Source organism: Phacochoerus africanus, chromosome 6 (genome assembly GCF_016906955.1).
Source record: "Phacochoerus africanus isolate WHEZ1 chromosome 6, ROS_Pafr_v1, whole genome shotgun sequence".
Taxonomy (NCBI): domain Eukaryota; kingdom Metazoa; phylum Chordata; class Mammalia; order Artiodactyla; family Suidae; genus Phacochoerus; species Phacochoerus africanus.
In genome coordinates this window covers 110,589,071-110,658,944 of record NC_062549.1, presented here as the reverse complement: position 1 = coordinate 110,658,944, position 69,874 = coordinate 110,589,071, and the positions used below count along the sequence as shown (strand labels likewise).

General features: G+C 53.3%; 1 protein-coding gene across 3 annotated transcripts; it reads left to right on the top strand.

Moving 5' to 3' along the window:
• Positions 1-36,377: 36,377 nt before the first annotated feature.
• Positions 36,378-55,797, top strand: CSF1 (colony stimulating factor 1). 3 transcript variants are annotated; one of them, XR_007135588.1, is made up of 9 exons: positions 36,378-36,631; positions 39,780-39,902; positions 41,181-41,243; positions 42,921-43,091; positions 46,717-46,864; positions 48,063-49,080; positions 49,554-49,606; positions 49,940-49,998; positions 53,685-55,797. XR_007135588.1 is itself a non-coding variant. In XM_047785082.1 (9 exons), exons 1-8 carry the CDS (start codon positions 36,593-36,595, stop codon positions 49,983-49,985), a joined length of 1,665 nt encoding a protein of 554 aa, XP_047641038.1. In that variant the 5' UTR covers positions 36,383-36,592; the 3' UTR covers positions 49,986-49,998; positions 53,685-55,797. The 3 variants fall into 3 exon arrangements, 2 of the variants coding, with proteins under 2 accessions (XP_047641038.1, XP_047641039.1); XM_047785082.1 differs by having other exon boundaries at positions 36,383-36,631; positions 48,063-49,084; XM_047785083.1 differs by having other exon boundaries at positions 36,384-36,631; positions 48,954-49,084.
• The last annotated feature ends 14,077 nt before the right edge of the window (positions 55,798-69,874 follow it).

Here is a 69,874-nt window from a genome sequence, read left to right as displayed (position 1 = left end):
ATTGTAAAAGAAGCATGTTAACAATCCTCAAAAGATGCAGGAAGAAATGAACAAGAGGAAGTGAAGATGGAACAGGAACAATTAGAAACCCAGGGAATGAAAAAGTCACAGGCTTGTAATAAAAACTGAACAGGTAGGGGAAGCTCTGGACCAAATAGAGTTGGAAGACGGAGTGGAGGAATTCACCCAGACCTCGCACACAGGCTTTTTTCGAAACCGAAAATAACGAAAGGTAATTATAAGACGTGGAAAAAGAGTCTGAGCGCCCCATCCAAGAGGAGGTTCCAAAGACAGGGTTCGAGCAAACAGTAGAGAAGACAAAGAGACAACAGTCAAGAATTCTCTGGAATTCTCCGACAGAAAGTGCCCACTGAAGGCTGAGTAGAATAAAAAAATAAATCCACACTTACATATGCTGGTCTAATGCTGTAAGACCACCAAGAGTTCTACTATTTTCAACCAAATGAATCTTAGTTAATGGAATGATGAGGTCGACAATTTGTCATTAACTTTTTGCATGTTTCCTTTGGGGGAAACCGGTTTTGTTTGTTTACCTTCTGGGTCCCATGGGGTTGGTTGTTTATTTCTTTTAGCTATTCAGTATTGCAGAACCAAATTTCCATTCTGCCAATCCCAATCCTCCCTTTCTTTCCCCCCCTCGCTCCAGTAAAGGCTTCCCCATCTTCACACACCTCCGAGCTAAGGATTTCAGTATCATCAGCTTCTCCGGATTTCACGCCCCAACACCCCAGCAGCCACCCAATCCCAGCAGTTCTACCTTTGCACGTATCCCTCAGATCCATCCGCATACTTTTTTTTTTTCCTCTTCTTTGGCCACCCTGAATCATACAGAGTTCCCAGGCCAGGGATCACATCCAAGCCGAAACTGCTACCTAGGCTGCAGCAGTACCCACTCCCAACCCTTAACCCACAGGGCCAGGCGGGGGATCCAACCTGTGTCTCTGTGCTCCAGAGATGCCACTGACTCCGTTGCGCCACACGGGAAACTCCTGTCTCCGCACTTTAACAATGATTAACCCACGGCAGGCAATACTCTTGTTTGCTGCTAAATGCAATTTGGAACAAGTTTTCTGGAGGGACGTTTGGAAATACAGTTCATGAATAAAATATTTCTACTCTTTGACCCATCAATTGCCTTATGAATAAGGGACGGGTGGGGGGGAGGGGCGAGTAAAAGATAAGAACAAAGACGCTTTTTCAAAGAACATTTACGACAATGACATGTTTTTAAAAATATTTCTACGATGGGGTGTCGCTTAGAATATAATGTTAAATAAGAAATGATAGCAAATGTTTATATACAGTATGATTCTAACATCAAGACATATGTCAAATTCAGTGATTACATAAAATTAAACATAATCAATAGGCAGTCATTCTTTCCACCCTCATTCTCAAACCACCGCCCTTCACGGGTCCCTTCTTGAGAATGAGGTGGGTGCGGTTAGGAAGTGACAGCCTCAAGGTCATTTGTGGCTTTTCTAGTTCAGTGCACAGAATGCTGAGTGCAGTGCAATTTTCAACATCTTTATCCTGTACATTCTAGGACAATACAGACTCCTTCCCAGTTGCTGTTTCCCATCATTTTCACAATAATGCAGCCCCAGACTTAATACAATTTTTCTCCCTGCAGAGTCACATGCAGGTAGGATTTTAATGCATGTGTATATCTACATAGAAAAAAAATATGTAAAGGAAACACACCAAAATGTTAATAGTATTTAGCTCTGCAGGACGGAAGTTTATTGATTCTAACATGCTCCTGTATCTTTAAATATTTTTTAAAATGTAATTGCCAATAGCAATTCCACCACATGGATACATTCCAACTTATTTCATCAAACCCCCTTCTCGAACACCTCCGAGAATCTGCTACCATCCACCATTGAGAGCCTCCGAGAATCTGCTACGTTCCACCATTGAGAGCAATGGGGAGGTGAATATCCTGCCGCCCACATCTCTGTGCCAGCTGAGTCCTGCAGAAGTACAGGGGTGTGAACCCAAACACTTCCTGCCTTCCCAAGCATTTCCTCCTTAGTAGAGGAGAGCAGGCACTTAGAGAAACAACTACAATGTGAGACTTGGTGGAGTCAGTGCCTTATCAGAGGAGCGGATTCCAATCCAGGCAGGGGGCATGCTGCCTGGAGGAGGGGGCATGCTGCCTGGAGGAGGGGGCATGCTGCCTGGAGGAGGGGGCCTTTGAGCCAGGCCCCTTGGACCCAGAGCTGGGAAGAGAGAGCTCATTTTCCTGGTGGCCACAGAGAGATGACCTCAGTGAGCTACTCCATTGGCCTGTGCCCCAGAGCCCAAGAACCCGGTCCCCCGTGTCAGGGCCTTTTGGGGACCTGGTCGCTCTCATCAGGGAACAGGAACGTCCCCTCCCTTCTACGGAAGCCTGCTGGTTTCCCATCCTCCTTCCAGACCCACGGAGTCCACTCCGCCAGGGTGGGGACCGTCTCCACGCCCTCCCCCTCCTCGTCCCTCTGTCCCCCAGGAAGCAGGACAGAGGGGCTATTCCCTGACAAGTCCGAGCCACAGGGCAGGCCCACAGGCTCTGGGACCTCCGCGCTTAGCACCTCCTGCCAAACGCGAGCTCCTGGGGTCAAAGGAATGTTGAGCAATCTTTGGAATTTTTCAGTGAGAAACAAGCACTTTCAAATTCCGTTCTGGCCTCCTGAGCCGGGCACGCTGCCCACAGCAGTCTGGAGCCCCGAGTCTTCCTGAGCAGGCATCTGGGAGCGCTGGGGGACTTTACAGGGTTTGTTTTCTCCTCCTGCTGGCCAGGCTATAGGACACCATTACCATGAGATCATGGAGCCCTGCCCCGCTGCGTCCATCCATGGGGGCAAGGCAGCCGGGATCCTGCAGCCGGGGTTGGCTCCACATGCCAGGGGACCAGCGGGGTTCCCAAGGCGGAGGGACAGAGCCCAGACCGCAGCCCTCAGGACCTCCCTGCCCCTTCACTGCCAGGTCTCGTCCCCTACCCCAGGGCCTGACCTCTGCCAAGAGCCTCAGGGCCACACTGTGTGCAACTTCCTGGGGCCCTCGGGGCCATGTGGAGAGCTCGGTTTGGACTTGCTTGAAATAACTGACCCATGGCTTACAACTAGTTCTCAGCTCAAACAGCTCTTGCAGGGGCACCTTCCTGACACCCCCCCACCCCCTGCAACCATTTGCACAGCATCAAGTTTCCCCATTACGAATATTCACGGCTCCCTGTGCCTCTCCTTCGGAGCTCTTGCCCCTGTGGTGAATGACAATTGTTTGTGTACTTGCTCAACATCTGTCTCACCAACAGACAGCATGTTCCTTGAGGGCACCAGCCCTCTGGGTCATGTTCACTGCTGTATCCCCAGGAAGGAGCTCGGCGCTTGATACAAAGTAGGTACTTTATGGATTTCGTTGTGCCAAGCAAGTTTTCCCAAGGAGGTATAAGGATTCTGCCCCCAAAGGTGCCCCTCCCAAGATATGAACTCTTCTGGGATCTTGTGCCAGATTTGATAGGACCTCAGCTTAGCCCCACTTGGAGCCTCGGTTCCCCTGGGTCCCAGCTCCCCTACTCAGAGCCTCATCTACATCCAGGGAGTCAGGACACCAAAGGGTCATTGTTTGATTGGAATTAAAGCTCCTTTGTCTGTGAGCAAAATGCAAGTCTCCTGGCAAGGGGGACCTGACCTGGCGAGGGTGACTTCTGCAGACACCAGCTGTGTCAACAGCACCCCCTTGCCCCCCTATGTCAGGTTCCTCTGTCATCCTGGCTCTGGGGTGGTCCTGACTCGGTCTGCACCCCTCTCATTTATCTTAGGTTTATGTAAGTTTCAAAAATTCTCAAAGCCCATCACACTGTTATTTTATCTGTGCTTCTCAACAGGATTCAAGGGTGGAGGCACGAGCCTTCCTGTTTTACAGAAGAGAAAACTGTCACTGAGGAGAGACCTTCTTGAGATCATGGCTGGGAAACATGGGTTAGGGGTCTGGCTCCAAGGGGTGGGAGTGGGGATGGGGGAGGGACTAGAGGGTGGGAGTTTGGGACCCAGGGAAGGAGGGAACCCAGGCCAGGCACCTGAGGCAAGAATGCAGACATCTCAGAAGGAACTGGAAACCAGACAGAGCCTACATGTTCTGATCAGAACCCTGCCCTGCATAAACCAAACCATTTCTATAATTCTTGTGTCTTCTGAGTGAATTTCTCTGAATTGCTCCTGTAATAGGAAAGAGCAAAAACTCAAGAAAAGTTCCAGTGGCCCTCAGCTCTGCAGAGAGAAGCCAAAGGGATGGGTTTGTATCTGTGCTTGTGCCGGAGTGTTGAAAAGGGCAGACCCCCAGGGCAGAGGAATCACAAAGGGGAGGGGCCCGAGGGGACAGGGAGCCATTATTTTCACTGTCACCCCCACCCTGACCCCAGGCACACGCAGAGGATGAGAAAAAACTTGGGTTTTCCTCTCGCTAGACGTAGTTGCCTGCCTTAATCCTCTCATAAGGTGGTTGTGCGGTTCCATCATTCATAACGAATACTTATTCAGTTCTAAGTGCCTGGGAGACATCAGAGGACAGAACAAAGACAGTCACCCTTGTGCAGCTTGTGTTGTCGCGAGAGAAGACAGAACCCAGGCGTTAAACAAGAAATCGGTGACTTACAGGGTTTGCTGGAAGGTGTTACGTACTGCGGGTCCCGGGGAAGGGGTCAGGGGGTGCTGGGTTGGGGTGTGTAGCCATGTCAACTGCAGGGCTCAAGGTGGGCTTCAGAGGGAAGGGGAGATGGCGGGGGTGTCAGAGAACGTGCACCCCAGGCAGCGAGAGACCACGCCCAAAGGGCTGAGGAGCAGGAGCTGGCCAGTGAGGCTGGGATGGGGGAGTGGCGGGGAGAGCGGTGGGAGCAGAGGTCAGAGAGGTGAAGGGGTGGGCAGCTCATAAGCCGCCTTGCTGGCCATCATCACTTGGGTGAGTGAAAGAGGGAGCCATGGATGGTTTGATTCCTCTGGCTACAGAGCTGAGAAAAAACTGAAGGGACCAATGAGAGACAGGATGGGAAGCCAATGTGATGACCCAAGGGAGGGGTCATGGCCCCTTGGACCTGGGTGCAGTGATAGGAGGGGATGGGGTGACGGATAAAGCAGGAGATAATCGGACTTGCTGATCGTTTTGGTGAGAGATGTGAGAGAAAGAGGAGTTAAGGGTGACTCCACAGTTTTTGGCCCGAGCTCCTGGAAGGACGGTGTTGCCATTAACTGAGATCATGCCTGTTTTTATAGCTCCTGCCCAGCCAGTCTGGACCGGGTCCTGGGCCATCTACTTCGCACCATGATCCAAATCAATCCTTACAACCCCAAGAGGGTACCTAACCCACCATGGCCACTGAGGAAGTGGCATAGATGCCCCAGGCTGATGTGACCCCAGGACACCCGTCCCCTTGCTTCACATGACCTTGGCTGGCCCTGCACTTTGCTCCCTCTTTCCCCTACATCAAGCTGCCCCACAGCTACAGCTCAGCCCGATGTTTTACAGATATGCCGGGACCTCTTTGGGATACACTTTAAAACTCCTTTTTTGGGTATTGGAAATTAAGGAGGGGAGCAACCAAGACTAGGATGTTTGGGGACTTCCTCAGAGGCCTGGGGCCGACAGGTGGGCCATGAGTCAAGGAGGCGACAGGTGGGAGAGAGCGTGGGGGGACTCCGCAGCTGTCTCCAAAAATTGCGGCATTCTTGTAAACACAGTCATCTCTAAAACATCCCTTCCCGCCATCACGGCGGCCACACTGGAGGGGCTGCTTCCCCACCCTCGGGATTTCTCTGCCCTTCCAGATCACCAGATATACAGGCAAAGCACGAGGACTCAGAGGGTACACCCTCATCGCGCTCAGATTTGGGGGCAGTGTATGCGTGTGTGTGTCTAGGGAGGGGGGGTTGGAAGGGTGAAATCTGCTGGCACAGGCATGACCTCGGGAGTCTGAACACCACGATCGCAGCCTAGGAACACCCTAGACCTCCTCCTTTCAAGGGCGACTTCAAGAAAGGTACATGGGGAGTTCCTGTTGTGGCTCAGCAGGTTAAGAACCTGACCAGTATCCATGGAGGTGGGCTCAATCCCTGGCCTCGCTCAGTGGATTGCCACAAGCTGCAGCAAAGGTCGCTGATGCAGCTTCTATCTGGCGTTACTGCGACGTAGGCCAGTGGCCGCTGCTCCAATTTGACCCCTAGTCTGGGAACCTCCATATGCCACAGGTGCAGCCTTAAGGGTGGCGGGGGGAGGACCCAGACTAGTTTCTCCTGTATATCAGAGCAGAACTCTGTCCATCCAGGACCTGGTCCTGTGCAAAAGTTTCAGCTCGAGGCTCTAAGAGCCGCCTTTTCAAGAAGCCCCCGCTGGGGTTCCGGCTTGGATTCTGGATTCCCTGCTAGAGCTGTGCTAAGAAATTGGACATGAAACCCTGCTACGTGCTCAAGTCACGACAGAGACTTTTAACATACATAAGCACTTACTCCGTGCCAGGCGCTTTCTCGCTCTCCCTCGCTTTCTTTCTCACGCACGCGCACGCACGCGTGCACACGCACACGCCCGCATACACGCACGCACGCCCGCTCGCACGCACACACCTGCTTTATTTCTTCTAACTGTGGAGTAGGGATCATCCCGACTTGAACAAAACAGAAGCTCAGAGAAGGCAAGAGAATTTACGAGGCCACACAGCTGGGGTACCTGATTGTACCCTCAGCTGCCTGACCAAAGCTCCCGCGGCCCCAGGGTTTTGACGTCTCCGGCACCTGTACCTCAGTCCCCCTCCAGCGATCTGGGCAGCCTGCCTTTCCTACCCGAGGCCTTGCCCTCTGAGCTTCCCAGCCATCCCGGGATGGGCTAAGCCTGCAAGGATGGCCTAAGCCTTGGGAATGGGAAGGGAGGGGGTCGGGCTGACACATCTTGGGAATTTTTCTGACTTCCCCGTCCTTTGGGGCAGAAAGCCGACAAGGACTGGGCATGCGGGCAAGGACGGGGCGTCTCCCTCTTTAGGAGGGGGCCCTGGGGCTCAATGGTGTGACCTCCATCCCTTCTGACATCCTAAGACCTACTGTCTCCCCGTCTCACCCCCAAGCCCTGCTCCAAAGCAGGGCACCTGTCTCCCAGGGCTCACTTCCAGCAGGCAGGACCCTGGATGTTTCTATTGGCCCCACTGCTGGGACTCCTTTCCCACTTCCCCCGAGTGTCTCCCTTCTGCTCAGGCCCCCGGACTCTACCCAGCGTCTTAGGCCCATTCCTCCCAGCAGAGAAGAAAAGACAGTTTTGCTTGGTGCCTGGGACCCATGTGCCACCCTGCCTGCTTGATATGGGCCTGTAGAGAAGGATGGAATTGCTAGAACAGGGCTGTCTGACCACACACAGGGACGCTTGGTAGCGTCTGCTCCTGACTTTGCTAAAACTTCAGGCAGATTTGGGCTGCAGAACCTCAAAAACCAATTCCGAGATGTTTGGAGCCCCAAATTCCCAGCGCTGAGGGATGACGCCTGGGACCCTCTCTGAGCCTTGGCCTTGGTGGAGACCCTGAGTGCCGCCAGGCATCTGGGGCACAGCCAGCCCAGCACCTTCCCGGCTTACCAGGTGGCTGGCTCTCCCCAGAGCTGGGTGTCCCCCCTGCTACGTGTCTTCCCAAACTGCCAGCGACCGCTCCATCAGTTGGGAGCAGAGTCTGCTCAGATTGCATCCAAGCTGGGAAGAGTGGGGGGATTTTCACAGGCACAGGCCCTGGTGGAGGCCAGAGACGGAGCCCTGGCCAGGGGCGGGGCGGGCACACAGATAGGCTCTGTTGGCCCCGGGAAGGAAGCTGGAGAACAGTGGGCAGTGCCAACCCTGTTGTTTGCAAATAAACAACCTCGGGCTCAGGGCCGGGGTGGGGGGTGGGGAACAGCTTATCTTCGTCCTGGTTGGTGCCGATGTGGTTCTGGCAGCCCCCCTACGCCCCTCACCCCACCCCTCAGCCGCTAAGGTTCTCCTTTGCTCACTGCAGTGGTGGAACTGGGGAAGGTGAGGCCTGAGGCCCCTGGTCCCCAGAAGAGGATGCGGTTCTGACCCCTGGGTTCCCTCAGATGTGATCCCTCTTACCTAGTGGTCTCGGGAAGGCACATTTAGGATCATAGGCCCCATGGCCATCCTCACTGGCCTGAGCCTCCATCTCTACCTCAGCACGTTTTCTAGGCCCTTCTCTCTGCCTAGCAACTGGACTGCTACTCTGTGCCCTGTGCTGTCCGAACCCTGGAGTTTCAGGGAGCCTTGGTGTGTGGTAGGGAAGCGCAGTCCAGAGAGGTTAGGTGACTTGCCCAAAGACACACAGCTGGTGAGCAGCCGAACTGGCTGGCTCTCCATACTCTTGGAAGACGCCTCTCCCCATTTGTTTGCATGGGTCCCTCCCAGACCCTCGGCCCACCCAGGGGAACCCAGGCTGGGCAGGGGCGAGTGCTCTCTGCACACATGTGGTGCTTATCAAGCAAGCATTGCCTCGCAGGGTTTCGCAATGAGCCCTGTGTTCCGATCGCTCCATTGGACTTGGAGCTGCTGGAAGGTGAGGGTCCTCCTTGCTTTCCTGGCCACTGCCCCAGTCACTGCCCCCCACCCAGGCCCAGAGTTAGGGCCTAGTAACTCCTTGCTCAGTGAGAGAGGGGATGTGTGCGGGCCTGGAAAAGAAACAGACTCAGGGCGTTGGGCATTTTCCCTTGGAGGAAACAGAGCAAGAGTTGTACAGGAAGGCGGGGGAGATGTTTGTGGGAACAGGACTTATAAAACAGGGAGGTGGCCAGATTCATTCAGATTGGCTTTGGAGCAGGTCCTGCTCACAGAGCCAGCTGAAATACTCAGAACCAAAAGCCAGCGACATCTCCCCAGGGAGGTCAAAGGGGACAGGCCAGGCGGAGCCAGCAGTGGCAGAATCAGGCACAGGCGACACTGAGCTGGCAGAAGGTGCCAGGGAAAGGTTTGTGGGCCCTCGGGGAACAAGCAGTAGGACTTTCCTGGGAGGTCTTCCTTCTAGGATTAATTAACTCCGGTTACTCTTCACCCAGCTGGTCAATCAGCTCTGCTCCTGCTGTGGATCCAGCTTTCCCCGTGAGCCCAGTGTGGTGCTAGGAGCCTGGGTGGGGTGGGGGGTGGAGGGAAGACCCCAGAAATAGAAGCCAGTGTCTGTCTTCGAGGGGCCTGTGAAGTTGTCAGGGAGAGCGAGCGAGCATTCACACATGAGAGCCGGGTTAGAACGGTTCAGTAGTAAACCATGGATGACCAAATACAATGCGGCTGGCAGGGAGGGGGGTCCTCTCCACAGCGTCCAAACATCACGTATCTGGCCTTTTCTTTCTTTGCTTCTACCACACACACACACACACACACACACACACACACACACACACACACACTGTCCCTACACAACAGGGCCAGCAGCAGAGGCTAGAAAATAACTTCCCATAAATCACAACACTATGAGGCCTTGGCGACATCCCAGCTCCAATCCTGAATTTACAGCTCTGCGGGCACTCCCACGGCTGGCCACTAGCCCCAGGGCACCGCCAACATCTTAAATGCCCTGACTGACAGACCAACAATGGGCGTGGGGGCAGCCAGCACACATGGACGACAGAACGATGGCACACAGGCCGGGAGAAAATCGGAGGGCAGCTCAGCAAAGGACAGACAGCCTCTGTGCGAGGAAGGGAAAGGGTAGATGTGTCCTCCGGTGAGATCTCTCAGAGAGGAGCCTTGGGTTCCCACTTCTGGGCCTTCGCACTTTGCCCGCAGCTGGAACTTCCCTCCTCCTCTCACCCAACAAGCCCCTCCCATATTTTGAAACCGACTTCTAGGGAAATACTCTCCAGGTCTCATGTCTGACTCAGCCCGTCTCCTCTGAGCACCCCCCGCCTCCTGGACCCCGTCTTCAGCTCAGGCACAGAGCTGTCCGTCCCTAGGCGCCAGGACCTCGCTGGCCTGGTCTGTCTGGTGTAGAACAAAGTTTCCCACTCATGAGACTCTCTGAGCATCTGTTCCAGGCCGGGCCCTGGGCTCTGTCAGCCGGAAACGAAGTGGGATGAGCGAGGCCTTGCCAACCAGAAGCTCACTGCCCGGATCGGGTGAGATCACGTAAACCTACCAGAATGAACTCAGCTTTGGAAGACAGTCTGGGTTCAATGGCAAATGAGCACAAGAGCCATCACCTTTGGCGGGTGTTTCCTTTATTTATTTCTTTTTGTTGATAGCAGCTCTATTGGCCATCTCTAGAAATAAACCAGATGCCCCCACCCCCCACCCCCACCAAATCACTTTAAAAGGCTCAGAGGAGGAAGAGACTTTTGAGGCCTGGACGATCTCCCAGCTTCTTAAAGAATCTGGATGGTGAAAACATTTGGACAGAGAAAGAAAAAGGGAGGGAATTCCAGGAGTGGGGGGGATTTCGCGACTCAAAGAGGGGACGAGCGTAGCTCAAGTTTGGCACTTGACACCATTGCTCTGTCACTTGTCCCTGGAAGATGTGTTAATGGATCGTAGCAGTTTCCTTCCGATGCCGAAAGCAAACTCTTCCTCACTGCTGCCCTCTGCAACCAGTTAACGTGGGGAGAAGCGTATTGGCCCTTTCTGGCCTAGAGTGTTCAGAAGCCTAAGAAACGGGATGAGGCTGGAGCAGGAAGCGGAGGAGTGGGGAGAAGAGGCAGGGTCACAGAGGTGAGGGGGAAGGGCTGGGACGGACCACAGGGGCCAGGTCCCTCCTTTTCACTTGCGGAGTCTAGGGCCAGAGAAAAGAGCTCTTGCCAAGGTCTTTGGGCGTTATTGCTGGAGGTGCTGGGTTGTTGCTGGAGGTGTTGGAGCTCAAGCCTCTGGACCACTGGGCCACAGGCTGGGGCCAGACGTTCAGAAGGGCCCGGGATACCCAGCTGCTGAGTTTGTACCTAATCCTGCACAATCCGGAGCAGGCCACGCGGGAACACAAGGCAAGGTCTTCCAGGCTCATTCTTTGCTCCAGCCCACCTGTTCTCCTCCTTGTCCAAATGCCTGTTCCTCAGGGGCCAGAGGTCCACAGGGGGCACTGCTAGGGAGGGGGGCCTGCCCAGGTTCTGCGGGGCCTCGGGGCCCAGAAACCAAAGGACTTAGTCTCACCTCTCTCCCTCCAAAAGGAAGGCACTTTTCCCACTGGTGCTCACCCGCGCTCACTGGGCACCAGTGAAGGGTTTCCTACTAAGCTCCCAGGCCACAGAGAGCCACTGAGTTTTTGAGCAGGGGAGCATCATGATGAAATGTTCTTTATAAAATATTATTATGAGGAGTTCCCATTGTGGCTCAGCAGTAACAAACCCGACTAAGATCCATGAGGACACGGGTTCGATCCCTGGCACTGCTCAGAGGGTTAACGATCCCGGCGTTGCTGTGAGCTGTCGTGTCGGTCGCAGACAGAGCTTGGATCCTGCATTGCCGTGGCTGTGGCGTAGGTCAGCAGCTGCAGCTCCCATTCAGCCCCTAGCCTGGGAACTTCCATAGGCTGTGGGTGCGGCCCTAAAGAGGTAAATAAATAAATGACTAGAAAAATATTATTATGAAAAATTCATCTTTTCTCTGTCCTGTGGGAGAGAATGCCTCCTATTGGAACATTCCCGAATGAGTCCAAAGCTCTGTGGAACTGGGCGTGTGGGGCGGGAGGAGGCCCTTGGATCCGAGGACTCCACAGGACAGAGCACCCACTGAAGATGGGGGCAAGGAGCACTGGACGGGGTGGAAAGGAGAAAGAAGCTTTTCCCACGGGATCAAATTCCTGAACTCCAGGCCCACGGAAGCTCCCGGGAGGGATCGGGAGCGAGACCAGGAGCCATCCAGGCATAAGAGCTGCGGAGAGTTGTCATAGCTCGTAACTCCCGGGGTGGAGGGGCTGCTTGTTTGGCTGCTCCTTCCCTTGAAGTGGATGTAAGAGAAGAAGTATGTTGAGACAGGTCTCGAGGTGTACACGAAGTGGAAAACTGGCAAGACTGTGGCCCTTTCTGCAAGCAGGTTCTGGGGGCTCTGAAAAGAGGGATGCGGGAGGCAACTCCAGGCAAAGCAGTGGGGGGTGGCAGGCAGGGGCTGAGAGATAAGGGGGGTCAGCCTGACAAAGGGCAGAGCTGACCAGCGATGCCTGCACCTCCATTCGACCATCAGCCGCTGGAAGATGGGGCTCTGGAGACGGGACACGCAGCCGTGACCTTGCCCAACGGGGGCTGACTTTCTCCTTTTCCCCAACCATTTCCCAAATCGTAAACAGTTCTCCCCCTTGACAGAATGGGCAGGGAGGGGACAGAATTCTCCCTGCCCACAGCATGGCCATCAGAGTGAAGCAGGCAGGATCTGCCACCAGAGAGAGAAGCTAATTTTTTCCTTTCAAAGGTCACCACTGACGTCCCATTTTCCAACCCCAGGTTCCACTTCTCAGAGCCGCTGACCGTTGCTCAATCTTTGCTTCTTTAAACTTTATCCCCTCGGCTTCCGGCCTTTGCACCTTCATGGTTCTCTCGCTACAGCTCTACTTCCTCTTTTTCCACCTCTGTAGTTTACTCTTCCTCCTGAATCCCTTAAGCCAGGTGCCCACCTCCCCCAATTCTGCTCTTGGTCTCCTCTGGGACATTCCCCTGGGGGACTCTCTGCTCACACAGCTTTGATGGTAAACTTGCTTGTTGGTGACTCTGCAGCCCTGATCACTCCTCAGTTCGAGGCCGTCATTTGCAAGGGTCTGCCGGACAGGTGTCCTTCGAAGCCTGCCACAATCCCCAGTCTCAGCTCATCCACATCCATTGCTAGGGGAGTTCCAAGGCACCTGGGAGAGCCAGGCTGGAGGCCGCACTGCAGGAGTCAAGTCTGGAGACAGGGCTGCCCTGGTGGCCTCAGGTCCCCAGCACCAGGCCCATCACCCTGCAGGAGGCTGCCCGCCCTCCCTCTTGTCTCTGGTCACTCTGTTTTCGGCTTTCCCCTGGGGGTAGGATCAAGACGACCCTGATGGGGTCTGACTCACTGATGCTGGACCTGGAGGACTGAGATGCTGTCCCTCCCATCGGGGGACGGAGTGCTAGGCAAATTCTAAATGCAGCTGGAGACCATTCTGGTGCCAGGGAGCGCTCCGAGGTGAGAGTTCACAGGAAGCTAAGAGGTGATCTCCTGGGCTGAATGGGGAGGAGGGCTGCTCTCTCACTCATCCCCGAGATGTTCTGAGCTCCTTCTCTGGGCCGGGGACTGTGTTCGGGGCTCAGGATTCAATGGAGAAGACAGACAAGGTCCTTGGGGAGCTCGCGGTCTGAGGACAGGGCATCGAGCCAGTGATTAGAGAGTGATGAGCGCCCCAAAGGGAAGCGAAGGACAGGGCTAAGGCCTAAACGGTTATTAAAAGCTAAGAGGAGAAGAGGGAGAGAAGGTCCTTCCAGGCACAGGGAACAGCAAGTTGGGCTCAGCTCTTGCAGACACTCCAAGTGGCCGTGGACTGTGGAGAAAGTGGCTCATAAAGAAGGAGAGGTGGGGAGTTCCCCTTGTGGCTCAGCAGAAACAAATCTCACGAGTATCCATGAGGATGGCTGCTTGATCCCCTGGCCTCGCTCAGTGGGTTAAGGATCTGGTGTTGCCATGAACTTTGGTGTAGGCTGAAGAGGCAACTCAGATCACGCATTGGTGTGGCTGTGCCTGTGGCATAGGCCGGCAGCTGCAGCTCCGATTTGACCCCTAGCCTGGGAAACTCCAAATGCTGCAGGTGGGCCCTTAAAAGAATAAGTAAATAAAAGAGGGAGAGTGACCCTTCCCGAGGGTCATGTCATAGGGGCCCTGAGGGGCTATGGTCAGGATTTCAGACTCTGGCATTTAAATCAGTGAGAGCCAAGATAAAATGTGCATTTAAGGAGTTCCCCGGTAGCCTAGTGGTTAAAAGGATCCAGCATTGTCATTGCTGTGGCTTGGGTCCCTGCTGTGGCACAGGTTTGATCCTGGCCCAGGAACTTCTGCATGTCACAGGCACAGACAAAAAAAACAAAAAAATCATTTAAATAAGATATTTGGGGCTGCTGTGTGGCAATCACATCCTAGGGCCCACAGAGGACACTGGTGGCTTAGACTAGGGAGATGGCTGTCCCTGGGGAGGAATGGTCAGATTTTAGGGATATTTAGGAGGATTTGGGAGCTAAAGAAAAGCAGAGGAGTCAAGGACAACTTTGCTTTTCTCACTTGTATAACCCAGTGCATGATCAAGTTCATCCCATGGGAATTTTGGTTGTGGATCCATGAAGTGGAGATGCCTCTGGGGCCTCGACTAAAGACGTCGAGTCACACAGACTTTGCCAGACACAATAAGGATGCTGCATTCGATTTGAATTTTAGATAAACAAGAAACTTTTTTTTAGTATAAGTTTGTCCTAAACATTACATTGGACATACTCATACTAAAATATTTTCATTATTATCTGAAACTCAAATTGAACTGGGCATCCTGTGTTTTTATTTGTTACACCTGACGACCCTACAGGAACTTGTGTCCATGGATCTGAGGTTCATGACAGAGGGCTAGACGGAAATTTAGGCTTGACAACTGTCAGCAGAGAGCCACGCTTGAAGCATCAGACGTTGGTGGGGGCGGGGGGTAGCTTAGGGTCAATCTGTAGAGGAGACAAGGCCTAGGACAGAGTCTGATTAACCCCAACATTTAGGGTTTGGGTAGAGGGGAAAGGAGAAAACAGGGGAGCATCACAAAAGCCAGGAGTCATAGAAAGAAGAACATGTGCAGAAAAATAAAACACACGGGGGTTTAAAAGTACCCGCCTATTGTGGCTCAGCAGATCCGATGACTGGTATCTATGGGAACATAGGTTCGATCTCTGGCTTCACTCAGTGGGTTAGGGACCCGGCATTGCAATACGCTGTGGTGTAGGTCACAGATGCGGCTCGGATCTGGCGTTGCTGCAGCTGGAGTATGTGTAGCCCGGCAGCTACAGCTCCAATGAGACTCCTAGCCTGGGAACTTCCTTATGCCGCACGTATGGCCCTAACAATACAAAGAAAAAATATAAATAAACAAAGCATTCACTGAATGTCGGGAGAAGCCAGTGGTGGTCTTGGTGACAGCAGTTATGTTCTGTGTTGGGGGAAAATATAAAACATGGAGATTTGAGGCGTAAATGGGTGGATTTGAGATGTTTCCTCTGAAGGAGAAGGTGCTAGTTTGAAGAAGAGGTAGGATCAAGGGTGGGCTTGGGTTAATATTAGAGACTTGAACTTGTTTCAGTGTTGATAGGAAGCCATGAACAGAGAGAGAGAGAAACTGAAGATGAAGGAACAGAGGAGACAGACCAGGCGCCTGAGGTGGCAGCGAGGGTGGGGATCCTGAACGTGTGTGGCCAGATTCGAGAGAAGCATGAGCATCTTCCATCAAACCAGGAGGCTGAGTGGCCAGGAAGGGTCCCGGAAGACTGGCGGAGGGATGGCCACCGGTTGAAAATTTCTGGCCTTGGGGCTCCCCTTTTGTCTTTGACGGGGAGGTGATAGCGTCTGCTGAGAATTAAGAGGGAAGTAAAGTTGAAAGTTTGCGAACAGGGGATGAGGTTTCAAAGTGGTTGTGCAAGGAGTCAAATAGATGTAAGCTAGGGAGAACGTGGCAGGCGGTGCGGAGGACCCGGGAATGGGGGATGCCATCGGCTTGCTGCCGTGGCTGTCCCTCGCCGGCAGAAATCGCCCGCCACATAGGTACAGTTCAGAGGGAAAGGGGAGCTGGAGCATCTCTGGTTGGGGATTTTGCTGGGTGGTATGACAAGGGGGGGGTGTGTTAAAGGCAAGTGGGAATCAAATTCTGAGCCATGCCAGCTAAGGCGTGGGAGGGCACTGAAGAAATAAGAGGTTGCCGGATAGGGGGAAAGAGGAGGGGTCAGGGGACAGGTGTAGGCCCAGGGATTGAGTGAATATGCTGCACTGCGAGGCTAGAAGAGGCCAGAATTAGTCATTTCCGAGGTGGGGGAGTTCTGGGTGGTGACTTCGTCTGGGGAGTGGTGATGAAGTGGGTGGCCAAAACAGTGGGACTGAAGGTCATGAGGGATGGGGAAACCAAGTGACCCAGGGACTAGGGTGTGGGCTGGTCACTCTCAAGGATACTGAAGTCATCCATGGTGATGGCAGAGCCTCCCGTCTCCTCCACGGCTTCACCTCTCCCGGCAACGCCTCCCTGTTTGTCAGGCCCCATGGGTTGCTATGGTGGTGGGCGGGAAGACGGGAGGTGGCCGGGCTAAAGCTGGAGGGGACTCTGAGCCACTTCCAGGGTAGAAAGAGATCCTGTGGAGGCTTGAAACAAAACAGATTCCTCTGAGTCTTTCCAGGCTGAAGGCATCCACAGCCCGCCCTCCATATGTGTCAGGACAGAGAAAATCTTGGAAGATTCGTTCTCTTCTCAGTGTTACTCTGGAAGCCCAAGGAACTAGTACATTCTGGTAATAACCAGAGTGGGAGGCCTCCGCTCCCCCTCTCCCCAAACCCCAGAGCCTGCCCCCTGTCTTAGGTTCTTTCGGCCATTCTCGCGAGAAAATCCTGTCTCACTTCCACCTCCACTTGGCCACTAACTCTGCCTCTTTCTATTCCCACAGCACCTGCTCTGATTCATGGTGTTGTCATCTGTCTCCTAACATCACAATTGTTTCCTAAATGATTTCTCTGCTTCCCTCCTGCCACACCCTCCCCACCCCCCAATTTTCCCCGGCTTCTCCCCCTTCCCAAGAGGCCAAGGCTAGAGAGTGGACACTCCTAACAGTGAATTCGCCAGCTCGGCCATTTACTCAGCCATCAGTATAATCTTCCCCAAACGCGGCTTCGTTTACATGACTCCTGTCCTCAAAATGTCTCAGGAGATCTCTGTGTCTACAACACAAAGATCAAAGTCTTTAGCATAGTATTTGACTCCTTTTAAGCTGGTCCCATGTTTTTCGTCACCAATTCCTCCCACCAGGCACTTGGCGCCAGCACCCCTGGGTTGTTTTACATTAGCTGAAATCAGCGATGTTCTGTCCTGACTCTGGGGTTTGGATCCACTCTTCCCTCAGCCTGGGATGCCCCTCTTCCCATGCTCCACCTGCATCCTGTAGGGCTTAGCTGCAATCACACCTTCTTCCTGGTACCTCATCTGACCCTTATCATTCAGAATTAATCAGCCCTGACTCTACCATGAAGCCAGGAGGTTGTGCCAGCATCTCTGTTTAGCATGTATTTTCAGTTGTGTCTACAGTAAGCAGTTTAGAAGTCGGGTATGGAACCCTTATTCTGCAAATACGCAAGGTCATATGAGACACAGGGTACAAGACTGGTCCTGCCTTCGAGGTGCTCGTGTTCCGCTGGGGTGCCCGGTAAGCTGACTGCCAATGGCAAAGCTTCGCGGTGGTGCTAAGATAGGCGAAGGGCTGATTCCACCATGGAGTGCAATTACTGGTTTATGTCTGTCTCCTCAGCTAGAACCTAAGCTCCTGGAGTTCAGAAAGATGTTTTGTTTATCTCCGAGTCCCCACGCCCCGGCCCAGAGCCTGGCAGGTTGTAAAAGCACCCTGTGTGGTTTGTGGGGAGGAACCTCAGGCTTCCAGAAGGCAAGAGCTGTGTCTCCTTCATTCTTCTATTTTTCTCCCTTCCGGTGCCTTGTACCCGGCCTGGCAGAGCTGGCATTTGCTGAAACGAATTAAGAGACAGAGTTGCTCAGAAGTAGCAGGTGCTCTGGGGACCTGTGAGTAACCGTTGACCAGCTTTGTGCTTCAGACCAGACACGTGCTCACGATTCATAGACCCAGACACCAGAGAGTCACTGCCCATTCCAGGGGGCCTCCCTAAGGCTGGCTGACGGACCAAGGGAGCCCAGCCCCCCCCCCCACGGTGACTATGGCCACTCTGTCCTGCACGTGGGGCAGGGGGCAGGAACCCGGGGACCAGGCAGGAGTGCCCCACTGCAGCAGTGAGAGGCAGGCTGAGAGGCACCAGCAGAACGCCTCCCCTCATCCTGCCACTGTGGGTCCACCCCCTCTTGGTTTGGGAGGCTGTGCGTGCAGCACTGTGACGACAGCTGTCGAGTCACCCACCTTATGAAAAAGACAGAGGGGACCTGGTCCCTAAGTGTGCCTTCAAAATGACCCGACAAGCCCTCTGGAGACATATGGGGAGGGAGTGTCTGCTCAGGGGGCAGGTGCAGAGGTTTCCAGAAGACTCTTCCCCCACCCCACCCCCGGCCAAATTTGTGAGTCAGTGGGGGTGGAGCAGTATGCAGAGGGTGAAGAAGTTATGATAAAAGTTGGACAATGTCCTGAATTCCTGGGCTGAGGAAAATCCCCCCAGGGTTCCACAGTTCCTACCAGGAAGTGGGGAATTCCTAGTAGCTTATGGGGGCGAGAGGGTGGCTGCCAAAGGGGTCAGGGCTCAATTAGCAAGGACAACCGCTCCTGAGCCAAGTCCCCGCTGTTCGCTGGAGGTGTGGGGGTGGGGTGGGGCTGCTGGGATCCAAGGTGCCCCTTTAAGTCTGGGATGCAGAGTGCTCCATTCCCACGGGAGGCGCGCTGCCCCACCCCAGCCTTCCCGGTCCCTCCCCAGCCGTCCTGGAGGCTCCACGTGGCCCCTCCCCCACTCCCCGCGCTCCTCCCCGCGCTCCTCCCCGCGCTCCTCCCCGCGCTCCTCCCCGCGCTCCTCCCCGCGCTCCTCCCCGCGCTCCTCCCCGCGCTCCTCCCCGTTTATTCCCCTCAGCCCTCGGCTCATCTCCCCCACCCCCAGGAAAAAGCCAAGGGAGGGCCCGGGTCTGCCTCTCTGTAGAGGGTCTGCAGGGCACCGTGAGAAGAGCTTGGGGTCTGGTCTGTGCCTGCGGCAGCCACAGGCTCCGGCTCTGTCCAGGCAAGTCACTCAACTGCTCCCAGCCCAGGCTTGTGCTTCTGTAAAATGAAAATGTCCTTTTGCAAAGCTGCTTGAAGAGCCATTGTATATAAGGGCTGTTTGCAAATTTGCTGTAAATATAAGAAGAATGTAAACAAGTGTTTAACTGAATCGCTTCGCTGTGCAGCAGAAACTAACACAACATTGTAAATCAGCTCTGTGCCAATAAAATAATTTTGTAAAAAATGGTTTTAAAACATAGTTTAAGAACATAGTTTCATCACTCAGCTATGCCTTTATTCACGCATCCATTCCACACGGTACTTATCTATGCGACTATGTGCCTGGCGCTGTTCGCTGTGCTAAGCAGTGAACACGTCAGGAGCTAACACTTCAGTGAGGAAGATGAACAAGAAACTCACCAACAAATGAATAAATATGTAATATAGAATAGATATCATTTTCTGCTCTGCAGAAAAGTAAAACGGGCTAAGGTGACAGCAGTCAGGATGGTTCCATCTCAGGATGCTCAGGAAAAGCCTCTGGAAGCAGCGACACTCTGGGGGGAGCATTCCAGGCCGAGTGAACAGCAGTGCCAGTGCTCTGGGGCAGGGAGGCTCTTGGCTCGAGGACCAGCATGGAGCCTCTGTGGCTAGAGTGGAGTGACCAGGGCCTGTGCAGGAGGATGAGGTCAGAAGGGAAGGCAGGGCAGGGCCTGAGGGCCTTGTTTGTCATGCTGGGGAGTTTGGTTTTACCCTAAGGGTTCTGAGCAGGGGAGTGAACTGATCCGATTTATGCTTTTAAGAGTACTCTGTGTGGGGAGTTAGTTGACAGCCAAAATGGGGCCAGCAGAGAGGCTAGGAGGCTGTGATCATCAGTCAGCACAACTGCTGCCCCTCCCCTACCTCCATCCCTCCCCCGCTATCATTCCAGCCTGACCCACAGGGCCTCGCTCCTCTCCTCGGCTCACCTCCCGGTTCACCCTTTCCTTGGTCTGGAGGCTGTCCCCACGCGCCACTGTAGCTGCCACCAGTGGCCTACGGTGATTTCAGCCCTCCTCCTGCTGGGACTCTGCACTCCCTGGGCTTCTTGGTCCAGGGGGTCCCGTTCGAGGGGCAAAGTACAAATGCGAGAGTTCCCGTCCTGGCACAGTGGAAACAAATCTGACTAGGAACCATGAGGTTTTGGATTTGATCCCTGGCCTCGCTCAGTGGGTTAAGGATCCAGCATTGCCCTGAGCTGTGGTGTATGTCGTAGACGTGGCTCAGATCTGGTGATGCTGTGGCTCTGGTGTAGGCCAGCGGCAACAGCTCCGATTAGACCCCTAGCCTGGGAACCTCCATGTGCCGCGGGTGCGGCCCTAAAAAGACAAAAAAGACAAAAAAAAAGTACACATGCCCACGTAAGGTCCACTCTCTGGGCATCCTTCTTCCCTCCTCTGGGGGCCCCTCTCTCCTCCCCAAGGTGTCAGTGTTACCCCAAGATCCCTCCCAGTTTCTGCCCCAGGCCCCTTCTCCTCCCACCCTGACTGTACCCTGCTGTGACCCTCCTCCCACTGCTGGCACAGCTGGCACACTCCCTGTGGGTCGGTTCATCACCTGTGTTTACAGTGCTCACACCACACTCTTCTCAGATGCCGTCATGGGGAAGGTGAACCAGACAGACTGAACCCCTGCCCTGAGGGAAGTCACGTTACTGCGGTGGGAGAAAACGTAAAGGACTTTACAATAGAATGTTGGGGCGTGATTAATGGTATGATTAAAAATTAAGGCAGGGTAAGTAGCTAGAGAGAGATGGGGTCAAGGGCTACTCCAGAGAGAAATCTGAATTAAGTGCACGAGCCACGTGGGTGTCTGAGAAGAGAGTGTTTCAGGCAGAGGAAAGAGCAAGTGCAAAGGCCCTGAGGTGAGAAATGAGCTCGTAGGGAAGGCTCAGGTGGCTGGCGCAGGGGGAGCGGTGGTGGACGGGGCCGTCTCATGGATAACTCCAGACTCTTCTCTTAGCCTCAGACTCCAATTCCTGTGTCTTTCTGGACTCTTCCAGCTAGCGGTTCTACAAGTATCACCACAAAGTCAGTGGCTCCAAAACTTAACCCGTTTTCTTCCTCTGGAAACCTGTTCCTCTTCCTGTCCTCTGGTCTAAACCATCCCTCACGTTGGGATGCTGGCAGTAACTGTGACTCCTGCCTTCACCCCACACAGCCAGCCAATCGCAAGTCCCATTAAACCCCCTTTAAAAATATTTATTTTGGAGTTCCCGTTGTGACTCAGCAGTAATGAATCCGACTAGCATCCATAAGGACGCAGGTTGGATCCCTGGGTTAAAGATCCGGCACTGCCGTGAACTGTGGTGTAGGTTGCAGATGCAGATTGGATCCGGCATTGCTGTGGCTGTGGCCGTGGCTGTGGTGTAGACTGGCAGCTACACTAGGGGGCTGACTGAGGCATTCGAGTGCCAGAGACAAGGTTAGGTTTCTGCAGGGGTCTGTGTTGACTTGGGGGCCCAGGTGTGTGCCGTCCCTGAGCTGCAGGGATGAGCTTTCCCTCTTCCCTGAGGCCTGCCCTCTCCCTCCAGTTTCCTGCCCCAGGTCTATAGCCCTCCGCCTTCACTGTGTGCATTGGGTTCTTCAGCTTTTCTCTGAGTATGGCTCATCTTTCTGTTCAGAGAATTATCAGAGGTTAGCTTCTGCAATATCTTCACAACAGAGATGAGAGCCTGATCCAGAAAAAAAGGAGATAGATAAAAGAAGGTTTTTGTTTGTTTTTAGGGCTGCATCTGTAGCATATGGAAGTTCCCAGGCTAGGGGTCTAATGGGAGCTACAGCTGCCAGCCTACAGCACAGCCACAGCAATGCTGGATCCTTAACCCACTGCTCGAGGCCAGGGATCCAACTTGCATCCTCATGGGGACTAATCAGGTTTGTTTCCTCTGAGCCATGACAGGAATTTCCTAGGCTAAAGTCTTAAATTTTGCAGGGCCCCTGGGGAACTCAGCCTTTCCTCTGGCCACTCCCTCTCACACCCTCGCTCCAAACTTTATGATAAATTTCAGTTCCTAGAATGCACCGTCTCTTGCCGCAGGCCTTCCTACTTTCTGCTTCCTCTGGTCCCAGGATCCCTGGTTCCAAGTTGGCGCTCCCCCGTTCCCTTGCCTCCCTAACTCCTACTCACAAGGAATCAGCAGCGTCACCTCCTCTGGCAAGCCCTCTGTGACCTTCCCACATGTTCCCCTAGCACCCTGAGCCCACCTGGCTACGCTGCAAGTGCCCTTTATGTCTGTCCGGTCCTCCTCCAGCCTGGCAGTGCTTATGTTGTCTAGCTTGGTGGTAGAAACCCAGCTCCTGGCACCATGCTTGGCATTCTAGTAGAAGATACTCAACAAATATTTTTTGAATGACTGGATGGGTGAGAGGAGAATGGCCATGGGGTTGAGAGCAGGGGTGCATCCGGAAGGGTGTAGGCATCACAGGGAGCGATAGAGAAGGGGCACAGCAAAGGCAGAAGTGAAAGGATGGCCTTGGGCACGGTCACGTTCTGGAGCGAGGGGCCCCCTGATAGGAGGGGAAGGCAGGAGTGGGCTGAAGGGTGATGAGGTCCAAAGGGGGGCGGGCCAAGGTAAGGCAATCAGACTTTATCCCAGAGGCAATGAGGAGCCTCCAAAGAGTATAAGAGAGCTGTGAGATGGTCAAAGCCACGTTTAAGAGCATCAGTCTGGTGTGGCCTGCAGGGGGCCAGGGGAGAGAGGAGTTTGGAGATCGCTCCCACTCCAGGGAGCCCGTTCCACGCCCTTCTGTCAGTAGGAAGACCCCCATCCAGCCACAGGCTTCTGGCAGCCTTGGGCCGTGGAAGGAAGCTCCAACCCATGCATCCTCTTCCACCATTAGGCTCGCTTGCCCTTCCTGGTGACTCAGCCCAGAGGATCAGCTCAGAGCAGAAAGTCATTGTTGACAGGAAGAAGGGGCTCAGAATTTCCCTTCCTTAGTGGCTTCTTAGGCACCAAAAAAGCAACACAAGACAGCAAAGGGCGGGGAGGGAGGTCCCGAATGGGCTGGGGGCATGCCCACCCACCCGCTCGGGACCCACGGTGCCTCAGGACAGCCAGCCTGACGGCACTGCTTGTTGATGAGTCAGGCAGCCCTGGAAACCCTCTCCCCGCCAGCTGGGGAGATGTGGGGCCCATGAAGGAGGAAGGCTGGCTGCGCTGGAGGGAGCCCACCAGTCAGCACTGGCTCCGAGGAGGACAGTGGAGCAGGTGAGGGCATCAGAGTGGGGATGAAATCTGGAAGTGAGAACTAGAAGAGGGGGCAGAGGGCAAGAGCTTCCAGAAGGATGTATCCTGGAGCTGGGATCAGGTCACGCAACCCATCCCTCTGACGTAGAAGCTGGCAAGAGTTAACCCACTGTGGCAGACACCAAGGCAGGCTGGCTCCAGCCCCCAAAGTCACTGGAGATTAGAATTTGTTCTCTATAGAAGGGCAACGTCCCAGGCGGTGGCCTAGTTCCTCGGCTAGGTCATCCCACAGAATTCTGTGTGAGTCAGAATGTTTACTAAGAGAAGCCCTGGTGCCTATAGCTAACGATGCTGTTTCGTGCACTCGCAATTTGGTTAAGCGGGTAGATCTCCTGGTAAGTGTTCTTACCACAAAAACAAAGCGAAGTAAAACAAACACCAAGGGTCACAAGGAAACTCGGGGAGGTGATGGATCGTCAGCGACCTCGGCGGTGGTGGTGGTTTCAGGGATGTTTGGACCCATCTGTCCAAACTCATCAAATTGTGCTCCTGAAATCTGTACAGTCTTTCGTACATCAATTACACCCCCAATAAAGATGTTAAAAGAGAGAGAAAGAGAGAGCGAGCACTGCAAGTCTGGGTGCAGGTGGAGGTGGGGAAGCGAGGGAACTGGAGCAGAGTCTGGAATCCATACCCATACCTGCATTTTCTCAACCAAAGAGGATGGGAACCCCGAGCCAGAGGGCGGAACTTCCAAATTCTCTTCCAGTTCCAGGCTCCATGTCTGGGAGAGGCTCCAGTGAAACCCACTCTAGCCCCTGTGGCTGGAGTTCCAACCTTCCCTGCACAGGAGGAAGCAGAATCCAGATGCTGCTGCTCATCTGCTTGGTGGCAGGAAGGGAGCAGCTGGCTTTAGCAGGCCTGGGGCCCACAGACCGATGTGAAGAGCACATGTGGGTGCCAGGCCTGGGCTGAAGGCTGGTGGCAGGCGGTAGGAGGAGAGGAGGTGAGAGGGGAGCTGGGCTGAAAGGCAGGGTGCTGAGGAAGAGGGTCCATCCCGGGAGACCGCCCTGCCCACAGCCACCGCAGCACCCAGAGTCGCAGGTCAGAGGAACCCCGATTTTCCTTTCTGTCTTACCCGTCCTCCTCCTTGCTCCCCTTCCCCCAGTTCTCCCAGCACTGCAGACCCCGCAGCTGGTTCGGCTCTGGGCCAAGGGCAGAAACGGGAGCCAGTGTGTCCCTCTGCTTGGAATCCTCTTCTCAAAGGTGCCACAAAGCTGGCTCCTTGTCACAGTCTCTGCTAAAAACATCACACCTTCCAAGAGGCCTTCCCCAACTATACCTCTAGCGGAGGCCACCCTGGCATTTCTAGTTCATTCTAGCAGGGAGGCAGTCCTTAGTTCGTTCTCACAGTAGCCCTGACCACTCCCGGCTACTCTCTGCCCTTGGTTTCCTCGTCTGCTCTGTGCCTCATCTGTGACCTAAGCCCCAGCAGCTCAGGGACCACATCTGTATTGCTCAAGCACGGGAAGACAGTGCCTGGCACAGAAGAGGTGCTCAAATGTTCAGCTTGTTCAAAAATGAATAATAATGGCTAACATTTATGGAGGTTTACTAGCACCAAGTACTTTCTTTATATATTAACTTGGGGTCAGCAGACTGTGAGCCTCAGGGCAAAGCCAGCTGTATTATAAAGCTTTATAAACAAAGCTTTATTAGCCTCCACGCCCACTGGTGTATGTACTGCCTCTGGCTGCCTTTGAGATTAAATGACAGAACTGAACAGTGATGACAGAAACTGCATGGACAGTAAACTAAAAATACTTACCCTCTGGCCCTTTACAGAAAAGGATGGCTGACCTCCGTGCTAAGCCGGTCCCTCCTCCCCGATGCCCTCGAGGCCGGCGCTGTGGTTACCTCTGCCATTCCACAAATAAGGCAACTGAGGCCCAGCACGCTTGCCCCAGGTCACTGGTAAGTACAAATGTACTTGAACCCTGACCGTCTTGCTCAAGGCCCATGCCCTTAGCTAGCTGCCACGTTCTCATGACCCTCTAGGAAGTGACAGGAAGAGAGAGACGGAAAGTCAGGAGGTCAGAGTCATTTCCTAGCCTGTTAAAAAGGAAAGGAAAGTGGAAAATAGAGACAGCTCGGCAGCCGGAGGTCAGCCAAGCCCTCGGACGCTGGGCTGTTGCGTTTAAGGTTTGGCCCAACTCTGAGACCCGGAGCTCTCCCATTCTGTTCCTTGGAGCAAGAGTCTTAGCCCCGAAACATAAATAAAGACCCTCTTCCTTCAATCTGAAGACCGAGGGTAAAAGATTCTCTGTTTAGGACATGAGATCCTGGCGTTCGTCTTAAACTTTCATCCCTCGGCCTCTGCCACTGCTTATCTCTGTAAGAATCAAGGATCCTGTGTGATCTGCGATTTAGCACAGGTAAGGGTGATCCGAGGTTGCACATTCTGCTTTTGGGGGGAAGAGGGGGTTTCTACAAAAGTGCTGGCTTCTAGCGTCTCCACTGTGTGAACAGGTTTGAACCTCCCATTCCTCTGATGCTGAAATTTGGATACAGTTCAACCCACAGGTTAATGAAACCAAGCAGATCCTCTAGACTCAGACTATTAACTGCAGTCTTGGAAAAACCTGTGTACGCGGCCTCCCAGGAGTACCGCGAGCTTTTCCTCACTGATTTAAGACATTTTTAACAAGGGGTGGCTGTCAGCTGGAGACGAGTCCTGCGGGCCTTGCTGGGCCGCAGGTCCGGGTCGAGTGAGCATCCCCTGGCAGGTGCACGCTGGCGGGGAGTCCTGGAAGAGCACCGACCCCCAAAGCTCTGGCCTCTGGAGGTTGCACAAAGACTACCCAGCACCTCCAGGGTCATTACTGCATTTTCTCATGCCAAGGCCCTGAGGGAACGGTTTCTTTCATCCCTGCCAGAGAGGGTACGAAATTTGTTCAGTGCCACACGGCAAAGTGGCCCCGAACAACTGCCCTCCGTTTGGATGAACTCCTTGCTTATGAAGCAACCTCCTGATGACTCACTGGAGAGCCTGGTAGAGGGACAGAGGGGATCTGGGTGGGCACTTACGTATTCTCATTTGGTTCCTCCGTCTAGGTCCCTGCTGCATTTCCAGTACCCCAAACCCGGCCCAGAGCACACCCTTGGTCCGTGTTTGTGGAGAGGTTTGAAATGACACGCCCCTGCTCCAGAGAAGCACCCAGTCTGCTGGAGGAGGTGGAGCAGATACACACAGAAGCCTAGAATAAGCTGGAACGTGGAAAAGGGCCCCTGGACAGAGACACGATGTCATGGGCTTCTGAGAAGGACAAAACCACACAGGTTGGGGAAAGAGGAATTCTTAGGGAAGGTGGCAGCTGAGAGGTTTACTCAGGTGGGGACAGGGGCCTTGTGACAGGTCTCTGGCCTCACCAGTCCTCTCCCCATCAACCCCCTATCACCCGCACTTGGCCATCCCCAACCACACTCCTCTCTGCCCCTCGGCCTTTGCGTCTCCCTCTCCCTGGAATGCCCCTCCGCACCTCCTGCCGTTGCCTCTCCTCTCTCCTCCCCTGCAAACTGCCCCAGCTCCCCCACCCTCTCCAGGAGGATCCCAACCTGGGCTTCCTGCCTGTGCCACTAACTACAGGCTGGGGCACTCACTAGTCGGTCACTTACTTGTCTCGCCCCTCTAATCCTGCTGGACCAGGAGCTCCTTGAGAGCGGACTCTCTCTGATTTTGGGAATTCCAGCAGCTAACCTTGAGCCAGGCCGTAGTAAACATTCAGGAATGATTTACTGGGTGAATGTGTATCCAATTTTTGTGGGGCGGGGCCTGTGGGTGGATAATAGATGATGAGGGTGAAGCAGGAGGCTAGGACCAACCAGAGGAAGGCCCTGCCATCGGAAGCAGGGGCAGGGGTAGGGGGGGCGTGTGGAGCCCCTGGGTCACTGAGGGAGCCACAGCAGCTGGCAGGGCCACTGCAGGGGCATAAGGGCTAGAGCAGAGAAAAGAGAGGCCATGAGGGAGGAAGGTCCAAGGCTGGCTGAAGCATCCTGGTGATGTCTCCGGAGGCTTTGATGAGCCTGCTCAGGCCCCAGGTTCTGCTCACACCTTGGCTCACTGACAAAGCAAATGCAAACCCTGCAGCTCTGGCGTCCTGCCTGACCATGACCTCAACCAAGAGCAGAGGGCCTATGACAAGCATGTGACCCAGCAGCCAGCCACCAGGACAGGCCACAGTGGGAAGGAACAGGGGAGGGGAGGGCGCTTCCGGCAGGGAGGATAACCTGGGTTTTTTAAATCCATTCATTCACTCATTCATTCATTCATCCACACATTCAACAACAAACTTCTATTGAGCACCTAGTATATTTGTCCCATGGGAAACAAAAAGCTGCCTCTGTCCTCAAGAAGCTCATAATTTAGTTGGCAGGAGGGTGAGAAGTGTATGCACAAAGAGAGACACGAATGCAAGAGAGGCAGAGACCGAAGCATCACGGAGCTTCAGAGGAGGGAGAAGGTATTCCTGCTGAGGAAACAGGAAGGCTTCCCAAGCGTGGAAGCCTTCAGAGACATGAGCTCAACAGGAGGACTGGGAGGGAGGGGGAGGAAGGGACAGCAGGCCAGGCAGAAGGAGGCCATGAGCTGCTGGGGACGGGAACCATGGCAGTTTGGTTCTGTCCCTGGTGCCTGGCAGTGCTCAATAAGCACGTGTCTTGTTTGCCCAAGGAGGCAGTGAGCTTCTCCTGGCCCCGCCTCCCTCCCTCCCCACCCGGACCCACCACTGACCACTTGAACGTCTCTCTCAACAGCACTTGGTCTGCGGAACCCCTTTTCTTCTGCCAAACCCACATCGTTGATCTCAAAGGCAAAACCTCTCCTCTCCCAATACCACAAACCTTTCCTTGCATCCTTGATCTCACCCCCACCTGCCCCCAGGACCCCGCTCCTCTGCGGCCTCCACATCTCCATCTGTTCAGTCTCTTTCTCTCTGGGCAACATCTCTTTAGGTGATCAACGGAGTTAAGTCTCTGGCACCCCCCCAAACTCCCTCACTTCCTGATTAGATGCTGCATTTCCAGAGGCCACGAGTCCATGCAGCCCCATATGCACCTCTCCCTGGGCCCCTCAGAACCTAAGGACAGGGCCCTCAACTCAGAAAGCATTCACCGAATGGATGGATCTGAACTTGTCACCCCTCAGCGTCCTCAGTGGTTCCTCAAGGTAAAGTCAAATATTGCCTGCATGACCCTCCCGGCCTCTCTCCCACATCCACCCTTCCTCCCCAGCCCAGTCATTCCGGAATAATTACACTGCCCAGAGCCCACTACACTGTCATTCACCTCTCCTGGCCTCTGTGCATGCAGTTCCCTCTCTCTGGAGTTCCCTTCCCTACTCTGTACTTTTGCTCTCAATGCAGTTCCAAGTTTCTCCTCCTCCTAGAAACCCCCCTGATGCCTCACCAGCTCAACTACTCCGAAGGCCTTCCAGCACTGCCTCTCTGTGCAGGAGCAGGGAGTGCACAAACGCCAGAGCTCCTTGAGAACAGGGAGGGGTCTTTTCAAAGATTTTAGCCCTATGACTAGGGCCTGGCGATTGCTAGGCGCTCAATGTCCATCAAATGAATGACTCCGTTAAAATCTGGAGAAGTGGTGTTCCTGTCATGGCTCAGCGGTACAAACCTGACTAGTAGACATGAGGATGCAGGTTTGATCCCTGGCCTTGCTCAGTGGGTTAAGGATCTGGCATTGCCATGAGCTGTGGTGTAGGTTGCAGATGCGGCTGGGATCCAGCGTTGCTGTGGCTGTGGTCTAGGCCATCGGCTACACCTCTGATTCAACCCCTAGCCTGGGAACTTCCTGAACTTCCTTATGCTGCACCTGAGGCCCTAAAAAGAAAAAAGAAAAAAAAAATCTGGAAAAGTGCTAGCAGTTTCAGAAGCGTGTGTCTAATTTTCCTCTTAAATCCTGGCTCCCACCCGTGAAAAGGGGTAAAACTCCCTGGGGACCCAGAGTGTCCAAGATGACATGCCTCCACAGTTCTAAGACCACCCCCACTCCCAACACTCAGCCCCAAGAAGACTTTTAGTTGGCTTAAAACCTAGGCCTATAGTCCATGATCTAATTTTTTTTCAATTGAAGGAAGAACCAGAACATGATTTCTATTGTTGTGTTCTAAAAATATTTCTTCTTTGGTTTTGCTTTCTTCAAAATAGCTTTGGCATGACAGTCTTCTTGCATAAGTCAAATAGCATTTTAGGAGCTTCAAGGGAAGCAAATAACTGACCTAAGGTGGGGGTAAAGAGAGGGGAGGCGAGACAGTTCCATGTCCACCGAAGCAGACCCTGGGCCTGGGGCAGGGATGCTGGCACCAGAGCCCGGGATCAATCATCTTTAAGCATCAGCAAACACTTACTGCGTGATTACAGCTGGGGCGCTGCATCTAAATGGAAGAGAAGATACCTGTGAATCTGATTTATTTTCTGTGGCCAGCTCCCTCTGACCACATCACCACTGCTCCTTCCATCAATGACTGTAACTAAAATTCATCAAACATCTGCTCGGCAACGAGGGTCTGGTTGTCTCTAGGACTGACTTTTCACCAACTCTCGAAGACACAATAGTATTTCTTCCACTTGACAGATGAGGAATCTGAGGCACAAAAGAGGTTCCTAGGTCGCTCCAGGTTTCACAGCTAAAAGTAGATCTGGATCTGAAATCTGATCTTAAACTGGAAGTCCTTTAATAAGTGATGGCTGCATGAGTCTTCCAAGAGGAAAGAGTATTTCCTAGGAAATTTCTAATTTGATACTAGCCCTAATCATGGCGCAGGTGTGTCACAGTTGTTAGAATCCTCATTTTGCAGCTGAAGAAACTGAGGTGCAGAGGTTCCAGCAAATGGCCAGAGTCCCTGTCTGAGGTGAAGCCAGATCCTGCACCACCGCATCGAGGACTGGACCCCTCCTGGGCCCCTCCTGGTTTCTAGCACAGAGCTCGGCACTGCAGTTTCTTAGAAGGTATTTAATTCCGGGAACAGAATTCTTACCTAACAGCTCCCAGGCATTACCACGGCCCTGCCTGGATTCTGGCCCAGACACCCGCTCCTGGGAAGGAGAGAAGGCCTGCAGCCCTGCACCGGGAGCTGGAATGTGAGGGAGAGGCCAGAGCTGTGCTGGGCTCCACAATCAGGAGGCTGTCTAATGAATGGACCGATTGGTCATTGTGGTTCTGTCGGCCAATTGCGGTGAGAGGAAGGGGAGAGGCTCCCAGCGAACACTGCGTTCCTTCTCCTGCAAGTGGGAGCCAGGAGCACAGGCCCTGTCTCCCTATGGCTCCCCTCCCCCAGCCTCGCACCCTCCTGGCCCCCGGAGCTGGGCTCTCCCCTCAACAGGGTCCAGAGCACTGTTTGTAGTAGGAGGGGGCTTGCCTGAGGTGGAAGCAGCCTTGGCCCTGTCCTGCCCCACCCCACCCCATTGCTGCCTGGCTAGGGCACTGCTGAGGAGGCATTAAGCACAGCTACTCTGCAGTCCTTTTTTTTTTTTTTTTTGCTTTTTAGGGCTGTACCTGAGGCATATGGAAGTTCCCAGGCTAGGAGTCGAATTGGAGCTGCAGCTGCTAGCCTATACCTCAGCCATAGCAACTCAGGATCCAAGCCAAGTCTGTGACCTACCCCACAGCTCAGGGCAACACTGGATCCTTAACCCACTGAATGGGGCCAGGGATCGAACCCACATCCTCATGCATATTTGTTGGGTTCTTACCCACTGAGCCACAGCAGGAACTCCATGGAGTCCTCTTTTAATGGAGCCTGGAGTAGTACTGACTGGAAACAGAGGAAGTGCCCTCTTGGCTTCACTATTCCTGAATGACGAGAGCTCTCCCCCTTATACAGCACCCACTATATCCCAGCCGATGTCCCAGGCATTTTATACATGATAACTCAACTCTAGAGAAGCCCTTTGAGGATGATGTCATTATTCTCCCCATTTTACAGATTAGGAAATTGAGGCCTAAGTAATTTAGCCAGAGTCACAAAGCTAGCAGGCTAGAGAGCTGAGATCTCAACCCAAGCATTATGTCCAGCAGGCATTTCTCTGCTCCAGGTTTCCAGCTCCCCAAAGTGACTTCCAGAAGCCAAGTCACCCCAGCTCCTGGAGCACATTTCCTCATCATCACAGTCACTGCCTCAAGTTGGTCTGTCCCCCCAGCAGGCTGTGAGCAGGAAGGGCAGGTACTTCAACCAACCAGGGTGAGCGCAGGGCCAGAACATAGCAGGCCCTCAAAAGTGCCTGTTGCATTAACAGATGACTACAGATAGCATAGCTTCTCACTTCCTGTTTCCGGGTAATTCTCTCAATTTGTTCTCAGGTCACACCGGGCCAGGGATAGGAAGTGAGCTTGTCTGCCGCTTGGACACCAGCAGACACATGATCCTCTTTGTGATGATTTTCTTTTTCCAATGAGGTTTTGGACAAACTTTCATTCTAGAAGAGTCTTCAGCTGAGGGATTGTAACTCTAGTGGGTAGGGAGGGTATTTGGGAAGCCAAAATGCACTGTGAATAAATTGCTTCTTGGAGTTCCCATTGTGGCTCAGCAGAAATGAATCTGACTAGTATCCATGAGGCTGTGAGTTTGGTCCCTGGCCTCGCTCAGTGGGTTAAGGATCCGGCGTTGCTGTGAGCTATGGTGTAGGTCACAGACATGGCTGGCTCGGATCCTGCGTTGCTATGGCTGGGGTGGAGGCCCTAAAAAGACAAAATTAATTAATTAATTGCTTCTTCATTCCCTGGCTAGATTGATCAGCTTTGAGGAGTTCATGAGAGCCTGAGAGAGTCTGTCCAGGTCCACAAGATGCTTCCCGGCCTGCTGGTGGCAGGAAGCTCAGGGCGCAAGAGAGCGCTGGGCCCCTGATACAGACAGCCTCCCAGAATGCCTGCCTGCCCCCCAGGGGCAAGATGCCTGGAGGCATGGTCCTGAAGCCAGCACAAGTGTTTTTTGTACCTGCAGGGACAAGGGGACAGCTGGCTGTCCACCATCCAGGGGAAGAGTGGTCTCACCTATTCTATTGGTCATTTTCCACAGTACCACATGTTGGCTTGCGGCAGTTTACCACATTCAAGGTTTTCACGGCAGCCCTGGGCAGCCAGCCGCCACGCACTTAACTGATGAGAAACCGCGTCCAAGAGTCCTCCGTTAGGGCCGCTTTACCATTTTCATGCTGCCCACCTCCCCCTCCCCACCGCCACCGCCCTCTTGTGAAGGGAGAAGACAGGACTAGGAGGGCAGCCTCCAGAGTAAATGAACTGCGTGGGGCAGCAGGGGAGACGGGTTGGTCGGGGGTCTTGGCACACTGGCCCTCTCGCAGGCAGGCAGCACCGTGCCAGGAGCATGGGGACAGGAGAGCGGCATTTCCTCTGCAGCCCCAAGCTTCCGAGGCTGTGCTTTCCACCCCTGGTCCACTTCCCAAAGAGCCCTGGGCCACTGCAGTGCAAGAAAGAATGAGAGAGTGAGGGAGAGAAAGAGAGAGACAGAGAGAGAAGAAGGAGGAGCAAGGGAGAGAGAGAGAGAGAAAGAAATGAAGGGAGAAAGAACTAAAGGAGGAAAGAAAATAAAGGGAGGGAGGAAAAGAGAAAGGCAGGAAGGAAGAGAGAAAGAAAAAGAAAGAAATAAAGAAAGAAAGAAAGAAAGAAAGAAAGAAAGAAAGAAAGAAAGAAAGAAAGAAAGAAAGAAAGAAAGAAAGAAAGAGGAAGGAAGAAAGAAAATGAAAGAGAAAGAAAGGAGTCCTCTGTGATAGAAGTCAGCTCCCTAGAAAAGATCTCGAGGGGAAATTGCCTGTCAAATAATTTCAAGGAAATGACATTTTGACAACCAGCAAATGAGGCTTTGCTCCCACTTCCTGCCATCCATCTCCATTCTCTCTTTTCAGTCTCTCTCCTCCCACCCTTGGTTCATTCCACTGGCAGGCAGGGTCCCTCCACTCCTCCCTTCTGCCCTCCTCCAGGGTCAGGGGAGCGCTGCCTTCTTGATGATACTACGTTAGGACATCATTTGGAAACCCAAATCTTAGATTGTTCCAAATTCCTCTCTGCCTCCCCCAGGACCCCGCTCCGGATGTGACTCTGCCCGTAGTCAGCAGGGAGAACAGCAGCTACTCTGACCAGACAGCACAGGGCACTGAGAGTTGTTCTCTCCAGGTTTCACTCCTGAGGCCCCCTTCCCGCACTGTGCCAATCATGGGTGACCTCGGAGGAGGCGGCTCGGCCTGTCTGGGCTTCCATTTGCTCATTTGAAGCAGTATGGGTGGAACGGCTTCTAGGTCTGGTCTGTGGTTCCAACACTCCGTGACCACGGACGGGCACACACAGGCTTGCACGGGTGTAAACAGCGAAGGAGCCACACACAGACACTGAGATCCAGCCAGAACCTGCCTCCCAAGTCTCCCAGCCAGACAGGCAGGGGCAGGAGTCCCTGCCCCGCTCAGGAGAGAGCAGAGGAGATGCTGCCTGGGGAGCCCCACCAGGCATAATGCCACGAGCACTTCCAGCCTCCGTTTCCCCATGCCGGGTGGTAAACGTGTCTGAGGTCGAGCAGATTCATAAACTCCCCTTTGAAGGTAACAAGAGCTGAGACAGCTGCGAGTCCCTCTGCGGAGTCCCAGTTACCCAGAGCCTTGCTCATCTCTCTGCAGCTCCGCACAGGCAAAGCTCCCCAGCGTGGCACAGCCTATGCTTCCAAAGTGTTTCTTCATAACCAAGCACTTGTTTGGGGCTGTTCGTTGCCCTAGAGAGCCCCAGGCGTTACCCATTTGACCTCTTAGCCCCTTCTTGGGGAAAGGGCTCATCATCGCCATTGTCAAATGATGACGGCCTTTGTCTAAAGTCATATAGAAAATGAATGGCAGAGCTAGAACTAAATTCTGGCATTGGGACTCTCAAGTTTACTCTCAAGCACTACTCTGTGTCATAAGTCAAGACCTGTGTGAGTGCACAGATAAAAATAATAATAATAGTAATAGCACTACCTTTGGGTTCTGTGCCAAACACTTCATAGGCCTCATCCCATTAAATCACTTTTCACCAAAGTAAAATCACCATTTCACTTTGGTGAGAAAGATAAACATGGCACCACATTGTCAATCCACTGCTGTACTTTAATTTTTAAAAAAACAGAAGGAAGGAAGACATGAAGGAAGGAAGGAAGACAGATAAATAGATGTCTCCATTTTATAGATGAAGACACTCAGGCTGAGAGAGGTTTGTCTCAAGTCACACAACAAATGACTGGGCAGAGCTGCAAGGGCAGAGAGCTATAAGTGGTGGGGTCAGGGTTCAAACCCAGGTGTGTAAAGAATTTCAGTGAAGGGGGAACAAGCACCCGAGGCTCGTGCTGACAAAGGAGGGCTGCCTTCCAGAGCTGCATCCTCACACCGGCCTCGGTGAGCCCGAGGCAGCGCTGGGTCAGGGAAGGGGAAGCAGGTGGAATTTTACTCCCAGCTCCAAGAGGTTTATCTCCTCACAGTCAAGAGGTTTATCTCCTCACAGTCAAGAGGTTTATCTCCTCACTTTACTTCCTCTAACCTCTTATCCTTAACAGCAAATGGTATCAACCCATTGTCTTAAATTGGTTTGTACTGGGCCCATTTAACAACGCCCAGAGGAAGTAAGTCCTCAGCCTCCTTCCTCTGGCTGGGCTCTGTCTCTGCTCTTCCTTCCGCAAGGCTCTGAGCATCCAGGGCTGCCCCACACCCTTTAAGCTCCAATTGCTCCCAAGCCCAGGAAAGCAGGTATGTCAACGTGTCCATTCTTAGGCCCAGCCCGGTGGCTGTCGCATCACAGCCGCATGGTGCGCATTTGTCAAATGAATGAATCATTCTCTAATGGCCTCGTTTGATTCAGTCACTGTTAAATGGGCACCTTCCATGTGCTAGGCACTTGATTTGGAGGTAAATGACCACGAGACCACCCTGGAGAAAGTTCTCAGTCCGGGGTAGGGGTGAAGTTTCAGTCTGATGATCCAAAACAGAACTCTCAGTACCACCTTAAGTACTTTTTAGAATGATGTGGGGCATGAGCGAATGACAGTGGATCAGGGAGACCGAAGAGAAAGGAGCCCAGTCCAGTGAGACCACAGGAACAGGAAACGCTGATCCTCCCCAGGAGTGGAAGAAAGCTTTGCTGCTGAAGGATGTGGTGTGCTTTCAACCTTGAAGGATGAGGCGTTTGCCTTAAGGACAAGTGGGGAAAGGAGCGTTCTTTGCAGGAGGACCACTATGAGCAAGGGCACGAAGGTGTAAAATTACCGCTTGAGGGTGGATGACAAGAAATGCCCCTTCCAGACCAGACTGCCCTGTATTTCCCAGGGGCTGCCAGTGGGTGGTCACACAGAGAGAGTGAGAAACATTGAATCACAGCCAACTGAAGAAAGAGAAAGCTCCCAAATTTGGCATTGTAATTACCAGGCTCATCCTATTAAGCCTCGTTTAAATTCATTCTCACGTAGAGACAAAGTGTGATTAATTAGCTCAGTAAAAGCATTTCCAGAAGCATCAGGGGAAATCTAGAGCCAGGATGCTATCTCCCCAGGTCTGGACGCTCAGGAAGGAGCATGGGTACCAAACAGCATTTACATCACCTGCAGGTCTGGTGCCGGGGAGCATCTCCAGGCACACAGCAGAGCCTCCCAGCTCTCTGTCACAGGACACAATCCATCCCATTCTGGCCAGGCAGTTAGCCTCTCTGCCTGGACGCTGCCTCCAGAATGGGAGACGAGAGGCTGGGCGGGCTGCTGGGGGGCTGCCTAGGCAGGAGAGGGCTGCCTGCAAACTTGCTGACTCAAGCTCCACAAGGTGTTGCAGCATTCGCATTGGTCTCCAGCGTTTTTCCCTACTCTCGGTGCATTTCCTGCTCAGATTTGGGAATTTTCAGGCTTAGAGGGAAAGTCCCTTGAAGCGAATATTAGAAAAAGAGAGAGAGAGCACCCAATCCGCCTGGAGAGCGCGGAAGGGAAGGCAAGGCTCTGTCCAGAGCCAGCGCGCTGGGGGACGGGAGGCGGCGGAGCCCGCGTTACTTTCTCAAAGGCGCCGTCGTTGAGCACAGCAAAGAGGGCGACTGCAAGACTAGCGGGGAAGACCAGCCCGCGGGGTGGGGGCGGGGAGGCGGTTCAGTGGGCCTCTGGAGTGTGTGTCTGTGTCAGTGCGCGCGCGCGCGGGTGTGTGTGTGCATGTGTGTGTGTGTGTGTGTGTGTGTCTGGCGCCTGTCCAAGGTGATTTCCCATAAACCACATGCCTCACAAGTCCGCTTAAAAGGCTGTGCCGAGGAGCTGGCCAGTGGAGCCCGGCTCGGGGAAAGTGAAAGTTTGCCTCGGTGCTCTTGGCGCTGCCGCGGGTCCCTCCGCACTCCCGGGACAGCAGCGCGGCCCTCGGCCGGGGCGCGGACTCTGCAGCGGCCAGCAAGCGAGCGAGCGCGGGCGGCCGACGCGCCCGGCCGGGACCCAGCTGCCCGTATGACCGCGCCGGGCGCCGCCGGGCGCTGCCCTCCTACGGTAAGCGGCGGTCGCGGCTCGGGGCCCGGGCTGGGCTAGGGCGGGAGCTCCGTGGCTCGGCGCGGCCCCTCGGAAGCCCCTGCCCGGGCGGCCGGCTGCCGAGGCTCTTCCGCCCGGGCCGCGGGCTCGGGTTTCCATCCCATCTTTGCGCGCGGACTGTCCGAGGCCCCTCGTGCGCTCCGGCTAGAACCAGAGACGGCCCTGCAGCTGCTCCTGGGGCTGCAGCGCTTGTCCGGGAAAGGGAAGGCTGCTCACCCCATTGCACAGGCGGGCACACTGAGCCACCCGCCGGCAGGAGAGAGGGTTTCGCAGCTGCAGCGCAGAGGCTCCCTCCTTGCTTCTTTTCCTTATGAATCAGCCTCCAACGAGGAGCAGGCGGAGTGGCTGTGAGATGAGGGTGGTGCTTTCCCAGTGGGCATTCCTCCCCGGCCATAAACACGTCCTGTTGGGGAGTGGGCACTTCGGGATGAGGAAGGTTCAGGAGCCATCCAGCTTATAGAATGCCAAGGCAGCCAAAAAAAGGGGCCAGGGCAAGCCACTACTTGTTCCAGCACACAGGCAGGAGCTGTTGGGCACTTGGGTGGCTGGATCAAGTCTGTCTGTGGGGGACATGGCCCCAGAGTTGCGTGGGGCCAGCTCTGAATCTTCTTCTTCTTGTCAAATCTGGTTCAGTCCCTTGGGAAGATCCTGGGCTTGGTGGTGGTAGAGGAGGTGGAAGGAGGGTTTGTGGTTGCAGAATTGTGGACCGGGGCTGCGGGCTGCTCAGGACTGCACAGGGGCTGTCCCGCCCCAACCTCAGGCTGTAGCTGGGGCAACCCCTAGACAATGCAGGGTGGCACCATTCCTGAACAGTAAGTGGTCTCCCAGTGAGTGTGCTTCTGTGAAACCCTGGAGGACAACCTGGGGTCGTGGGGCAGCGGGGAGGTGGGGGGAGAAGCAGAAAAATATTTGGAGGATAAGAGAGGGGGCTGCAGGTAGGGTGAGAGGGAAGAACCCTTCCACGGAGGAGGAAGAGCCCAACTGAGAGAGAAGAGATGGGGTCAGAAGGGGAAATCAGGAAGGATGAGGTGAAAGGCAACAAGACAAATAGGGGCTGGAAGTGAGACCTCTGAGGAAGGAGGAGAGTAAAAGCGCATAGAAAAGGGGGCCGGTTTCAGACAGCGGCAGCCCAAGGGTCCACCCGTGCCAAAGTCTCTCCGGGGACCCGACTGATGGGGAAGATGAAACAGGATGGGACTTGAGTGAGGAAGGCCAGCTGGACTGCGATGTCCTAGCATCTCTCTGAGCCCGAGGCAGAGACTCCTTGTGGCTGCCCCAGAGGCCAAGGCTGGTGGGTGGAAGGAATAAAGGGGTGGGGAGAAGAGCCAGCCCAGCCAGAGGCAAGCTAGAGTGTTAACCCCTGGGTGCCTGTCCAGATCTTCCTCTGGGGACAAGTCAGGGCTCCTGGAGTCCCTTTTGGCCACCTTCAAAGTCAGCCTCTTACATAGTAGCTGTACTCTCCCTCCACTGAAACCTGAAATATCTCCAAAAGCTGGGCAGCCCTTGGGGTTAAGCACTGCCCTCTCCTTGCTGTCCTCAAACATCCATATCCTGAGCTGCCTGTGGCTGCCTTCCTGAGCATCTCTTCCCCAGGCCCCTCCCCCCAGACCACTTCCCCCCCAGGGGCTCAGAACCTCAAGGGCAGCCGTGGAGGGTGGAGACTTACCCTCTGCAAGACCCAGTTTCCTCCCATGGGTCCCGAACCACGGCAGGTTCCTGAGGGCCTGGACAGCCATTCCCACCCAAGGCTGCCTCCTCAGCCACCCAGAGGAGCCCCATGTCCCCCTACCCTTCCACTCTCTCCCCTTCCCCAGGTCAGACAGGGATCCTCAGAGATCCTCTGCCGAATGGCCCTGGGCCCTCTGGGGCCTTTCTCTGAGGCCTCCCCCTCCCTCTCTCTGCCATCAACTTCTCCCCATCTTGCAAAGCCTCACTGTGCCCCCCTCCTCCCTCCAACCTCCCTGGAGCCCTGCCAGGGCCTCTCCTCTCTGGTAAGAGCTGACAAACATTCGGGCTTTTAGTTATATGCAAATCAGCATGTTGTTGTGAGCTGTTTCATAGCCTCTAATGTGCTATTTGTTTGCAGTATTTGTCTGAATTACTGAGGCAGAGCCCAGAGCCCAGAACCTAGGAAGGTGCCAGGCCTCGCCCCACCCTGACAGCATTTCCCTGAACTGGGGGGCATCAGCTGCCAGGAGGTGACATCCAGCTGGGGAAGGAAAGCCCAAGGGCCTTTCTCTGCCTCTGGACAGAGAAGGGGAGACCTAGGGCCAGGAGAGGGCTAAGGGGACCTGTGCAAGAAGGCAGGAAGGGGAATGACAGGGTGTCAGGAGCCTGTCCCATCACTCTGTGGGGGAGCAGCTACTGGGCCAGGTGGGTGCTGACAGAGGGGAGAGATCTCAGAAAATGTTCTTGCCACGCTTCTTGCTGGCTGGCTGGTGCTGAGCCTGACGGGGCTCAGATAGGCAGGTGCCAGGCAGGGATGATCTAGAGCTGGCTCCAGTGCCTCTGATTAATCTTTTTGACACACATACCCGGGGCTCCAAAGGTTTCTGGTGTGGGATAGGTTCCCAGTGAAACTGAGTTTGGGCCCCTGGTTTTTCCAGTAGCAGAGCCAGACCTGTGTGGAATCAGGTAGGAGGAAGGGCTGGGCCCAGGAAAGTATCTCTGGCTCCAAGTCTAGAAGCCAGCCAGCGTAAGAACATGAACTTGAGAGAAGTGGGCAGCTCACAAGATGCCTGGCTCAGTGTCTGATGTTGCAGGGACAGAATAATGGGTAGAGGCAAGTCCTCCACTCAAGGAGTTTCCTGTGTAATTGGCATGGGGACTGGTAGGCACACCTCCCATGTCCCTAATAGAAATTCAGTCAGGCTTGGGCTGGGTTGATCTGGGAAGGCTTCTTGGAGGAGACGACTTTCAGGTTGTTATCAAGGGAGAGCAAGGCTGTGCGTGGCGGTCAGGAATGCCCAAGGAAGCTGGGTTTGGGGAATGCTGCCTTCTGGGATAAGAGGCAAAGCCTAGAGCACCATAGGTCTGAGGTCCTCAGCAGGGCACGGAGGTTCCAGGGGAGTGTGAGAGCCAGGGAGAAATGATGCCCTCTCTTTCGCAGACATGGCTAGGCCCTCTGCTGCTGCTGGTCTGTCTCCTGGTGAGCAGGAGTACCGCCGAGGAGGTGTCGGAGAACTGTAGCCACATGATTGGGGACGGACACCTGAAGGTCCTGCAGCAGCTGGTGAGTGTGTGGCCCTGCCTCCCTGCCTGGCCCCCACTGGGGAAACCGAGGCAGGAGCCAGGGAGCAGGCCCAAAGAGGGGGGTTGCCGGCAGAGAAATAGGACCACGCAGGAAGGGGATCATGGCTCCCACTAGCTCCACGAGGCTCTTCTCACTGACCTTCTAAAGGTCGGGGCCTCCGACCACCCATCCCACCCCTGCCGCCAATCCCAAAGGCCTCTCTGACTCCCCTGCAGGCAGTGGACAGGGTGGGCTTTCAGCTGATCGCCTGGGTTCATGATTTCCAGCAGTGTAAGTCGTGGACTCTGAAAAGGCTCATAAGGCCTGCTCTCCCACTGGAGATGGAAGGATGGCATGCTTCCTCTGAGGAGCTGGCCCAGTCTGCCCGCTGTGTCCAGATGTTGCCTCTAGCTCCTGGACTCCCAGATGTGCCGCCAGCCTGGCACCAGGGCCTCAGCCAGATTGGAAAGGGAGGCTCTTGCCTAAGTCCCAGCCCTCTGCCCTCCCTTCCCTGGCTCCTGCCCGAGCCCTGGGGCTGGGATGGCCTGCTCACCCAGGCCATGAAGGAGCCCATCCGTGCCTCACACCCTGCCCGGGCCAGCAGAGTTGTCAGCAATTCCAAGCGTGGTCCGGCCAGGCCGAATCAGGCTGTTGTCATGGCTGCTGTCCCGCTCAGAAGAGAATTTAACAACCCTCTGGCCATCTAGGCAGGGTGGGGCACCTCTGGCCAAGGCCAGCTCCAGGACCATGAACTTGGGGCCTGGAGGCTGCCTCTCATATACTTTTCCTCCTGTGTGTAGCAGCCACAGCAACACAAAGTAGACCAAGAGCCACAGCCTCTTTGAGGCTTAGAATCCCAGAACCACTGCTCTGCAGGCCAACAGGGGCTTTATGGATCGTACAGATCCTGAATCCCCAGAGCTTGTCTAGCCTCTGCTTGAGTTCCTTCCAGGACAGGGAGCTCACTACCTACCCACAGGAGATTAGGTCTTATCCCCTCTATTAGTAGACAGTTCTTCCTTGCAGCAAGCGGGCATCTGTCAGAGTTCATGGAGTGGGAGGTAGGAGGAAGAGATTCCTTATCCTTCTAAAACCCTCCCCTGGATATGTGGCAGGCACAGGTATGCCCCTAGCCTTGGCTTTGTCTTTCCAGGCATGTGTGGGGAGGGGGGGATGAGGATCAAACCCTGATCTATCCAGAAACTCTAGTCCCCATTCTTAGGCAAGCTTAGTCGAGCTGCAGACACTCTGCCACCAGTGGCCTGCTTTCTCTTACAGATTGACAGTCAGATGGAGACCTCGTGCCAAATTGCCTTTGAGTTTGTAGACCAGGAGCAGTTGGTGAGTTATGGTTGTGTACAAGGCCCGCATGCCAGCACTCGTGCACTTCCCAGGGTGGGTGTGTGTGGGAGCGTGAAGGCAGCAGAAACCCTAGAGCTGGGCAGGGTATGGGTATGAGGACCCCTGGGTGCTCAAGTCTGGGGTGCAAGGGTCCAGGGCTGGGCAGGGTCCAGGGCTCAAGTCCCCTGCTGCTCCCTTCTCCTGGCCTGGCCCATGTCGAGTTCTTACTATGTGCCAGGTACTTTTCTAATTTGATCCTATGTGATTCATTCATCTCACTGTCATATAGAGGTTAGGAGAGAAGGCTTAGCTAGTAAGTGGTGGCGGTCTGATTTGAACCTGGGCAGACCGGCTCTGAGGCCTAAGGCAAACCAGTACTTCTTCTGGGTCGCATGCTTTGCTTAGGGATATCACTTCCATCCAGCAGACAGACCAGCAGCCAGCGAATCAGTCCAGCCCTTTCTCCTACCCCACACCCAGCCGGACACTGAGTGCTCCCGGTCCTGCCTCCCAGCATCTCTGGGCCGCCACCCCATCTGTTGCTTGGACAATTTCAAGAGCCTCCTAAATGGCCTCCCTGCTTCCACTGCACCCCTCCTCCCACCACTAGGGGGTAGCTGTCTGAACCACAACGTGTTCTCTTCACTGCCTCCCCCAAAGCTGGAGAACTGCTCACTTCAGGAGAAAGCCTAGGCTGCTCAGCCTGGGATTTACAAGCTCTAGGCTCTGTCACACAGCGCCATCCACACCACCCCATTCCCTGCTCCAGCCTGCCTCCAGGCCTTTGCACGAGCTCTTTCTGATGCCTGTAGCGCCTTTCCAGCTGTACCCACCCCAAACCTGGTCATCTTTGTGCCCCAAACAAAATCACCATGATGCCTACAGTTTGCCCCATCTCTGAGCTTTTGCACGCCTGACCCCCACACACTTCTGTTGGAACGGGAGACCGCCTGCGGTGCAGTGGGTTCAGAATCCGACTGCAGTGGCTCAGGCCACTGCAGGGGTGTAGGTTTGATCCCCAGCCCAGCATAGTGGGTTAAAGGTTCTGGCATTGCCACAGCTATGGCGTAGGTCACAGCTACAGCTCAGATTCATTCCCTGGCCAGGAATTTCCGTGTGCCTGGAGACTACCTCACGGTCCAAGGAGTATCCTCATTTTCTCAGTCACTCACACCTTAACAAGCACTTACTACTCGGAGCCCACTGGAAGGATGGAGCCAGGTGGTAGGAGTACAGAGCTAAAGCAGAGGCTCCCTGAGGCACCCGTCAGCTCCTTGGGGAGACAAAGCGCTGAGGCTGGCCTGGGACCCGGAGGTAGTCTCCAGGAGCCCTGTGGCCTGGAGGATTAGGAAGAGCCCTAAACCGAAGGGCTTTTTGTGAAAGCCAGCCAAGAGAGAGTCAGAGTCAGACAGGAAAGGGAAGCTCCCAGAACTCACCCTACCTACGCAGCCCCATTCGGATTAAAGCCTCTTCTGTCAGAAAGCCCCAGATCTTCCTAGTCAGCATCCACATTTCCTTTCCTCTGCCACAATCCCCAGCAGCACCGGATCCCAGAGAGGGAGACTGAGAGGCCGCGAGGGGGTGGCAGTGGCGCGGCCCCTCTCCTTGGGAGCAGGGGCGGGACAGGCCGCCGCCCTCCCTCCGCCCGAGCATCACCGCCGCCTTCTCCTTTTTCAGACGGATCCAGTGTGCTATCTGAAGAAGGCCTTTCTCCAGGTGCAGGACATACTGGATGAAACCATGCGCTTCAGAGACAACACTCCCAATGCCAACGTCATTGTCCAGCTCCAGGAACTCTCTCTGAGGCTCAACAGCTGCTTCACCAAGGACTACGAAGAGCAGGACAAGGTGGGAGGTCCTGGGGCTGGGGGCACTGAGGAAGGGTGGGGCGGCTGCTGCGGTACCATCCCTGCCCACAGGCACCAAGGGCATTCCCTGGCCTCACCCGCGCCCCTTGCCACTGTTCACCCCCTCCTCTCATTCTCGTGTTCATTCCATAAACCTGGCCGAGGCGGCACAGTGCTAGGCCTTGACCTTGTCTTCACGGGCAAGAACCACATGGTTTCCATCCTCTTGGAGTTTAGAGTTAAGCGAGATTAGCAGCCGTTAAACAAACAATGACACAAGTAAGGAGAAGTGTAACCCCTGACTATTGGTTCATTCAGCAAATAGCTAATGAGCACCTACTGGAACCGGGTATTGTTCTAGGCCCTGGGAAACAGGGGGGATCAGGCCCAAATCTCCACTCTGACGGAGTTTACCTTCGGGGCTGGTGAGATGGTTAACCAAATGCATAAGTAAAGTATGTGGTGTGGATGGTGTCAGTAACGGCCTTGATAAAAAAAAAACAAAAACAAACAAAAAACCAGAGTGGGAAGAGCCAAAGGAGGGGAGAGAGTGAGCCAGGAAGAGGTGCATGGCGGGGGCTCTGAGAGAGAGAGAAAAAACAGGACTCTGATTTAAATGGTGTGGGGAAGGAGAGACAGGGAAGCCTTCTGAATAAGAAAATATTCAGCTGAGATCCGAAGGTGAATAAGAGTTAGGAGGCAATAAAGCTGGTGAGAACATTCCAGAATGGAGAACACTAGGCACAGACCCCTAGGTGAGCAAGCAAGTGCACATTGGGGGTGCTCAGCATGGCCAAGGCCTGGGGAGGGGAGAAGGAGGAGGGAGAGCCAGATCACCTGGGGTCTTAAAGATGTGGGCTTTTGTCTGAAGAGCGAGGGACCTGGTCTAACTCGCGCCAGGAGCCCCTTCTGGCTGCGGTGCAGAGAATGGTCTGTAGGGAGCAGGGGTGGAGGCTGGGCAGCCAGCAGAAGGTCCAAGTCCAAACAGCTTGGACTGGGGTTGTGCAGTGAAGGTGGAGGCCAGGGGGGTCGCGTTCCGAGTTTGGAGAAAGAACCAGGGGACTTGGTCACGCAGCGCCCGTGAGGCGCTGACGGAAGGGAAGAGCGGCGATGGTTTTGTCTGGAGCCTACCGAGTCCAGAGATGCTGAAATGGGGCGGAGCAGGTTTGGGGCAAGAGCAGGAGTCCAGGCTGGGGTACCTGCCCCTCGAGGTGTTTGTGAAGTGGCCAAGTGGAGATGCTGAGCAGGCCGCTTGCCGGACGTCCGGGCCCTGAGTTGCCGTGACAGAGAGACCTGAGCGGTGTCAGTCTGCAGGACGTCTGTGAAGCCAGGAGTAAAGCAGTGCTGCCCTCTGCGAGAGGAGAAGCAGGCCCGGGGTGCCCGGCCTCTATGGAGAAGTCAGGCAGCGGAGGGGGGCCTGGCAAAGAGACTGAGGAGCCGCCCAAGGGGAGGGAGGAAACCCTGGAGCTTGCGGATCGCCCAGCGTTTCTAGGCGGGAAGCATAGTCAGCTTTATCGGACAGGATGAGAAGTCACGCGAGAGAAGGGCTGGACGCTGACAGATGTGGCGACGTGGAGGTTGCTGTTAGAGGCCGGTGCCAGGTCAGGTGATCAGAAAGCGAGGAAGTAGAGACCGATGCTGTGGAGGAACCTGGCGCCCAAGAGGGGAGGCAGCAGGGGGAGTGCGCCACCGAGGAAGGAAAGACTTTTCAATAAGCGAGGTATTAACCTTGTGGTTTTCCACTGTTGAGGTTTGGAAGAGTCCATTGGGGAGCTTGTTTAAAATGCAGGTTCCCAGTACACACCCTCTGGAAAGTCTGATGCACCGGGTCTGCGGGCAGGCCTGGGAGTCTGCCTTTTAGCAAAACACCCCCACGGCGCTGCACGGATGCTGGGGGGCAGGCCCCAGGACAGGGAGCCGGTGAAGCCAGAAGGCCCAGCCTCTGCTGAGACAGGCGGTCTCTGTCTCCGGTTCCTGTTTTCTCCATGAAGCACGAGGTGAGGTATGAAGGAGACAGAGATGTGGGAAGAAAGCGGAGAGAGAGAGAGCCAGCTTACCTCTTTCCTACAACAGCCCTGGCAGGGGGCTGGCACAGATTGTCATTTTGAGCTGACAAATGAGGAGATGAGGAGTTCAGCAGTAACGAGCCCAACTAGTATCCATGAGGATGTGGGTTCAATCCCTGGCGTCGCTCAGTGCTTAAGGACCTGGCATTGCTGTGAGCTATGGTGTAGGCCGGCAGCTGCAGCTCCAATTCGACCCCTAGCCTGGGAACTCCCATATGCCGCAGGTGCACCCTAAAAAGCGAAAAAAGAAAATAAAAATAAATAAATGAGACGAGCCCAGGCTAGATAGTTCATTTGGCCCGTGTGGCCGAGCCGGTGAGTAATACAGCCAAGCCTGGGGCTCTCCATTCCCACATTCATTCTCTCCCTTGTCCGGCCAACATTTATTAAGGGCCTGCATGCACGGCCCCTGGGCATCCAGGGCATGCATTCCAGGACTTCGCCACCTTAGGGAAGCCTGCAGTTCCTCCCCAGGCGGCTCAGTTTAAGGGAGGACTTGAGAGTGATCGGCTGGCAGGCCGTAGATGATGGAGCCGTGGGCACACTGTCTGGTGTGAGAGGAAGGGCGGGCCCAAGATGAAGCCCTGAGTGCCAGCATTTAGAAGTCAGGTGGAGGTGAGAGCCTGGTAAGGGGACTGAGCCAGGCAGCTTATAGGGTAGGAGGAAGACCGGGGAGTGTGAGGCTTCTCAGAGCTCCCGCAGGCCTGGAGAGTCAGGGTCCCATGAGCAGAGGAGAAAAGAGCAGCTCAGCAGAAAGGGCTGGGGCAGCCTCGGCTCTCCTTCCAAGATACACCGTCGGCCAGAGAAGGAGCCACAGCCCCGGGGTCTCCTCCAGGCCATTCTCATCACACAGTGATCTTTCTGAAGGACTCGAGCCTTATCGCGCTCCACCCACCTCCCCACCATCCTTCAGATGTTGTCTCTGCTCCGAGGATAAAGTAAACGGTTCTCGACGTGGCCAGTAAGGCCCTGCAGGGCCTGACCCTTGGGGACATCTCTCACCCCTTTGCTCCTAGATGGCAGTCCCGCAGCCACGCTAGCCTTCTTTTTGTCCTTCGGCATTTCTGGCTCTTTCCTGCCTCAGGACCTCTGCACAGTCTGTCCCCACCACCTGGACAGCTCCTCTGGCCCCGCCTCCTTTCCTGGTTCAGGCTCGCTCGGTTCCATGGGGACTCCCCCAAGCCCTGGTTTAAGTTCCCCTTGTTACACACTCTTGGATCACTCTTCCTGGGACTCACCGCACTTGTAACCGTATGTTCGGTGCCCATGCCCTGCTGGACTCCATGTCCAAACTGGCCACAGACCTCCTCCCTCTTGTTCATCGCATGATCCCAGGTAGTTACCATAAGCCTGGTGCATAAATATGTGTTAAGTGGATCCATGAATAAGTGATAAATCTCACCATCTCGGGACGTGGAGGTCCTGCAAACCTGGGGAGAGGGGAGAGAGAAAACACGAGAAAAAGATGAATGTGAGAAAGGTCAAGGGAGTCTGACAGTCAAGCTAGAGACCCGGGGCCAGTGATCATTGTCATCAAGGGGGACTCTGCTCTCTTCCCAGGCCTGTGTCCGAACTTTCTATGAGACGCCCCTCCAGTTGCTGGAGAAGATCAAGAATGTCTTTAATGAAACAAAGAATCTCCTTAAAAAGGACTGGAACATTTTCAGCAAGAACTGCAACAATAGCTTTGCTAAATGCTCCAGCCAGGGTGAGCACCCAAGGGTCTGGCAAGTGTAGGGCTGGGGAAGGGTGTGTGGAACAGAGCCACACTGGAGGGTGACACGGGGGGCTGGAGGGACCCGGGGAGGCAGCCTGGCTGCTAGTCGTGTGCCTGTATGTGTAGACCTGCTTGTTTTGTGTATATGTGGCTTCGTGTACCTCTGGGTGATCCTAGGCACATGTCTTCTCTGACATGTGTGTGCATGCACACCTACATATGTCTGCATGTTGAGGCATTGAGAAGAATCACGCTGGTGGCTGTGAGATCAGGGAGTGGCAGAGGGGGCCCTCTCTGGGAGCCCTGTAGGCATGGAGGCTTTCCCACCGGCTCTGCAGGCTGGCTGAACGTATGGGGGGTTCCGTGGAGAGAGCAGAGGCTCCGTCGGGGAGTCAGGCCCTTGCTCCGGGAGCCCTGCTGCGAATCACCGGGATGCCCTGGCTCCAGAAGTCCCCAGGACGCCTTGAGTGTCCCCTCAAGGGACAAGGCTGGATTTGAAGTCTGAGCATCACTCGAACTCTCCCAGTGCTGGCCCGGCTGCACACATATGTACCCTGCGTGTCCTCGTCTCTGCGTCCTGTGCCACGTGTGCCTGCCCACATCCAACCTTCTTCCCTGAGTGGGGGCTGAGGCCCTGCACCTGCCAATGGCCAAGTCCAGTCTTGTTGCTTCAGTCCCAAGTCCTCAAGCCTTGGCCCCATCCCAGCCCCAGCCTGCTCGCACCTGTGGCTGTGGCCGCATGGCCCCTTGCTGTGCATGAAACCGCCTTGCTGCTTTCCAACCAACAGTGTCTTTGGGGCTAGAGGGTGTCTTGTGTTAGTCCTGGAGGCCCCTGTGCTCAACCTCCTGGCTGGCTGTTGTCACCCCTGGCTTGGTGTCTGGCCAGCTGGTACTGCTGGAAGGGCTGGTCTCTGGCTTCCCCTGACCCCGATCCCCAATCTGTGTGTCTAAACCCCACTCTTCGCTCTTTCCTGGAAAGAGCCTTCCTGCCGTTTGCACCTTCCCTGCCTAAGGCCTGTGTCATGAGCATTGGCTCCAGTCCTGTCTTCTCCTCAGTCCCAGGGCTGGGTTCGGGCACAAGGGGACGACCAGCCCCCCTCTGGACCCCTCTGGAAAAGCTGTGCTGGAGGCTGGTGACTCTATTTCCTCCCCGTCCTTCTCTCTCCCTCTCTCTCTGTGGTTCTTTCAGATGTGGTGACCAAGCCTGATTGCAACTGCCTGTACCCCAAAGCCACCCCTAGCAGTGACCTGGCCTCTGTCTCCCCTCAGCAGCCCCTCACCCCCTTCATGGCCCCTGTGGTTGGCTTGACCTGGGCTGACTCTGAGGGGACAGAGGGCAGCTCCCTCTTGCCCCAAGAGCAGCCCCCTCGCACAGTGGACCCAGGCGGTGCCAAGCAGCGACCACCCAGGAGCACCTGCCAGACCTTTGAGTCATCGGAGACCCCAGGCGTCGAGGACAGCACCACCGGAGGTTCACCACAGCCCCACTCCTCTGTGGGAGCCCCCGTCACTGGGATGGAAGACATTCTTGGCTCTATGCTGGGCACTGATTTGGCCCTGGAAGAGGCCTCTGGAGAGGCCAGTGAGGGGCCCCTACCCCTAGGGGCCAAGCCCTCCCCCTCCAGGCTGCAGGGAGACAGCGTCCAGGCGGAGAGGGCCAGACCGAGCCACCTTCTCTCAGCATTTTCCCCACTTTCCGGACCGGCAAAGGGCTGGCAGCCTGCGGATGTAATTAGCCCGCTCCCGCCCACGGAGGCCACCGGGAGACCCACTGAGGCCTGGAGCCACACACTTGAGAAGACAGTCCGTCCATCTGCCTTGCCCAGAGACCGCCTGGAGCCAGGCTCCGCCAGGACCCCAGCACCGCACCCACGAAGCCTCAGCAGTCCCTCCACGCTCTCCTCTCAGCCAGGCCTCCCCGGAAGCCGCCCCTGGGGCCACGTGCTGTCCCCTGGGGAGCTGGAAGGCAAAAGGAGCACCAGGGACCGGAGGAGCCCCGCAGAGCTGGAAGGAGGACAGGCAATTGAGGGGGCGCCCAGACACCTAGCCTATTTTAACCCCATTCCTTTGACTGATGCAGGCCATGAGAGGCAGCCCGAGGGACGCTCCGACCCCCAGCTCCCTGGCTTTGTCTTGCGCCTGCTCGTGCCCAGCATCATCCTGGTCCTGCTGGCCGTCGGCGGCCTCTTGTTCTACAGGCGGAGGCGGTGGGTAAGAAGAGCCCAATGGGGGGAGAAGGGCATCTCGTGGGGACCAGGGCACAACCTGGGTAGAGGAGCAGCCAGAGGTCGGCTTGGGTTCAGAGCAGGTGCTTCAGACCCTGAGAGACAGGAGGCTGAGCAGAGGGTGGGAGGTGGAAATGGAGGGTTTTTTCAAGAATGGGGAGGGCTCGGGCCACAAGAGCAGCCAGAAGGGACTGAGGCAGAAGAGTGGGAGCGACTGTTCTTGGGCCACAGCAGGATATGAACCCAGACGGGAGAGGGGGCAGGGGAGGAAAGCGATGCCTGCATGGGGAGGAGAAACAGCGTGTTGCCAGCATAGAGGCTTCCCCGCCGGCTGTTCCAGAGGGGAGGCTTTGGTACCCCCTCATAGACCCCCTGGGCAGCCCTGCCTAAGGGTGGGGCCGTGGTCTCCCTGCCGTCCCCAGCCTCTCAGTGAGCCTGCTCTGTTCCGTCCCCAGAGCCTTCGAGAGCCTTGGACAGTGGATCCTCCCATGGAGCAACCAGAGGGCAGGTGAGAGCTGGGAGGGGGCTCTGGTAGGCGCGGGGGCGGGGGGCGTGATCTTGGCATCTATTTCCCCTCTAGATTTGGAAGAGACTTTCTCCCACTTGATCTAAGGAAATGAAGCTCAGAACAGGATGTGGCGTGGGGAGGAGGAAGGGTGTCTTGTCTTTCTTAGCTCTCTGGGATTTTTCCTAGTTTCTTCTTAGGGCTAGGCAGTTCTGAGTCTTCTAAATCTGAGAGGGCTAGAGCACATGTGCAGGGGACTGGGGGACAGACTTAGGGGGTTCCCTCACTCCCTGGCCCCTGCTGAAGTCTTATGCCAGCCCTGTGCTCTGCTTGCAGCCCCCTGACCCAGGATGAGGACAGACAGGTGGAATTGCCAGTGTAAAGGGAATTCTAAGGTAAGACTTGGATCTGGATCTCTCTCCATCCCTTAAAATGAGCTACACTCTCTTCCAGTCACCAGAACTTGGTGGTGGTACCACCAGCTCCCCTGAGGCCCCCTACACTTGACTCCCTTCTCTGTCCCCTACTCCCTCATCCATCCATCACCAGGTCTGGCCAACTCCCTTCTCCCTGGGTCCTCAGGTCTCCCACTGCCCATCCAGCCCCTCCCCGCATCTGAGGCCAGGCACTTTTTAATTCTGGTTGGGTTATTATTTCCCCATTGGGCTTTTACTTTCGCTACACCTTCCATCCCAGAGCAACCAAACTCCTCTCGCATAAGGTCTTCAGCCTCCTGGGGAAGTCCAGCAGCTCTGTAGCACCAACCACTTCAAACCCAACTTGCTCAGCTTGGCTCCCAAGCTCCTCCGGCAGCCGCCACAGCTCTTGCTGGCTTCCCCTCTGTGTGCACCCTGATTTGACTCTTCTTCCCAGCCAAGGTCATTTCCACCTGCCTGCTTTTAGATGTGTGGAGCCATAGAGGCTTCGTCTTAGAAGGGCCCTCAGACGTCATTTGGTCCAGCCTCCCACCCCACAGGGGCCTCCCCTCTCTGCATCCCTGACGGGGAGAAGGCCAGCTTCTGGTCACACACTCGGTTGCAGGCACAATCCCTGCCCTCGCCCTGCACGGTGGGAAGGCCTTCCTCACTGGAGGCATAACTGGCTTCCCTGGCGGTCCCTCTCCTCCTCTCGTGCCAGCACTCTGATATGTAAAGCCAAGTATCCGTGTCCCCTTTAAGAATTCTCTAAGCCAAGTGTGGTCAAGGCCCTCAAACATTCCTTCTATGACGTGGTTTTCAGACCTCTCACCAGCCTGGCCGCCCTCCTTTAGACACTCCCGTTTGTCAGTGTCCCTTTGAAGATGTGGCACCCAGCCCTGGACACAGCGCTCCAGACGCTGTCTGACCAGCTCAGAGCACAGTGGGGCGGTTACCTTCCTTGATCTGGATGGTTTTCTTCTACTCGCACAGCTTAAGATGGCATTCGGGTCTCATTTTGTTTGTAACAGTCCTGTCATTCCCTTGTCCCGTTTGGAGCTTGTGGTGTATTAAAGCCCCGAGTTCCACCTCCCGTAAAGCTCTGTCAAGCCAGACTCTTTCTCCCCTATATTCGGAGAACTTAGCTGTTGTTTTTTTTTTCAACCGATGCGCAGGAGCTTACATTCATCCTGATTGAAACCACCTTGCTGGTTCGGGCCCATCACCCGAGCCTGCCCAAATGGTTTTCAAATCCGAATTCCGCCTTCCCAACCTCGCGTTGTGTCTCCCGCGCATTGATGGGTGCTTTCTCCTGTCCTTGCCCATGTTGTTTGATAAACATGTGACTCTTATCACCCCTCGCCCCCGGCTCCCCAATTCCAGGCGGCCCATGACCCTCCTCCCTTCCTTCCCCTCAGACCACAATCAGCCTGCAGGCATCGGCCCTTCCTGACCGGCTCCATCACGCGCTGGTTGCTCCTTTCATTCCTACTCCTCTGCTCTTTTGTGTTTGGTTGATACCACATTGACCTGCACTTACTTGGATGTTGTTTTTATACACTTAGAAGTCTTATTTTGTGCCTGTGTGTACACTTGGTACCCCTAAGACAGCTGTAAGCCCCTTGAGGGCAGGAACTGTGTCTACTTTGGGTTGGTTTTGTTGTTGTTGTTTGCATTTCTTCTTCTATCCCGGATCCTAAACAGTAGGTTTCTTCTTACTTGCTAAGAACTCAGTGTTGACTGACTGGCCTCAGGGCTGACTGGCCAGCTGTCTCTAACCAGCTAGCCTTCTCACTGACCACTTAACTAGCTCATAACTGACTCTGACTGGCTGACCAGCTGGCTGAGTGACTCTGACCAATGAACTAGCTTGTAGCTGCCTAACTGCTAGTGAATTGGTGAGCTAACTGGCTCACTGACTAGCTGGATGACTGCCTAATGTGCTGATTGGCAGGCTGGCCAACCAGCTGGAGTGAACCCATTCACGTTTCCAGACACAGCGCCATGCTACATGCAAGCCAGCACCTCAGGGCCTTCTCACGTGTGGAGTGACAGGTCAGGGCCCTGCCGGGAGAGACAGGGGGTCTTCCAAGTGCTCAAAACCGGGGGAGCCCATTTAGAAAACAGGGGGAAGTAATGCATCTGGAATCCTGGGGTCCACTCTGTTGGCAGGTGGGCTAAGAGGGGACAGGTGGGACACTGGCAGCACTGTGACGATGATGCAGACCCCTCGGGACTGGCACGCAGAGGCCAGACTTCGGCCCCTGGGGACACAGTGGCTCAACGCTGCACCACCCTCTGGCTGGTTGCCCACCTTCCCCTCTGGTCTTGGCCCTCTGCCTCGTCTCCTCTACACGCCCCTTCCTTTCCCTGCCTGCCCGTGCCAGGCCCTCCCGAGCTCTCCTCTTCCTCCCCTTAAGATTTCACTTTGTGAGAAGCCCAGGGCAGGGGCCGCATCCAGCCCCCACTTGGGTTCTGCCCTAAAGCGGTCTCCAGGCCAGGCAGCAGGAACCTCAGGGAGACGCAGGGCCAGCTCCGAGACTGACGCTGCTCTGATGAGAGACGTGAGAGGGGGAAACACAGCAGCAGGGAGATCGAGAGGGGGACCCTCAGAAGGCAGACATGGATGCCAGCCCCTCCACTCCCAGGAACCAGGACCTAGGGGCCATGGGCTGGAGCTTGCCCACGTGGTTCTTCTTCCCTCCTGGCCCCAGCAGGGCCTGTGGTCCGTCGTGCCCAGCATGGCCCATGTCCCGTTTATGGTCCTCCCTTCTTCCCCTTCCAGAGCATGGGAATGGGCCGGGAGCCAGGAGCCATGGTCCCATCTTCCCTCCTTACCCATCATGGGTTTTGCCAGTCGGGCCTATGGACAGCCAGGGAGGCAGGCTCCACATAGGGTCCAAAGTCAAACTGTTGGAGAGAATCCAGGGGATTTCTGCTCTGAGAACAAAGCGTTCGGAGGAGGCTGGACAAGGGGACAAGGAGGGGGAGGGGCTGGAGAGAGCAGGGCCTGACCCCTGTGGATGATGCGAGGAGGCAAGTCCCTGGGCGCCTCCGGAAGGAAGGGTGGCTTGCTTGGGGCGAGCACGCCAAATGGCAGGGTGGGCGTTTCCTCGTCCGCAGCTGTCTCCAGTTCCTCCCCTGCAGATACCTCTGCCCTGCTCTCCTGAATGTCATGTGCGCTGGCCCTCTGTGCTGAATGCGTGGAGGTGGGAGCGAGAACCTTGTCTTCTCTGCTAGAGTCAGCAGGATTCACTCTTGATTTTTTTTGGACCCAGGACCGTGCCATGGTCTTGCCTGAGGAGTCGTTTAGGGACACTCAAGTGCCCCCTTCCCGCTCCGTGAGACCTCTCCTCTTGAGCAGTGCCCCCCAGCCCTCCTTAGACCTCCGCCAGGCCCTATTACCTCCCCCTGTGGTCCCCAGTTCCCCAGGAGGAGGTAGGAGGTGAGGCCAGTCGGTCCAGCGGCTTGGGTTGCTGCCAGAGAGAGCTGCCCGGTTCTTGCGGTGTCTGGGGCGGCGGGGTGGGCGAGGGAGAGGAGGGAAGGAAGTCCTGCCTGCAGCACCAGCAGCAGCCCACAGGCACGCCGGCCTCCCCGCCGTGTCCTCAGCAACCCCTCCCTTCTAGCCCTCTCGGCTGACCAGCCTCTCTCTCTCTCCCCTGCAGCTGGGCGCACAGGACAGACTCTTCGTGCGAGGAGACTTATGGGGGCGTCCACCACCACCCCTCCCCAGCCATTCTCCTGGGAACACAGCCTGCCCCCGGGGAGAGCTCCTGCCTGCCAGGACTAGACCAGAGCCGCCAGCCTGGGGCCCCTCCGCCCTTGACCCTCAGACTCTGGACTGACTAAAAGAGGCTGGAGGATGCCCCCACATTGCTGAGGCTCCCATCTGCTCGGGGAAGGCCGGCAAGCCCGGCTGGGGACCCTCCGGGGCTGCATCCACCTCCCGCTCCCCTCCAAGCTGGCACCTGGGCCCGGGACCCAGAGGCCTGTGGGATGCGGGAGAGCAGGGTGGGCGCTGAGGAATGGAAGAGGCCTTGTGCCCAGAGGAACTGCCTGGTGCCAAGGGATCCTAACAGCGACAAGCAGGGACGTGTCTCCAGAGAGAGAAGCGTGAGACTCACAGGGCGGGACAGCGTCGCTGGATTTCCTGTAAGGTGTGTAGCCCAGAAGATGGGAAGAGAAGGCCTCTGGGCCTGCTGCTCTGCACTGACAGCCTCAAGGGGCCTGCGCCCCCCACTTGCCTGAGCGCCCTCTGCTGGTGGCCAGGCGGAGAGGGGAGGCCAATCGTACCCTCAGGACCTGCCTGGCCCAGCCCATGATGCCAAGGGGAAGACCAGCTCTGGCCTCTGCCCCGCCGTGCCCCAGCCCTGCCAGAGCTTCTCCGGGAGGCCGCACAGAGGCTGTCCTCAAGGAGGAAGCCATTGCACTGTGAATACTGAACCTGCCTGCTGAGCAGCCTGCCCCATCCGTCCCAGAGAGCAGACACCCCCCCCCTCCCCCCCACCCCATCCTCCCACCTCTCCAGCCTCTCCCCAGCTTCCTGCACTGAGTGCCCGAGCCGGCCTCACCTGTCGACTGAGGGAGCCCCTGAGCCCTGACCTTCTGCTGACCCCGCTCTGTCTCCCTGGGGTGGATCGGGGTGGGAGCACCGCCCGGGCCGCCAGCCGGAGCCGGTCTTTAGGCTGCGTTGTCCGCCCAGGTTTCTGCATCTTGCACTTTGACATTCCCAAGAGGGAAGTGACTAGTGGGAGGGGGAGAAAAGGAGGGCAGGGACACACACAGAGAGGCTACAGGCTGCACTCTGACTGCAAATGGGCCTTTGAAAGGATGGGCCCGCTCCCGAGATGGGGGCAGAGGTCCGCACCCCTGACCCCCCCAGCCCAGTCTCTTGCTGCAACCCCAACCACGGCTCCAAGACTGCTGCCGATAGGCACCTGGGCTGAGCGGGTCGTCCCTTGTTAGGGGGCCAGTAGGCAGCGACACCCTCCAGCTCCTGCCCCACCCCTCACCAGCACCGTCTCTCTGCCCAGGCAAGCCAGGGTGGGAGAGGGACTCGGAGGGCCCTGGCACCCGCCTCCAAGTCTGCCTTGAGGGCCTCAGCTTCCTGGGAGCCCACGGCTGCAGCTCTGAGATCCGGACAGCAGGTGACGGCTGTCGATTGGCCTCGGTCCCTTTGTGCTTCCGGATCCCTCCTCTCCTGCTGCCCTGGGCCCTCCACTGAGAGACCCTGCCCTACTTGGCCGCTGCACCAGGGCCCTTCCTGCCCTTGAAAGTGAAGGTCCACTGGTCCCTGCCTCCCCTGCCCTGTTGCTGTCAGCAAAGGCAAGGGCATTGGAGAACTTTCCCTGTCGGGGTCCTTTTGCTAGTCACAGACTCTATATTTGATACTAAAAAAATATCTATTTAAAAACATGGAAGGAAAAAACAACACAGAAAAAAGGCATTCCTCCCTCACTCCCCTCCTTAAACATATAGTATTTTGAAAGTCAAGAAAGCAAATCCAACTCATCGCAGAAGCTCTTTGAGGGCTCTTGGGGCACAGGAGTGGGAGGGCCCTTAGCCCCCCTCTGGGTGTCTCCCCAGCTACCTGCACAGGAACCTTCTTTTCTCTGAGAAAGCCGAGAGGGAACATTGGCTCACACACTGTGAGATTTTTGTTTTTATACTTGGAAGTGGTGAATTATTTTATATGAAGTCATTTAAATATCTATTTAAAAAATAGGAAGCTGCTTATATATTTAATAATAAAAGAAGTGCACAAGCTGCTATGTGTGAGTCATGGGAAAAGTTGTTTTGGGGATGCGAGTGGCCAAAATGGGGAGTGGCCGGTAGCTGCTGGCTAAGCCCCAGCTCCGAAAGCTTTTTTCAAGATAATGGGGCAAAGGAGGGTTCTCTCCAAGTTCCAGTCTTGTTACGAAAACCTCCTGCATTATCAGTGTCCTGAACACATGCATCCATCTATCTGCTTCATAGGAAAACGGACAGAAAGCAGCCAAACCTCAGGCCTGGCCTGGGCCCCGCTGCAGTGCAGTCTGGCCAGCCCAGGAAAACGGCTGGTTGGGCTCCGTCCAAGGGCCCAGGGGGCCTGCGAGGATGAGGCTCCTTGAGCACTGACCCCTGCCGTCCAGGTCCTAGCGGGCTCGGAGGTGACGGAGCACTGTCTCTGGGCTGGGAACCGGGGTGGGAAGAGAGCCAGCAGGCTCTGTGAGGCGGGTCTCAAGCCCTGATCTTCCTTCTCGGAGTGGAGAGAAGACCGAGAATGCAGCCTTCCCGGGTCAGAAGGGTGTTGGAAAGGGCCAGCATGACTGCAGGGCCAGCACAGCCCCAACACACACCCTGGGCCAGACTGTGACAAGAGGGGCCTCCCTATCGCTAAGAGTGTGCTGGACAAAGTTTTGAACCAGTGGTTCTCAAAACTGGCTACCAGAAAATCACTTGGATTGTTTCCAAAAATACTGGCACCCAAGGCCCACCCAAGATCAACGAATGAGTCTCAGGGGTGAGGTTCACACATGAGACATCGGAAGATTTTTAAGACACGTCAAGTGATTCAAATGGGATCCAGGGTGAAATGCACATGGTGCGGCACTGTCTGATATGGTGGTTACGTAGGTTTAAATTCATTAAATTGAAATAAAAGTAAACATTCCGTTCCTTTGCCAGTAGTCCTAGGCACACTTCAAAGCCCAATAGCCACATGTGGCTGCCACGCTGCTAACACAGAAGCAGGACATCTATAGCATCTCTGACATCATATGAGACAGCGCTGCTTGGACTTAGGGGACCAAGGTTATAGAGTCAGAAAGGGCACCAAGCAAACTCGCCAGGAACGAAGGACCCAAATATCTCAGTCACCCGTCTCTGTGCCCTGAACCCCCCACGACCACCCTGTCCCTCATCATTTCCCTTAAGCCAGCTCTTCCCTTTCTATTACAAGCTCCTCGGAAAATATTTTCTAAGAAATTTTAGTCTTTCATTTGAGTCCCAGCTGAAAAGTCCCCTCCTCTGAGAAGTCTTCCGAGCTTTACCCAGGCCCCAGAGCCCCATTGTGGCTCAGTTCCTTCCACGCCTGTGCTCCCACAGACTGAGAGCTTGTTTATTTGTCTGTCCCACCAGGCCATGGACTATGGCAGGAACTGTGCTGCATCAGAGTATCTGGCACACAGTAGGCACTCAATAAATGTGCATCAAAAGGTTAATACTGAATGCATGAACAAAGGCAAGAGTAAGGAAAATTCTGACCAGATTTAATGGTAGCCTTTTCTAGGGACTCTCCTGGCATTAATTAGCCAATGGACTGTATATCTAATAACTACGATTCACTAGCCAGGCAGAGGCGGTATTTTCAGCAGGTTTCCCAAGCTTCTGATGAGATGAGGCTAGGTTAGCACCCTAAGAGATCACTGGGCTGTGGGTGGAATGTACATTTGAAGGCCGTTAAGCAAGGATTGGCAAAACAAACACCCCTGGTGCTCACCTGCCTTTCCAGAGGCCCCCGAGGTATCCAGAGAGAAGGGCTGGAGAAGCTCAGCTTCGCGTGCTGCAAGCGCTGTTTCAGCAGTGCCGCATCGGTGGAACAATATCCACATTGGATTTACAGCCAGAGAACTTAGGCCACTGACTTGGATCTCTTACTGCCTAACTGTGTGAACTTGGACAAGTATTTCATCCCTCTGACCCCCCCCCCCCATCTTTAGAACTGGTTTAACAAAACGAGCCAGGCATACATGGTCTGAGGTTCAAATATGGGGACACTCTGTGTCCAAAAGCACCTTGTGGATTCTAAAGGCTGCTCCCAAAGAAAGTGTGTCCTGGTGCTGCCCCTGCCAGCTGGTCCCATGGTTTCCCAGGCCAAACACGGCTCCCCTCTGGGCAGGCACTGGGGACCCAGGATGCAGCCAGGGCCTGGCTGTGCTGGCAGAAGGTGGTAGAGCTGGGTGCTTCCTGCCAGGATGAGGCTTCAGATACCTTGTAGCTCAAGGATTTGGGGCTGGAGGGAGGGGGGAGGTAGGAGACTGAGGGGAAAGAGGCCCTGGGATGCAGCAGTGCCGGTTAGCAGGCAGGGTCAGGAACTCTGGCTTCAAGTATGAAAGCAGAAGGGCCCAGCCAAACCCCAAACCATTATCCGGCCAGAGCCAGGGAAGTGAATCAGAGGCAACCAGGAAGAAGCCTGAGGTTAACCTCACGCAGACTGCCAGCCATGGCAAGGAAGGGGTTGGGAGTGCGGGGTGGGGGGAACACCGGGGTCTGGGCAGAGCCTGGGTGATGTCTGATGACCCCCTGAATAAGTCATTAGGGGGTGGGCAGTGACTGGGCAGCCTGAGACCCAGGTCAGCTGCCAGGCAGCCCTAGGGAGACAGCCCTCACTTCCCGGCAAGACCCTCCAGCCCCAGTGGAGGCACCCTCTACAATGGCAGCACACTGTTGTCCCCAGTTTCTCAGGCCAGTTTCTGGGGGTGACCAGGCTCTGCTGCCCTGGATGCTGGGACTGCCAAGGGGGCAAGGTGGACCATACCAGCCTGGAAAGCCCCTGGGTGAAGTGAGGAAGCACGGATGGGTGAAGTGAGGAAGCACAGATAGGCTCGCTCCCAAAGTCCTGCAGGGGTTGTGGTGGCTGTGGCCCCATCCTTGGTCTGGGACCACAGGAAAGCCCACAGGTTGACCCCCATGGCCCGGGGGAGAGTCCACATGGGCACAGATCTGAGACTGGGTGGCTCTGGGGCAGAAGAGATTATGGACTGGGAAGTGGAGGAGGCTGGGTCCGGGGAGCTGCTGGGTGAATTTCTGGAGGACAGCTGGGTGAGAACACCATGTTCCACTCCAGCCACTCGGGCTCACCAGCCCCCTCACTGCCCTGAGGTCCTGGACCCCCACCCCAGCCTCTGTACATGTGCACCTAGTGAAGTCTGGGAAGGCTGGAGCCTCATTCTCTTCCATTCATTCATTTCCCCACCATTGCTAGACACTGAGCACAGAAGTGTGAGCAGAAGAGCCAGTGGGGGAAACAGGTATTATTCAACCACACAAATAAGTATCTAATCATAAACTGTAAATACAGGTAGGAAGATATAGGCACGGTGAGAGCTTCTAATAGGGAGCCTGACCCAGGGTGCAGGGCCTTGCAGGCCTTGCGGGTGACTAAGGCAGAGGAAGTCATGGGAGGTTTCAAGCGGTGGGGCATGGGTTATTCCTCCCCCGTATCCATTGCTGCCAATGGAACTGAGCAGTTTTCATTGACCGACTACCTGGTGTTTATGGGGCACTCAACAAAAATGCGATATTCATTCCTACAACAGCCCCATGAGCTAGGTGCTAATATCCTCTTTTATTTTCTTAGAGAAACTTAAAACATGGCCAGTTCATAGCAGCTGGTAAGTGGCAGAGTCTGGATTTGAACCCAGGTATGGGTGTTTTCAAAGCCCATGCTCTTGGCACATCACACCCTATAGGCATTTAAGAGATGCCTATTGCACACATGGACAACTTATGCCAGCCTGGCAGGGGCTGAAAGTCCCGGGGCCTGAGCATCCTCCGCCTTCTTCCCCTCAGACGGGCTGTTTAATCTGGCATTGGGTAGCGGGTGTGCCTATGACAGACTTGTACTCTCTTGGCCCTGTTCCTAACCCTAAATCCACCAGGAGAGGAGGAAGGCCCCTCCTGGGCAACATGCCCACCGCCTGAGCCTCTGGGAAAGGCCCTTCTCGACTGCCAGCCCTCCTACTGGCCTCCTTTGGCTTGGACCCTTTGAAGCCCATATGATTTCTCCCTGCCCACCTTTTGGGCATCTCCCAGGCCCCTGGTTAATTACTGACCCAGATGACATCTAGGCACGGATCATTCCAGCTGGTAATAGGCTTTGGCATCATTTTTATTTTGCCTGATGTGACCTTCTTGGATTGGCCAGGATTGAGTGAGCAAGGCTAGATCAGGATCACCGAATGTGACATCTCACATGCAATATTCTGGGAAGATAGGCCAAAGGCTAAGGAGTGGACGGCACAGAACTCTCCCACTGCCCATGAGGTCTGGGAGAGCCTCAAAGAGGCATCATGATCAGGAAGCTCAATCTGTAATGGTTCTCCTGAAAGGAGCTCCACGTCCATAGGCAAGAAGCCACTCTGACAGTCTACTTTCCCAAAGAAGAGCTTCAGGCTTGTAGGCAGTTTGGCACAGAGCCTATATTATATTCAGAGTATTTTTCTATAGCAGCAGCAACAACAGCACCCTGGGGAAGGAGTAGAAATCAGATTTCCAGAGTTGCTGCATTATGTCATTTTAAATGTCTAGTTTTAACAACAAAAAGATTACAAGGTATTTAAAAATACAACAGCATGTCTCATACACAGGGGAAAGAAGCAATCAATAGAAACTATTTCTGAGGAAGCCCAGACTTTGACTTATTAGGCAAAGTCTTTAAACCAGGTGTTTTAAATGTGTTTAGAGACTAAAGGAAACCATGTCTAAATAACTAAAAGAAAATATGAGAGCAATGTCTCACCAAAGAGAGGAGTATCAACAAAGATGTAGAATTTTTTTTTTTTTTTTTGGTCTTTTTGCCATTTCTAGGGCCACACCCGTGGCATATGGAGGTTCCCAGGTTAGGGGTCTAATGAGAGCTATAGCCACAGGCCTACGCCAGAGCCACAGCAACGTGGGATCCAAGTCGCGTCTGAGACCTACACCACAGCTCACGGCAATGCCGGATCCTTAACCCACTGAGCGAGGCCAGGGATCGAATCCACAACCTCATGGTTCCTAGTTGGATTCGTTAATCACCACACCACGGTGAGAAAGATGTAGAAATTATAAAACGGGAATCAAATAGAAATTCCGGGAGTTCCTGTTGTGGCTCAGCAGGTTAAGAAGCTGACTAGAATCCATGAGGATGTGGGTTCAGTCCCTAGCCTTTCTCAGGGGGTTAAGGATCCAGCATTGCTGCAAGCTGCAGTGTAGGTCGAAGATGCAGCTCAGATTCAGCACTGCTGTGGCTGTGGTGTAGGCCAGCAGCTGCAGCTCTTATTCGACCCCTGGCCTGGGAACTTCTACATGCTGCAGGTGCAGCCATAAAAAGGAAAAAAAACGAAGGAAGGAAGGAAGGAAAGGAGGGAGGGATGGAAGGAAGGAAGGAAGGAAGGAAGGAAGGAAGGAAGGAAGAAGAAAGAAAGAAAGAAAGAAAGAAAGAAAGAAAGAAAGAAAGAAGAAAGAAAGAAAGAAAGAAGGGAAGAAAGGAAGAAAGAGAAAGAAAGAAAGAAATTCTGGAGTTGAAAAGTACAATAACTAAAATAAGAATTTCCCCACAAGGCTTCAATAGTAGATTTGAGCATCCAGAAGAAAGAATTAGTGAATTTGAAGAAAAAATCATTAAGATTATCCAGACCGAATAACACAAAGAATGAAGAGGGACTTCCCATTGTGGCACAGTAGTAACGAATCCAACTAGTAACCATGAGGATGTGGGTTTGATCCCTGGCCTTGCTCAGTGGGTTAAGGATCAGGTGTTGTCGTGAGCTTCAGTGTGGGTTGCAGACATGGCTCAGATCTGGCATTGCTGTGGCTGAGGCTGTGGCTGTGGCCAGCAGATATAGCTCTGATCCACCCCCTAGCCTGGGAACTTCCATATGCCACAGGTGTGGCCTTAAAAAGGCAAAAAAAAAAAAAGAAAAAAGAAAGAAAGAAAGATGAACAGAGACCAATGGGATATCAACAAGCATAACAACATATGCGTAGTAGGAGTCCAAAAAGGAAGAGAGAGAAACAAAGGAGAATTAAGAATATTTGAAGAGGAGAGTTCCCGTCGTGGCGCAGTGGTTAACGAATCCGACTAGGAACCATGAGGTCGCGGGGTTCGGTCCCTGCCCTTGCTCAGTGGGTTAACGATCTGGCATTGCCGTGAGCTGTGGTGTAGGTTGCAGATGCGGCTCGGATCCCGCGTTGCTGTGGCTCTGGCGTAGGCTGGTGACTACAGCTCCAATTCAACCCCTAGCCTGGGAACCTCCATATGCCGCGGGAGCGGCCCAAGAAATAGCAACAACAACAACAACAATAACAACAACAAAAAAGACAAAAAAAAAAAAAGAATATTTGAAGAGGAGTTCCCACTGTGGCACAGTATTTTAAGGATCCAGCATTGTCTCTGCAGTGGTTCGGGTCACTGCCCAGGTACAGGTTCAATCCCTGGCCCAGCACAGTGGATGAAGGACCCAACATTGCCCAGCTGTGGCATAGGTTGTAGCTACAGCTTGAATTTGATCCCTGGCCTGGGAACTTCCGCATGCCATGGGTGCAACCAAAAAAAAAAAAAAAAAAGAGAGAGAGAGAGAATGTTTGAAGCTTCCAAATTTGGTGAAAAACATTCATATTCATATCTGAGAAGCTCAGCAAACTTTCAAAAGGCAGAGACTCTTGAAAGTAGTAAGAGAGAAGTGACTCATACAGTGCCAGGAATCCTTAATAAAATTAACAGCTGATTTTTCATCAGAAATCATGAAGTCCACACATGCTAAGCCACAAAACAAGTCTCATTAAATTTAAGTGGATAGTATTTGCAAATGATGCAACTGACAAGGAATTAACTTACAAAATACACAAATAGCTCATACAACTCAATAACAAAAAAACAAACAACCCAATTGAAAAATGAGCAGAAAACCTAAACAGACATCTCTCCAAAGATGACATACATATAGACAATAGGCACGTGAAAAGATGCTCAATATCGCTAGTTATTAGAGAAATGCAAATCCAAACTACAACTACCTTACACAAGTCAAAATGGCCATCACTAAAAAAATCTACAAATAAAAAATGCTAGAGTGGGTGTGGAAAAAAGGGAATCCTCCTACATTGCTGGCAGAAAGGTAAACTGGTGCAGCCATTATGGAGAAGAGTATGGAGGTTCCTCAAAAAACTAAAAATCAGAAGTTCCTGCGTAGCACAGTAGGTTAAGTGGATGCATTATCACTGCAGTGGATCAGGTAGCTGCTGTGGTGCAGCTTTGATCCCTGGTCCAGGAACTTCCACATGCCACGGGTGTGGGGAAAAAAAAGTCTAAACTAAAAATAGAGTCACCATGTGATCTAGCGATCCCACTCCTGGGCATATACGCAAACAAAACTATAATTTGAAAAGGTACATGCTCCCCTATGTTCACAGCAGCACTACTCACAATAGCCAAGACAGGGAAACAACCTAAATGTCCATCAACAGATGTGGATAAAGAAGATGTGGTATATATCAATGGAATATCACTTGGCTATAAAAAGAACTAAATAATGCCATTGGTCGCAACATGGAGAGACCTAGAGATTATCATATTAAGTGAAGTAGGTCAGAAAGAGAAAGGCGAATAACACATGATATCACTTATATGTGGAATCTAAAATACGACACAAATGAACTCGCTTAGAAACAGAAACAGACTCACAGGCATAGAGAACAGAATTGTGGTTGTCAAGAGCGAGGGAGTGTGGGAAATGGATGGATTGGGAGTTTGAGATAAACAGATGCAAACTAGTATATATAGAATGGATAAACAACAGGTCTTATTGTATAGCACAGGGAATTATATTCAATATCCTGTGATAAACCATAATGAAAAAATATGAAATAGATAAGTAGATAGATAGATATAGATAGATAGATAGATAGATAGATAGACAGATAGCTATCTGAATCACTTTGCTGTAGCAGAAATTAACACAACACTGTAAGTCAACTACACTTCAATAAAATAAAAAATAAAAATAAAAAAAGTAAGAGGTTGTTGCCTGTGGTTCAGTGGGTTAAGGATTCAACATGGTCACTGCAGTGGCACAGGCTGCTGCTGTGGCATGGGTTTGCTTCTTGGCCCAGGAACTTCTTTATGCTGTGGGCATAGCCAAATAAAAAAAAAATTAAGATAATAGAAAGCAAGCATTTTTTTCTGACCACAATGATATAAAATTAGAAATCAATTATAGGAAGAAAAATGGGAAAAGCACAAAAATGTGGAGACTAAAAAACATGCTGCCAAGAAAAGCCCAATGAGTCAATGAATCAATCGAAGAGGAAACAAAAAATTACCTCAAGACAAATGCAAATGGAAACATAACTTTCCAAAATCTATGGGATGCAGCAAAAGCAGTTCTATGAGGGAAGTTATAGTGATACAGGCCTATCTCAATAAATAAGAAAACTTTCAAATAAACAAACTGGCCTACCAACTAAAGGAATTAGAAAAAGAAAAACAAAGAAATCATGAGATCTAGAAGACAGTGAGATGACATACTCAAAGTGCTAAAGGGAAAACATATCTATCAACCAAAAATTCTATATACAGCAAAACTATCCTTCAAATGCGAAGGCAAATTGACATTCTCAGATAAACAAAAAATGAGAGAGTTTATCAGGAAGCAGATCTGACCTACAGGAAATACCAAGAGAGTTGCTTAGGTTGAAATATAGATATGATAGATAGTAATTTAAACCCACATGAAGAAATAAAGAGCATAAGTATAGATAAATACAAAAGACAGTGTGAATGTATTTTTTTTCCTATTTAATTTAAAAGAAAACTGAACAAAGCAATAATTAAAAATATATGCTGATGGATAAAAGAATGTAAAACAACATTATTTGTGATAATTACAGCATAAAGGAGGGGAAAGAATGGAGCTATATAGGGGGAAAGTGTTTGTGTACCATCAAAATTAAGTTGGTGTTGGGAGTTCCCTGGTGGTCTAGGGGTTAGGATTTGATGCTTTCACAATTGCAGCCTGGGTTCATTCTCTGGTCTGGGAACTGAGATTCCCCATCAAACTGCTATAGGCCACAGCCAAAAAAAAAAATTTTTTTTTTCAGTGGGTATTAGTCTAAACTTATTATTGTGATTTAAGATGCTAATGATAGTCCCCAGGGCCACCACTAAGAAAATAATAAAAAGTACATAATAAAGTAAATGACAAGGGAATTAAAATGGTATACCTGAGTATTTTTCTATAAAAGCCTCACTGTCCAGCTATCAGTGAAAAATTGGGGACCCTTAACCCCCTGAGGGGGAAAGAGGTACACACTGTGCTTGCCCCTTGACTTCGTGTTCTACTCATCCCTTAAGATAAAATACCCAATGTTCCTTAGTTTTCAAGCGCTTCCCAGATAAGAACATGCTTCTTCCTCACAAAACCCTCTGATGGCAGGTTTTAGATGACTTTATGAATGAGGGCCCTGAGGCTCAAAGAGGTTAGGGAAGCAGCCCAAGGACACACAGCCAATAAGTATAGAAGGTGGGACTAAAATGAGGTCTGTCTTGTTCAAGTTCAGGGCTCCTTCCTCCATGGCTAAGCTCAGCACTTGGCCATCAGAGATGCCAGCTTCCTTTTCCTTTGTTCTTTTTCCTTACTTTTAATGATGGAAACTATCAACTATATACCAACATAAAGAGATAGTAAAATGAACCCAACACTCAGCTTCAACAATTGTGGCCAACCTTGGCCCATCTGTATCTCCACACACTATCTCCTGTTCTCCCCCTCATTATATTGAAGCACATCCCCAATATATCTTTTCAAATGTGAAATTTTCAATATGGGTCTTTAAAAGGCAAGGATTTGTTCTTAAAAACATAACCACAATACCCTTGCCATTTCTGAAAAAAAATTATTAATACCTTAATATCATCAAATAACTGAGTGATTCGATTTCTCTGTGGGTTAAACTTTTTTAGAGTTTGTTTGACCCAAATACTATTTATATACATTTCAGCTGGTTGATATGCCTCTTAAGCCTCTTTTCATCCATAGGACTTTATGGGACCCGATCTCTTCCCCCAGCAGTTTATTTGCTGAAAAAGCCTGGTCTATGTGTCCCATAGGTTTCCTGGAATCTAGATTTTGCTGGTTGCGGTGCTATAGTGTCACAAATATGTTCCTCAGACACCCATATTTCCTTTAAAATGGAAATAAGCAATATCAGATTTTATCTTTAAAAAAACTTAGAAATAGCTTAAATGTATTCTCCTATGCTAGGAGAATATATGCATAATGATGGTCAAGTGTTACCACAGAATTTTATGCAATCATTACTAATTATACTTTTGTTTTTTGTTTTTTGCTTTTTAGGGCCACACCCATAGCTTATGGAAGTTCCCAGGCTAGGTGTCAAATTGGAGTTGCAGCTGCTGACCTAGGCCACAGCCACAGCAATGCAGGATCCAAGCCACATCTGTGACCTACACCACAGCTCAAGGCCACACCAGATCCCCAACCCACTGAGTGAGGCCAGGGATCAAACCTGCACCCTCATGGATACTAGTCGGGCCCATTTCTGCTAAACCATGACAGGAACTCCCAGTAATCATACTTTTCAAAGAATTCTGAGGGATATGGGAATGCTCATCATATAATATTAAGGGGGAAAAGCAGGAATAAAAAATATACAACCATACAGAGAAAAAGGATTAGAGGGAACCACTAATGGCAAGGAAAACAAATAATATTAATAGAGTCTATTACCAAGGATTAGAATTAGGGGGGATTTGTTCCCTTCATTCTTCTGTATTTTCTAATTTTTTCTTCATTTTTTGAAGTTTTATTGAAGTTTCTGCTGTATTTTCTAATTCTTTTTTTTGGTCTTTTCTAGGGCCACACTCGTGGCATATGCAGGTTCCCAGGCTAGGGGTCTAATCGGAGCTGTAGCCACCGGTCCATGCCAGAGCCACAGCAACGCGGGATCCAAGCCACATCTGGGACCTACCCCACAGCTCACGGCAATGCCAGATCCTTAACCCACTGAACAAGGCCAGGGATCGAACCCACAACCTCATAGTTCCTAGTCGGATTCGTTAACCACTGAGCCACGATGGGAACTCCTATTTTCTAATTCCTAATGGTATGTCCGTATTTCCTTTACAATCAGAAAAAATAATTTAAATATCTTGTAAAACTTCTATGTGTGAAGTTGTGATTTTCCTGAATTCATCCACAGGACCATAAAATTTTACCTTCTGTAGCAAGAGGTAAACATACAAAGCAGTTTGACCAACTGAACAAATGGCTGGTCAGTTACTGGTTGGTCACTGATTGATGTCTCTGAGTGGTCATTTTGGTCACAAAGACCATTTGCTGGTTACAGGGACACAGCAAGAGTGAAGAACATTCTATCACGAAGGCCAGCAGGGCAGCCTCTTTGGTTTAGCAGGCCTGGCTGGTGGACTTGGGTCTTTAGAAGGCCCGGTTCCACTGCCCTGTGCTCTCCTCCAAATCACTCACCCAAGACATCACATCCACACAGCCACAGGGACATAAGCCCCATAGCAGTGAGGACAACTGCGGACAATTATAGGTACCTTGAGCAGGGCTGGGCCACTACTGCAGCCCACCGTCAGAGGCAAGCCTGAGGGTCCCTCTGCCAGGGCAACAGGACCTGCAGGTCTGACCCGGGCAGAGGAAGAAATGAGAATTCCATTTCTGCTTTCAACCTTTTCCTTCCTGGTCTAGCCCAACCCAGAACAGTCTCCTGAACAAAGGAGGCATCAGATATTGATCTATAAGAGAAGAAGATTTGATTTTAGGATCTCTGTGGCCCTTTTGTCATTCTGACGTGAATTTTTTCTGGGATCAGTTTCCTCTAAAGCTCATGGGCCATTTGAACTATACCAAAGACAGAGACTTTTTGTTTCCTTGTAAGTAATCATTTAAATTATGTCCTCAGGCGTATACCATTGGATTGTGGTACAGATGTCACACACACACAGGCTGAGAGCCAGGCCATCACCCCGATTCCCCTCTCACAGTTCAACCCTTGGGGAGGCCCTCTAAGCGACCCATCTATTCCATGTTGTTCCTGTTTTCCTTTAAGAGGAACCATACCTGACACACAACCTCACCAGACTGGAACTCCATCCACAGAGTCGGCACACCCCCACTGAGCAGAGAAGGCGCTCGATTCACCTCTGCGGAGCTGGGGAGAACAAACAGAAAGAGATGATGAATACAAGTTCTAATTCAATCATTTCCCTCTTTATTTTTAAATAAAGGCACCAAACCATGAGCTGGGACTTTTGTTCCAGTGCAAACACTCTCCATCAATTTTTCAGCACGACGTAATCTGATATGGAAATATCAGCAGAGGTCCAAAGAGCACATGCTTTACACAGCATTTGATTTTTGGCTCACAACAACAGATCATCTTTCCCAGAAACGATTCTCTTCATCCTTTGCATGATTTGACAGTGAGCAACTGTCTCATTAAAAAAATAAATAAATCTTTTTTACATGAGCACCATTTTTTTTTTAACTTGAGCAGCATTTCTTTCACCGCACCTGCAGCACGTGAAAGTTCCCAAGCCAGAGATCAAACTCACGCCACAGCAGTAACCAGAGCCACAGCAGTGATAACACCAGATCCTTAAACTCCTGAGGCACTAGGGAACTGCAGGGTGGGATTTTTTAAGGAAAAAGCTAATGAGGACCAGCCCCTAACCCTGTGCCTGTTGGTTGTTGAGATGGCGCTGAGGGCAGAATGAGCACCAACTGGAGTCAGAGGACCTGAGTTTAGCCCTGGACACCTTAATGAGGAGCCAGGCCCATCTTCTCCAGGGTGAAGGTGGTGGAAGGAAGGAAGCCCAGGAAAATTTGCAGCTTAAGAAGGGTTCATGGGGAGTTCCCGTGGTTGTGTAGTGGCAACAAACCTGACTAGTATGCATGAGGACATGGGTTTGAACCTTGGCCTCACTCAGTGGGTTAAGGATCTGGCATTGCCATGAGCTGCAGTGTAGGTCGCAGATGCAGCTCGAATCCTGTGTTGCTGTGGCGGTGGCGTAGGCCAGCAGCTGCAGCTCTGATTTGACCTCCTAGTCTAGGAACTTCCATACGCTGTGGGCGTGGCCCTAAAAAGATAAAAAAATAAAAAAAGAAGAAGAAGGATTTATGGAAAGACTAGGATTCAGCCTGTAATATGATTTAGAGGTTACTAAACAATTTTGCATGTATTTATCACTTGGTCCTTGCAACATCTGATGAAGTAGCACTTTTTACCATTTCATTTACACAGAAGGAACTGAACCCCAAAGAGGATACTTTACTGGTCCAGTGTAATGACAGCCCAGGGTTTTTATGCCAAGTTATTCCCAACTGGATTGTAACATCCTTGAGGACAAGAATTTTGCCATATTCACTCAGATCCCCATCAAACTGAACGCAGGATCAAGCTCAGAGCAGATACTCAATAAATGTTCACCTAGTGAAAGAATATGTATGACCTTGGACAATCCCTTTGCCTGTCCACACCTGAGAGTGCTAGGAAGATGGCCTTAACAGTCCTTCCCAACTGGGAAGAACCAACAGCAACAGCTCTCTGAACTCTTCTGACATCTGTGTGTACTGTGTGTCAGTGGGGCAATAGTCAGAGCATCCACTCCATCCTGCGCCCCTTCTTTCACTCAGCACCAGAGTCCTCGCTTCCTATCCTTGCTGTACCAAGTCACCCCAAACTCTGTGGCTTAAAACAATACACACGTTTTCTCTTACAGCACTGGAGGCCAGAAATCAGCTTCACTGGGCTAAAAGTGAGGTATTGTGAGAACTGGCTCCTTCCGGAAGCTCAGAAGGGAGAATCCCTTTCCTTGCCTTTTTCAGCTTCTAGAGGCCACCTGCCTTCCTTGGTTTGTGGCCCCTTCCTTCATCTCCAAATTACACCACTCCAAGCTGTTTCCTTTATCGTATCATCACAGTTTATTCTGTGGTCAAATCTCCCCCTGCCGCTCTTCTAAGGAAGGCGCTGATTACTTGAGGGCCCACCTAGGTAAGTAATGCTCACAGGATTAGGATTTGAATTTCTTCAGGAGGCATCAGTCAGCCTACTGATGATCATCTCACTT

What these genes read in the sequence shown, in the direction of transcription:
- CSF1 (XM_047785082.1), top strand. Translation starts at nt 36,593, where the DNA reads ATGACCGCGCCGGGCGCCGCCGGGCGCTGCCCTCCTACG. An exon ending in TGAAGGTCCTGCAGCAGCTG is followed by an intron (nt 39,903 to 41,180) that starts GTGAGTGTGTGG and finishes TTTCTCTTACAG; the next exon opens with ATTGACAGTCAGATGGAGAC. An exon ending in ACTACGAAGAGCAGGACAAG is followed by an intron (nt 43,092 to 46,716) that starts GTGGGAGGTCCT and finishes CTCTCTTCCCAG; the next exon opens with GCCTGTGTCCGAACTTTCTA.